The sequence below is a fragment of the Coffea arabica genome, chromosome 3e (genome assembly GCF_036785885.1).
Source record: "Coffea arabica cultivar ET-39 chromosome 3e, Coffea Arabica ET-39 HiFi, whole genome shotgun sequence".
NCBI classification, from domain to species: domain Eukaryota; kingdom Viridiplantae; phylum Streptophyta; class Magnoliopsida; order Gentianales; family Rubiaceae; genus Coffea; species Coffea arabica.
In genome coordinates, this window is record NC_092315.1 from 10,274,145 (window position 1) to 10,346,233 (window position 72,089).

A 72,089-nucleotide genomic window follows, 5' to 3' on the forward strand; every position below is an offset into this window, starting at 1 on the left:
TGTGATGGCACTGGCATTTTGCTTGGGGTTGACAATTGTCTGTGAGGATAGCTTTCCAGATAATTGGGACTCCAATCTATTGACTGTGGAAGCTAACTGGCTCATTTGATTCTCCAAATTATGAATGCTAGTTTTCGTCTCCTGTTGAAATAATTGAGTGTTAGTAGCCAAAGATTTCACAATATCCTCAAGTGACATACCTGATTTAGGAGCAGGTTGTTGCTGTGAAAGTTGAGGTCTAGGTTGATATTGTGGCTGTTGTGGAAATCCTGGTGGCCTTGCTGCATAACTAAAATTAGGATGATCCCTCCATCCTGGATTATAGGTGTTTGCATAGGGATCATACCGCCTCTGAGGTGGTCCCGAAAATCCAACTACATTAGCCTGCTCAGTCGAATCATCTTGGAGTGTGGGGCACATATCTGTTGGATGACTCGAACCATAGCAGATTCCACATGTTTTCAACTGCTGCATTTGTCCTATAGCTAACTTTTCAACCAAAGAAGTTAGACAATCTAATCTTTGTTCTATTGAAGAATTACTTACCTCATTAACTCTACGAGTTGTGTTATCCTGCCTGTCTCCAAATTGTTGAGCATTTGCAGCCATACTCGATATCAAACTTCTTGCCTCCGTGGGTGTTTTATTCACTAAGGAGCCCCCACTGGCAGCATCAATAATTCTTCTGTCAGTTTGGGACAGACCCTCATAAAAATACTGGATGAGGAGTTGGTCAGGAATTTGATGATGAGGACAACTAGCACATAGTTGCTTGAATCTTTCCCAATATTCATGTAGAGTCTCTCCATTGAATTGTCGAATTCCACAGATGTCTTTCCTAATGCTTGCAGCTCGGGATGCAGGAAAGAATTTTTCTAGGAAATGCTTCTTCATGTCTGTCCATGTGGATATTGACCCAGAGGGCAGATAATAGAGCCAATCCTTAGCTTTATCGGCTAAGGAAAATGGAAAGGCTCTTAATTTAATTTGCTCCTCTATGACTCCCTGGGGTTTCATTGTCGAGCAAATCACATGGAATTCTTTGAGATGCTTGTGGGGATCTTCACCTGGTAAGCCATGAAAAGAAGGAAGTAAATGGATTAGTCCAGATTTTAACTCAAATGCAACCTCTAATGTAGGATAAGTAATGCATAGAGGCTGTTGATTTAAATCTGGTGCAGCCAATTCTCTCAATGTCCGTTCATTAGCCATGGTGCTATTTATCTCTTCCGTCTCACTAAATGAATCCACAAAATCTACTACTGAATTATGTCCAGTAGATGAGAAGGATGCCTCTGCTCGTTCTCTTGTTGCTTTTCTCAATGCACGAGCAGTCTTCTCTATCTCAGGATTATATTGCAGTTCACCTGTACGAGAAGATCTAGGCATAAACCAGTAACAATAAAAATAAAAATAAAAATAAAAAATAAACAAAGGAAATAAAATTCAAAGAAAATAAATTTATTTTGACACCAAATCCCCGATAACGGCGCCAAAATTTGGTGGGAATCAAACCAGCAAAAATAAAATTCCTACTCTTAAGTCACGAATTAAGTCCACTATGGTACTGGAGCAAGGACTTAGGCTGTGCAATGGGTTACTAACTTTACCCTGGTGCCAGAATTTGCTTGATCCGATATACCAAAGTATCTTAATTACATGAAAGATAAAATTCGAATATAGCAGTGAGTATGGTCGAATCCACAGGGACTTGAGAATTTATTTTGAATGAATGTAACATTAAATAAAAATGGGGGGATTGATATGAAACTACCTAATTTAATTGCTCAAATTAAAAATAAGACAATCACAGATAAAATAAATAACAATAAATATAAAGTAAATTAACGAAAGGAAAATCTCTAGTCAAACGTATAATCTCCACTAATGGTTCGAATCATTGATCACAGATGCAGAGATAAAATCTTTCATTTACAAATAAACTGGTTATGGTTGTCAACAAGCTCTGACAACCTGCCTAACCTTCCTGATTCGATAACCACAACAAGATCTGTGGTTATTGCCCTAGCCAATTAAACAGTCCTAAACACGCTCTTAGGATTTAACCTATTGACAGCATTAATCATTAGACTGGCCACCAATTATAACCAACAAACACACACGCTCGGTTTATTTAGGCTATATCATATATTTCCGCAACAACAATTCGAAAGTTTCTACTACAATTGAATCATGTCACTCGCCACATGCACTAAAATTACCCAACAATTACGGATTGAGCACTCTTAGATGGCTGTTAATTACTCACACAATTAAACAGCGATCAAGTATTTAATTGCAAGAAATAATCATATGCATAAGTGAACAGGAAATATATAAATACTTGCAAATTAAAGAACGTAGGCAAATCAATTCGATCTCACAGTTTTGTCGAACCAAAGCTTCGATTTAACCTCTGACTAGATGAAGAAATTAGCCACTCCTCATAGTTGAATTGCAGCCAAAAGTACTACTCGAGTTCTTAATTGAAAAAGGAAAATAAATTGGGAAAAGGAAGGAAAAACGGAACGGAACAGAATGGCCTGCGTTGATTTTCAGAGTCTTCTCCCCTGCCGTTTTCTCCTTTTTTTCTTGTTTCTCTTTTCTTTTTTCTAATCCTCTTCAGTTGAACCAGAGGTCTTTTTTTACCTCGCGTCCCCCCAGGGCTTCTTTAGCGTTTCTTTCTTTTTTTTTCCAAAAATGGGCCTCGTGTGCAATTGAAGCTCAATGGGATGCGGGCTTTCTACTGCATCAGTTGTACTGTTCTTTGCTTTAAACTAACCAAAAGCAAAAGCCCAAAACGCTTGCTAACTTGATGCAGTAACAATCATCAACACCCCATCATCCCTGATGTAGCGGTTTTCAAGTATCAACTAAGAAACTTGTATCAAGATTTTCTTAATGGAATTTCCTCAATTAGGCTTCAATTTCTCCTTTTCTGCCTCAATTGACTTGAAGTTCCTAGCAATCACACAAAAATTCAAATATAAGTAGAATCTAGCAAATTATCACAACATTTGGTCAAAATAAAGGGGAAAATATTAACAAATAAACTGCCTAATTTGCGCATTAAAAAATTCCCCCACACCAAGACAATGCTTGCCCTCAAGCATTCACTACCCAAAAATCACAGTCAAGATCACAAATACTTGAATAGCTCCATAAACTTGCACAAGTGTCACATCTTCTCAACAATTTCACCAAAATGAGGATGTTAAAAACTTGACAAACCTCACATGGATAGCAGTGTATACACTCAACCACTCAAAATATGGAAAGGATGTTTATATCACTCAAGTCAACAACATAGAATGATTTTACCATATGCTTGCTAATATATCAAATCTCCACCACTTTAATGAACTTGATACAAAAATCAAAGGGTCTTTTATTAAGGATGTAATGGGGCTTGGGTTAAATGTTAGACAAAATGGACCTTTAGGCTAATAATGTCAAAAGAAATACCAATAGCTCATTGCATGAAATGAATCGCCCTTTTTTTTTTCAATCCCCTAACTCCAAGGCACATCAACAATCGAAGCCAACTCTACATAATAACCTTCACACAGGCATCAACCCAACTTTCTCAACACTGCTACAAGGACACTTCCATATTTTTTTTGTTTTTTTTTTGGTCTTTTTTTTTGTTTTTTTTTTTGTGCAGCAAAACATAACTAAACTTGAAAGATAAACACAACTGCCAAATCCTTGTAGTAATACTTGATAATTTTCACGCAATAAAACTCAGGCATCCTTTTGACTCAAGGTTCAATAATAAAGTTCAAATATAAAGGCTTAGGATGCAAATTTGGGTATCAGACAAAGAAACAGTCAAGGCTCAGATTGGTTAACTACGTGAAATATGATCAAGGTAGGCTTTTAGAAAGTCAAAAGAGGTTAAACCTAATTGCCCTTCTCATATTAATGCCTCAAATTCAAACGTGGTCTCGACATGCATAACAAAGCAAGTTCTAGAATATCAAATCATGTGTGATATCACTCATTCAAAGCAAATAGAGCAATTATAAATGTAATGCTCATTAGGCCCAAAAGCTCACAAAAAAAATGAAAATATGTCAAATTTTTAAACACCCTTCATTTGAATCAATAGTCAAGAAAACACATTACTTGCACTAGCAATAGAATACCATTCACACTTGCATCTTGACTGAATCAATACGAATCTCAAAAAGTCTTGAAAAATCAGAAACTAGACGAATTAACTCAAAAACTGACCAAAAATACTTAAAATTTTTTCTCATTTTCATTTTTTTTTGAAACAAAAAACCAAACTAGAAATTAAAAATCAACATGATCTCCCTCCCCCACACCTAAACATTGCCTTGTCCTCAAGGAAAAAATAAAAATAAAAATAAAATGTAGAAAGAAAGAAATACTCCCCTGAAGAAATACTAAGTTTCCGGTGGAAAAGGAGGTTGGAAACGAACGTGCTCGAAATAAGCTGCCAGGTTCTGACCCATGCGGGACAAACGTCGATCCATCTGTTGGCTCTGCTCCGTACGAGGACCGACTGCTCGGAGATTCTGCTGATGGTTGAAGGTTCGCTGCTGATCTCGGCGAGGACCAACAGCTGCTGCTTTATTTGATCCTACCTATCACAAAGAAATTATATCACGTAAATCACTTTTAACAAATCAACAAACACAATCAAACCACTAAAAACAATAACTCTTGGGTTGCCTCCCACGCAGCGCCTTTCTTTAATGTCTTTGGCTAGACAAAATAATGCTTCAATCAGAGAGTTCAGGCACTGCAAGGGTCACCTCCTCAACATTATTAACTTCAAATCCTTCATAAAAAGGTTTGAGACGATGACCATTAACCTTAAAAATCTTGTCAGTGTGAAGACTTTGAATTTCTACTGCACCATGAGGAAACACATTAGTCACAATAAAAGGTCCAATCCAACGAGAATGCAATTTACCAGGAAAAAGTTTAAGTCTAGAGTGAAAAAGAAGTACTTTTTGACCAATACAAAAAATTTTCCTCGAAATTGCTTTATCATGAAATGCTTTTGTCTTTTCCTTATAAATGCTAGAACTCTCATATGCATCATTTCGGATTTCCTCCAACTCTTGCAATTGCAACTTCCTGTGTTCTCCAGCTTCATCCATCCGCATATTGTAATTTTTAACTGCCTAATATGCCCTATGTTCCAATTCCACAGGTAGATGACAAGGTTTGCCAAAAATTAATCGGTAAGGAGACATACCTATGGGGGTCTTAAAAGCTGTACGGTAAGCCCAAAGTGCATCATCTAAGCGCAAACTCCAATCCTTTCTATTGGGATTCACCGTCTTTTCAAGTATCGACTTGATTTCTTTATTGGAGATTTCTGCTTGACCACTAGTCTGCGGATGATAGGACGTAGAAACCCGGTGAGTAACGCCATATTTCTTCAACAATGCTTCCATTGCTCGATTGCAGAAGTGTGTCCCTCGGTAACTGATAATTGCTCTTGGCGTGCCATACCTGACAAAAATATGAGATTTAATAAAATCAACTACAACCTTAGCATTGTCAGTCCTAGTTGCCTTAGCCTCTATCCACTTTGAGACATAATCAACTGCAAGTAATATATACATATTACCAAAAGAGGAAGGAAATGGACCCATAAAATCTATACCCCATACATCGAAAATTTCACAAACCAGTATAGGAGTGAGAGGCATTTGATCTCTATGGCTTAAATTACCTGTCTTTTGACAATTTGCACATGATTTACAAAATAAGTATGCATCACTAAACAAAGTTGGCCAAAATAAACCACACTCTAAAACCTTTCTTGCAGTTCGCTTAGGGCCAAAATGTCCACCACACGCATATGAGTGACAAAAAGATAAAATTGATGGAACCTCTTCTTCAGACACACACCTGCGAATAATTTGGTCAGAACAATATTTCCACAAGTATGGTTCATCCCACACATAATATTTAACATCACTTTTAATTTTTTCCTTTTGAGCTCTAGACAAATCATTAGGTAGCGTTCTAGTAACAAGATAATTCGCTAAATCAGCATACCAGGGAGTTGTCTTTTGAACTACAAAAAGATGCTCATCTGGAAAATTATTCTTCAAGGGAGTAGGTCCTTCACTATTGATCAAACGACTGAGGTGATCAGCAACCATATTTTCAGCACCCCTTTTGTCTTTAATTTCCAGATCAAATTCTTGGAGTAGGAGAATCCACCTTATAAGTCGTGGTTTGGCCTCTTTCTTGTTGAGCAAATATTTCAAAGCTGCATGGTCAGAATAAATAATGACTTTAGTGCCAAGTAAATAAGAACGGAATTTTTCTAAAGCAAAAACAATAGCTAAAAACTCATTTTCCGTAGTCGAATAATTGCATTGGGCACCATCCAAGGTCCTCGAGGCATAATAAATGAGATAAGAAGCTCTGCCCTCTTTCTGGCCGAGTACTGCACCAACAGCAAAATTGCTGGCATCACACATTATCTCGAAAGGAAGACTCCAGTTTGGTGGTCGAACCACTGGTGCTGAAGTCAATGATCCCTTGAGCGTGTCAAATGCACTCTTGCAATTATCATCAAAATGAAATACCACATCCTTTTGAAGTAATTTGCATAGAGGATGGGATATCTGTGAAAAATCTTTGATGAAACGCTTATAAAAACCTGCATGGCCAAGAAAAGAGCGAACTTCCCGCACACTTGCGGGGTAAGGTAAACATTTGATAATTTCTACCTTAGCCTTATCTACCTCAATTCCTTTAGCAGATACCACATGGCCTAAAATTATGCCTTGGTCTACCATAAAATGGCATTTCTCATAATTTAAGACAAGATTAGTCTCAATGCACCTTTTAAGAATTTTTGTGAGGTTAATTAAACATTCATCAAAAGAATTACCATAGACAGTAAAATCATCCATAAACACTTCTATGATATTCTCCACATAATCAGAAAATATACTAACCATACATCTTTGGAATGTAGCAGGCGCATTACAAAGACCAAAAGGCATTCGTCTATAGGCAAATGTACCAAAAGGGCAAGTAAATGTGATTTTCTCTTGATCTTCAGGCGCCACTGGAATTTGTAGAAAACCTGAAAAACCATCAAGACAGTAATAATGAGATTTTCCTGCCAACCTTTCCAACATCTGATCAATAAAAGGCAATGGAAAATGATCTTTACGAGTTAATGCATTTAATTTTCTAAAATCGGTACAAACTCTCCATCCATTTTGAACTCGAGTGGGCACTAACTCACTTTTAGGATTTTCAATAACAGTAATTCCTGTCTTTTTAGGAACTACTTGAACAGGACTTACCCACTTACTATCCGAAATGGGATAGATTATACCTGTGTCAAGAAGTTTTAAAACTTCTTTCTTCACTACCTCCATCATTGGTGGGTTCAATCTCCTTTGAGCCTCTCTCGAAGGCTTAGCACCATCTTCTAACAAGATGCGATGCATGCAAGTGGCTGGACTTAATCCTTTTATGTCAGTTACTGTCCATCCTATTGCCTCCTTGTGGTCCTTCAACACCCGAATTAATTTTTCTTCCTCTAAAGCAGTCAATTTACTGGAAATTATTACTGCGAGTGTATCTCCATCTCCCAAGAATGCATACTTTAAATTATCCGGTAACTGCTTTAATTCCACCTTCGGGGCTTGCACAATAGATGGCAAAAGCTGTGAATGAGACAAAGGTAATTCCAAGTAAGACACATTGGAAAATTCTGGACAAAGAGAATTCAATTCAAAAATAACTTCCTGCAATTCAAAAGGAAAAACAAACTTCCCTTTTATCTTTTGCAAATTTTCCTGATAGAGACCAGTAGAAATAGCAACCTTCAACGCATCGTCATTATTAAATTCAAAATTTTGCTGCGCCAAAGAATCAATTACATCTATAACAAAAACTGAATGAGATTCACCAGGATATTTCATGGCATCATAAATGCTAAATTTAATAACACCACCATCAAATTCCATAGTCAATGTGCCAGTGAAAACATCAATTTTTGTTCTAGCAGTTTTCAAAAATGGTCTCCCTAACAGTATTGGAGATGAATTAGAATTATCATCCTCCATATCAAGCACATAAAAATCTGCAGGAAAAATCAAATTATCAATTTGCACTAAAATATCCTCCGAAACTCCATCAGGATAGGCATTTGATCGATCAGCCAGTTGAATTATTACGCCCGTCTCTTTTAAAGGCCCAACGTTCATTAAATTATAAATAGAACGAGGCATAACATTTATCGAAACACCCAAATCCAACATAGCTTTTTCAATTTTAATATTGCCTATTTTGCAAGGGACAGTAAACATACCCGGGTCCTTGCATTTAGGAGGCAATTTTTTCTGCAGAACTGCCGAGACATTTTCTCCCATATGCACTTTCTCGTTTCCTTTCAACTTTTTCTTACCAGTGCATAACTCCTTCAAAAATTTAGCATATCTAGGAATTTGCTTAATTGCATCTAAAAGAGGGATATTTACCTCAACTTTTCGAAAAGTGTCCAAAATCTCCTATTCTTGCTCTTGCTTTTTGGACTTTGCCAGTCGACTAGGAAATGGAGGCGGAGGTGTAACCACTTGTGTTGATTTTTCTCCAAAATCTGGTTGTTCCAAGGCCCTAGGTTGAGACACATTCCCCTCTTTTTCGAGCTCTTCCTCGATTGCTTGTTCAGAAATTCTCTTGCTCGGCTCAGGCAACTTTTTGCCACTTCTTAATGTGATGGCACTGGCATTTTGCTTGGGGTTGACAATTGTCTGTGAGGGTAGCTTTCCAGATAATTGGGACTCCAATCTATTGACTGTGGAAGCTAACTGGCTCATTTGATTCTCCAAATTATGAATGCTAGTTTTCGTCTCCTGTTGAAATAATTGAGTGTTAGTAGCCAAAGATTTCACAATATCCTCAAGTGACATACCTGATTTAGGAGCAGGTTGTTGCTGTGAAAGTTGAGGTCTAGGTTGATATTGTGGCTGTTGTGGAAATCCTGGTGGCCTTGCTGCATAACTAAAATTAGGATGATCCCTCCATCCTGGATTATAGGTGTTTGCATAGGGATCATACCGCCTCTGAGGTGGTCCCGAAAATCCAACTACATTAGCCTGCTCAGTCGAATCATCTTGGAGTGTGGGGCACATATCTGTTGGATGACTCGAACCATAGCAGATTCCACATGTTTTCAACTGCTGCATTTGTCCTATAGCTAACTTTTCAACCAAAGAAGTTAGACAATCTAATCTTTGTTCTATTGAAGAATTACTTACCTCATTGACTCTACGAGTTGTGTTATCCTGCCTGTCTCCAAATTGTTGAGCATTTGCAGCCATACTCGATATCAAACTTCTTGCCTCCGTGGGTGTTTTATTCACTAAGGAGCCCCCACTGGCAGCATCAATAATTCTTCTGTCAGTTTGGGACAGACCCTCATAAAAATACTGGATGAGGAGTTGGTCAGGAATTTGATGATGAGGACAACTAGCACATAGTTGCTTGAATCTTTCCCAATATTCATGTAGAGTCTCTCCATTGAATTGTCGAATTCCACAGATGTCTTTCCTAATGCTTGCAGCTCGGGATGCAGGAAAGAATTTTTCTAGGAAATGCTTCTTCATGTCTGTCCATGTGGATATTGACCCAGAGGGCAGATAATAGAGCCAATCCTTAGCTTTATCGGCTAAGGAAAATGGAAAGGCTCTTAATTTAATTTGCTCCTCTATGACTCCCTGGGGTTTCATTGTCGAGCAAACCACATGGAATTCTTTGAGATGCTTGTGGGGATCTTCACCTGGTAAGCCATGAAAAGAAGGAAGTAAATGGATTAGTCCAGATTTTAACTCAAATGCAACCTCTAATGTAGGATAAGTAATGCATAGAGGCTGTTGATTTAAATCTGGTGCAGCCAATTCTCTCAATGTCCGTTCATTAGCCATGGTGCTATTTATCTCTTCCGTCTCACTAAATGAATCCACAAAATCTACTACTGAATTATGTCCAGTAGATGAGAAGGATGCCTCTGCTCGTTCTCTTGTTGCTTTTCTCAATGCACGAGCAGTCTTCTCTATCTCAGGATTATATTGTAGTTCACCTGTACGAGAAGATCTAAGCATAAACCAGTAACAATAAAAATAAAAATAAAAATAAAAAATAAACAAAGAAAATAAAATTCAAAGAAAATAAATTTATTTTGACACCAAGTCCCCGGTAACGGCGCCAAAATTTGGTGGGAATCAAACCAGCAAAAATAAAATTCCTACTCTTAAGTCACGAATTAAGTCCACTATGGTACTGGAGCAAGGACTTAGGCTGTGCAATGGGTTACTAGCTTCACCCTGGTGCCAGAATTTGCTTGATCCGATATACCAAAGTATCTTAATTACATGAAAGATAAAATTCGAATATAGCAGTGAGTAGGGTCGAATCCACAGGGACTTGGGAATTTATTTTGAATGAATGTAACATTAAATAAAAATGGGGGGATTGATATGAAACTACCTAATTTAATTGCTCAAATTAAAAATAAGACGATCACAGATAAAATAAATAACAATAAATATAAAGTAAATTAACGAAAGGAAAATCTCTAGTCAAACATATAATCTCCACTAATGGTTCGAATCATTGATCACAGATGCAGAGATAAAATCTTTCATTTACAAATAAACTGGTTATGGTTGTCAACAAGCTCTGACAACCTGCCTAACCTTCCTGATTCGATAACCACAACAAGATCTGTGGTTATTGCCCTAGCCAATTAAACAGTCCTAAACACGCTCTTAGGATTTAACCTATTGATAGCATTAATCATTAGACTGGCCACCAATTATAACCAACAAACACACACGCTCGGTTTATTTAGGCTATATCATATATTTCCGCAACAACAATTCGAAAGTTTCTACTACAATTGAATCATGTCACTCGCCACATGCACTAAAATTACCCAACAATTACGGATTGAGCACTCTTAGATGGCTGTTAATTACTCACACAATTAAACAGCGATCAAGTATTTAATTGCAAGAAATAATCATATGCATAAGTGAACAGGAAATATATAAATACTTGCAAATTAAAGAACGTAGGCAAATCAATTCGATCTCACAGTTTTGTCGAACCAAAGCTTCGATTTAACCTCTGACTAGATGAAGAAATTAGCCACTCCTCATAGTTGAATTGCAGCCAAAAGTACTACTCGAGTTCTTAATTGAAAAAGGAAAATAAATTGGGAAAAGGAAGGAAAAACGGAACGGAACAGAATGGCCTGCGTTGATTTTCAGAGTCTTCTCCCCTGCCGTTTTCTCCTTTTTTTCTTTTTTCTCTTTTCTTTTTTCTAATCCTCTTCAGTTGAACCAGAGGTCTTTTTTTACCTCGCGTCCCCCCAGGGCTTCTTTAGCGTTTCTTTCTTTTTTTTTCCAAAAATGGGCCTCGTGTGCAATTGAAGCTCAATGGGATGCGGGCTTTCTACTGCATCAGTTGTACTGTTCTTTGCTTTAAACTAACCAAAAGCAAAAGCCCAAAACGCTTGCTAACTTGATGCAGTAACAATCATCAACACCCCATCATCCCTGATGTAGCGGTTTTCAAGTATCAACTAAGAAACTTGTATCAAGATTTTCTTAATGGAATTTCCTCAATTAGGCTTCAATTTCTCCTTTTCTGCCTCAATTGACTTGAAGTTCCTAGAAATCACACAAAAATTCAAATATAAGTAGAATCTAGCAAATTATCACAACATTTGGTCAAAATAAAGGGGAAAATATTAACAAATAAACTGCCTAATTTGCGCATTAACCAAGTACGAAGCATAGAAATTATTGAACATGCAGTTATTTGTTCACATGCATATTGCAATTGGTCATCGCAGCAATATGCATAGTGCAATTGTATGTATACATTTGGAATGGTTATTGGTGCTTTGACCTACTTGTGCATCTCCTTACAAGCTGCAGTAGGTATATAATTTTATCTATATGACTAATACTAATTTGCTTATAAACACCTTACACGGGATGATTTATGAGATACAATCAGTTTACAAATATATACATTATGTTAGATGTTAATTACTTGACTGTGTATATCTATAAAAGGTAGTGTAATGGTATGTATAAATTGGAATGGTTAGGTGTTAAAAAAATGTACATCACGTTACGTGTTAGTTATTTGACTATGTATACATGTAAAAGCGAGATTAAATATAGCGTAGAAAAAAATAATTACGTGAATTAGAATGTATTTGTCCTGATAATCACGAAATATTAGCTATTTTGTGAGGGCATTTAAGTCTTTTTGGCCAAGATGATGTAAGAAATGGGACCTAAATTCTGACAGGGGAGGTTTGTGATATTTTTGAAACCACAAGGGAGGAGAGTGAGACTGTCAGAAACCTCAAGGGAGGTATCTGAAATTATCCCAATTGTTATCAAATATGTCATTCAAGGGAAGGGGAGTGTAATTTTTAATATTAGAGGGTATTTAAGTGTAATTATTAAAAACTTTGAGGAGGTTTCTCAAATTATCCCATTCATAAACTTGCCTTTCTGGATTGAAAAAAAAAAAAGATAACAGTTCGTATCAGATTTGAAAGAGTGATTTATATTAGAACGCTCTCAATGATTCATAGATGTCTTCAACTCTAGAAGTTAGATTTATGTTAATTTTTGATATTTTTGTAATAGATAAACCAACCAAAAAAATCCTTTATTTTGTTGTTATTCAGAAATAGTAATAGCATTACTCACTCTTTCAGTGGGAAATTACTGAAAGACTTTATATTGCATGAGAATATTTTGACATCACATCACAAGCCCTCATGGAAGGACACATTATTACACATTCACACAATTGAAACGTTGAACTGGCAAGCAAGTACATAGACTGCATATTACAAAAAACTAACCAAGCTCTTATTTGTACTTCACGCTAAAATCCACATACTATCACAGCGAGCCTGTTTAAGCATTCATGGCTTAGCTAGAAACTGGCTTTACTAGTTCTGAGGCCCAGCCTCCACGGCTTGACCGGGATATGCGTAACCATCACCATAACCACCGTGGCTGCCACCATAACCTCCTCCACCTCCAAAGCCACCGCCACCACCATAACCACCATGGCCATAGCCACCACTATGGCCGCCGCCACTATAACCACCATAGCCGCCTCCATAGCCGCCACCACCATAACCTCCACCGTACTTGGCTTCTTCTACGCCTTTCGTCTCATCAACAGTCTTGGCTGCAATTGGGAAAAAATAATGTACGCATATTAGTGTGATTAGGAATGACTTTGTCAAATAAAATCATTTGGGGGTCAAACAACTTGAAATACTAAAATTTTCAACTAGTTTGTGTACATGATTTTTACTACATCCCAAGTCAAACTTGAATGAACACCTTAGTTAGATGCTTAGATTACTAGGACTCATCTATGTTTATTGATAGATTGATCTCTATTTATAGGAAAATGTTTGCCAGATTGCCGATGAAATGGTCGAGGTGTAGGCCCACGAGTAGTGAAGTGTTGAAGAATCGATTGCTGTAATTGGTACAAAGTCCACATTATCATCAATTCGTGTCCGATACTCGTCACTGAGTCCAAGTATTATTTTCAATTGTGATTTTGGAGTGACTAGGATCCATTACATTTATTCCAAGTTGATTTAACAAGTTAAATATTTTTAAGAAAGAAAAGAAACAAGGAAGAACATGCCAAACTTTCAATAGTTCCAAAGAAGATTTGTAGGCTGTTTGATTGTGTAACATTTTGCATTACTTTTAATACTTTCGAGTATGATTGTAAAAATCGATTTAATTAGTTGGGAAACCAATTTTCCTGCAAGTCTTAGGAGTGAATATCAACAGGACTAGTTTAAAATAACTTTCCAGTGTCCCGTCTTTTTTTTTTCTGGGCGATATTGCATACAAGGGTAGGGAAAATGTAAGACGAGAAGTAAAATTACTCTCTTGTCTTATCTTTATCTGTGTATATACTTTAGTTGCATAATTATGCTTGCTCTTAAATTATTTTTCGTGTTAATTTGGCTATGTTATTTCTGTAATATCGTGTTGAAGAGTCCTCTATTGCACCTTGCACGAAACCCTGTCTGATATATTATAGTAAATTTCAGGATATGGTTTGGCTGAGGTTGAGTTTGCGGGCCATTTGAATCTGTCATGGTTTCGTCCAAGAGTTGAGTACTATGAGAGGAAGAAAAACATACTTGACATACTGATGGGTTTAAAGATCTATACTTTATAGAATGAAGGAGCATTATATTGTATCCCAATGTAAGATTAAGATAACGTGGATGACCGTTGATAGAATTGATCAAATTTGAGAGTGAAACCCAATAATCTAGCTTTTTGCTTAACCCGCAAATTAAGCAATAAGAGAGGCATACAAGAAGCAGCCTAGCCAAAGGAAAAAGCCCTTAGTGATATGTTGTGCCCCACTTTTAAGTGAAACAATCCATTCAAGAAAATCAAATCAAGGTTTAATCATGTTTGTGTACTTCTTGATTTCCGAATACCATTGCGGACATTAAGAATTTTTGTAATGAATTAGTCTGACGGCATAACTTGACTTGGTATAGTGATTGTATGGGAGTTTTCTCCTGCCAAAATTATTTGTTTTTGTCCACAAGGGGAACCTATATAGAATTCATAAAAAATATAAGAATTGTCTAAAAACATACCACTAATTTTCTGTATCCTTTATTCTTTAAGCTAGCTTATAAATTAACTACTAAATGATTGTATGGCTTAATTACTAGTAGGCTATTTGCAGTCAAGTTCTCATAAAAGTTTTTCCTAGCTTAACCTAGATGGTTCAATTGCAAGGCACAGTTGTCGTACATAATCCGCAAATAATTGACGATGCCCTCAAATAAAATGTAATATGAAGCGATACATTTCAGGAAGAAAGTTTAGGAACACATGAGTCCTTATTTAGTGTCGAAAGGGTCAAATATAGCAGTTGGCAAAATTTTTACAGTAAGGGCTACATGAGTAGTGTACATTAGAAATAGGGTAATAGTCGGGAGAGTTTGTTTTCGTATTTTGTTTTATTTGGGATGTGTTTGGTTTAAACCAGTTCGTGAGGTGATATATTAATAAAGGGATAATTTCAGAAACCTCCCTCAAGATTTCTGACAATTATACTTAAATACCCTCTAATATTAAAAATTACTATTCAAAAATGTCCTTGGTTTAGTTGTTATTTTGAAATAGTAAAGGCATTACTCACTTTTTCAGTGGGAAATTACTGAAAGACTTCATATTGCATGAGAATATTTTGACATCACATCAGATGCCTTCATTGAAGAGACACATTATTACAAATTCACACAATTGAAACATCGATCTAGCAAGCAAGTATATAGACTGCATATTACAAAACACTAACCAAGCTCTTATTTGTACTTCACGCTACAAACCGCACACTATCACAGCGAGCCTGTTTAAGAATTCATGGCTTAGCTAGAAACTGGCTTTACTAGTTCTGAGGCTCAGCCTCCACGGCTTGACCACCACCATAACCACCGTGGCCGCCACCATAACCTCCTCCACCTCCATAGCCACCGCCACCATAACCACCATGGCCATAGCCACCACCATAACCACCATGGCCATAACCACCACCATAACCACCACGGCCATAACCACCATGGCCATAACCACCACCATAACCACCATGGCCATAACCATCATAACCACCATGGCCATAACCACCATAGCCGCCGCCACCATAACCGCCACCACCATAACCGCCACCACCATAACCTCCACCCCACTTGGCTTCTTCTACGCCTTTCGTCTCATCAACAGTCTTGGCTGCAATTGGGAAAAAATAATGTACGCATGTTAGTGTGATTAGGAATGACTTTGTCAAATAAAATCATTTGGGGGTCAAACAGCTTGAAATACTAAAATTTTCAACTAGTTTGTGTACATGATTTTACTACATCCCAAGTCAAACTTGAATGAACACCTTAGTTAGATACTTAGATTACTAGGACTCATCTATGTTTATTGATACTTCAACCCCTTACATGCATGTCCAACTGATATTATTACGTAATCAGACATGTGAAATTCTATGGTCCTATTTATGTTAATATATGTTAGACATAAACTTAAGAGAAGTTAGCAGAAACAAAATATAAATAAATAAATAAAAGGATGAAATTAAATTAGAGAATAAATGTCTTACAATTGTCAACTGACTGGGAAGTCTCAGCCAATTCCCTAGCAGCAACCTGTGAGGTAATCATGAGAACTATAGCCAAGGAAATGCAGAAGAAAAGAAGAGCCTTGGAACCCATTTTTGCAAAAGGGTATTTTATGTATTGGAAACTGAATGAGAAGGATGAGAGACCTGGGATAGATTGATCTCTATTTATAGGAAAATGTCTGCCAGATTGCCGATGAAATGGTCGTGGTGTAGGCCCACGAGTAGTGAAGTGTTGAAGAGTCGATTGCAGTAATTGGTACAAAGTTCGCATTATCATTAATTCGTGTCCTATGCTCGTCACTGAGTCCAAGTATTATTTTCAATTGTGATTTTGGAGTGACTAGGATCCATTACATTTATTCCAAGTTGATTTAACAAGTTAAATATTTTTAAGAAAGAAAAGAAACAAGGAAGAACATGTCAAACTTTCAATAGTTCCAAAGAAGATTTGTAGGCTGTTTGATTGTGTAACATTTTGCAGTACTTTTAATACTTTAGAGTATGACTGTAAAAATCGATTTAAGTAGTTGGGAAACCAATTTTCCTACAAGTCTTAGGAGTAAATATCAACAGGACTAGTTTAAAATAACTTTCCAATGTCCCGTCTTTTTTTTTTTTCTGGGCAATATTGCATACAAGGGTAGAGAAAATGTAAGACAAGGAGTAAAATTACTCTCTTGTCTTATCTTTATCTGCGTATATACTTTAGTTGCATAATTATGGTTGCTCTTAAATTATTTTTCGTGTTAATTTGGCTATGTTATTTTTGTAATATCGCGTTGAAGAGTCCTCTATTGCACCTTGCACGAAACCCTGTCTAATATATTATAGTAAATTTCAGGATATGGTTTGGCTGAGGTTGAGTTTGAGGGCCATTTGAATCTGTCATGGTTTCGTCCAAGAGTTGAGTACTATGAGAGGAAGAAAAACATACTTGGCATACTGATGGGTTAAGAGATGATATGGACATGCAACCCCCCCCCCCCCTCCTCCCCAAACAAAACAACCATATATAAAAATACAAGAAAAAGAAAGATAAAAAAAATAAAAGTTATAGTCAAGTATACAAATAAAATTTTATCAACAACGTACTACCCTTGTAGCCAAGTACTAGTAATTTTAGATAAGTGTGATGAATGTGTGGCTCCATTTCATAGAAATTTTAGTTTGGATTTCATAATTATATCTGGATCACACAAACCTACCAACTTTAGCCCTAAACCTCATTAGCTGCTTAGGCACGTAAACACCAAAGTCAACATATAACTTGCACAAGTTTACCCGTGTTGCAAATTGATTTAGCTGAAAATGGGGAAGATTTGTACTTATGAAGTCAAGTTGAAAGTTCGACAATTAAACCGTAAAGAAACAATACTAATTAAATCATGTAGTCTGTTAGGCATTCTAGCATTTTATTTACGTATGCAATCCTTGGAACAAGTGACATGAGATAATTCTTGCCAACTAGTTCCTCAACTCTTTTTTCTTGGTGGGTGGATAGGGTGGAGGCAGGAGCAGAGCTAGAAAAAAAAATTTAACAGGGCCAAAATTAATATACAAAATTTTACTAATTACAGTATGAAAAAAATGTGTTTGACTAATGATATGCACTAAAGTTTTGCTAATTAATCTACAATTTAGCAACAAATTAATATTTCTCAGATCTCAAGTTCCTGATAAAGGATTCTTCCACTTCTCTCACAATCCTAATAAATTTTCACTAGATTTTTGTTAAGATGAAAATATAAATAAACAATGGTTGTGAGTTTCAATGTGTGGTGACCAGATGGATTTGTATGTTGGGAGTATGTAAGAATAGATAAAGAAGAAGAATAAATGCAAATTAAGTCTCTTTCTTTGTTAGACAAAGTCGTATCATTTATTTTAAGTGTTAAATTATTTGAACATAGAGACATCTAAACAAATAGTTCACTACTACTTTAAATTTTGTTGAAAGGTAGTGAGGGCAATTTTATTTAAGTGTGGGGGACAATCCTCCAATTTTGTATGCATATATGGAGATTTTTGTAGTAGCAATTCTCTAATGTTTAGGCTTTGTTAGAGGGTAATGGAGACAATTTCATTTAAGTGTGGAGGCAAAACTACTATTTTATATGTAAATAGAACATTTTGACGGGGTCAATGAAGGCAATTGCCGTACCACCACTTTGCTTCCATATCTGGTGGGGAGTGTGGGGTAACTTTTGCCAACAAGTGTAACATAAGTTACATACGTTTTCAAAGCTTTTGACCATGGCTAAGTTTGAGTTTGGGGGATCATTTGACTCTGCCATGGTTCCCACAAGAGTTCCTTGGAAAGAGTATATCTGTTTAAGAAGAAAATTTCTATTTTAAACGACATAAGATTAATAAAATAGACACAAATTAAAAGATGACCTATCTCTTGATTTTTAGGAGTTCTCGTGTTTGTATCTATCATTTGATTTATTGTGTTTTTAAAGTTGCTTTTTGTAGTTAAAATTTTTGAGAAGTTGTTAATTGATGGGTGTTGAATCCAACAAAAATAAAATTACCTACTCCCCAAAAGTTAATGAGTATAGTGATGAGTAGGATCGTCTCCTCAAGAAACTGGTTTATTTATTACTCACAGAAAAATGGAATGAATATTAGGGGGGAAATTTGTAGAATTTCTTTGAAATTATAATTAAAAATGCAATAATATGAATTAAAGAATAAATTAATTATCAAAATCGAATCAAGGAAATAATCTTAGCAACGGTTCAGTCAATTGTTCACTGCTACCAGAAATAACTCATATGTTCACAAATAAATTGGTTATAGCAATTCAATAACCATTGAACCACCAATCTCTCATTAATTTCTTGGTAGTCAAGAGATATTCATTAACTACTTTCCTTGTTAAGTAGATAATCCTAGAGACACTCATAGGATTATCTATTCACAGTCTTAAATATTAGAGAGACCCAATTCTAGTTAACAAATACACATGCGGGTTCATTTAAACTAGATTAATTATTCCCACAACACAAATTAGATTACTTGTGAGGTAATGAAATTGTGTCATTTGCCACTAATATTAAACTATATAAGTATTACAAACTTGATGTTTTAATTGGCATTAAATCATTCAGATAATTGAATAGTTGGCCAATTATTCAACTAAACACAAATGATAGTAACCAGTGAAATATAGAAAATAATTAAATACTCATGAATATATAAAATTAAGTACAGGAAAAATTAAATGATCTCACAATTAATTATGAAACCGTGCCTTGATTACTCCTCAACTAGACATAAATTTAGCTCCACTCCATGAAGAAAACGCAGCAAAAAAAAATAAAACTAGAACCAGAGTTTCTTTTGTTCTTGAGAGGAGAGAATGGGAAGAAGTTCAAGTGTTTAGAGATATCGATCTCTATTTTTCCTCCCTATTTATTCTTCTAAAATTATCATTTAAACTAATTTCCTAAAAAGAAGAAATATTTATCCTCAGCTACCTCTCACTACATAAGATAAGTAGATAAGATAGTTGTGGAACAAATTTTATCAGAAAATAAACTCAAACTCCTAAACATCGATACTTCAGGTACTTCAGCTTATTTTGGGGAAACTACATCTCTCCGTGCAGAAGCTTGGGCCCTTCTTATTGGTCTTCAAACGTGTAAACATAGGGGATTTGAAAATATAAGTGTGCAATCAGATTCACTGCTCTTAGTTGGGATCATTCAACGTCACACTCAATATCCGTGGCAGATTCGAAGGGAGGTCAGGCAGATTTGGAAGCTCTTGCAAGATCCTGTTCATTTTTCACACTGCTATCGAGAGGCTAACACAGTTGCTGATGCGCTGTCTAATGTGGGTGTATCTCACCCACATCAACAAGTCAAGGTATATGACAGCTTTACTATGTTTCCAAGGGAAGCTCGTGGGGCAATTTGCCTTGACAAATTAGGGTTACCGTCATTTCGGAAAATAAGACGTATGTAACACGAGTTTATGTTTTGTATTTCTTCTCATCAATAAAATAAAAAGTTGATCTAAAAAAAATAAAAAAAAAGATACTTCAGGTACTTCAGATAATGAGCAGAATTAACATGGCCCCCATGATTCTTCTAGAGATAAAACAATCATTAATTCCTGAAATTTTCTGGCTTAACAAATCTTCTGAAATTTTCTCTTTTAAATTTATTTTAATCATGAACCCCTGAATTCAACACCAAAGACAAATTATAAGAAAAATCAACAGAATAGTACAATAATTTGCCAAAATTATGAAAGTAATTTCATAAATAAAACACCTATTAAATTCACTATCATTAATGTTTCTACACTTTTGTATACATCACTCATAATGTATGTTCAAATCGTTAGTTACCTTACCGAATTTGTATGACCAGTAATTGTAAAGAAACATTCTTCCTAAAATCTAGTGAAGTTTTCTAGTAAAAATGAGATAAACAATTAAATTGGGTGAACATTGACTATCCAACCTTATAGAGAATCAATTTATGTGTCAACAGATTAGTTTCATAATATTTGCTAAGTTTTGCCACTTTAAATTTAGTTGACTAAAAGAGTATGGTACCCAAAAGCATTGTAAATGATTGACAACTACAATAAACAACCAATTAATGAGCAACAAATAAAATAAAGGGTTAAGTGCACTAAACCCTCTAAATTTTATCCTTAGTTGTAGTTGCGCGGTGCCCCCTAAATTCATTCAATGAGCACTTTACTCCCCCTTTTGATATTTTAAGACAAAAATGCCCTTACTATTTTATTCTTATTTTTTTTGTTTATTCATTCCCTTATTTTTCCTTTCCCTCTACTTTCTTTTATTTTTATATTTTTTCATCTTTTACTATTTTCTTTTATTCACTTCTCTTATGTTACTATTTTCTTTCGCTTTCCTATTATTTTTACTAATTTGTATGTTTATTGTACTGTTGTAATTATTTTAACTAATAATTTCGTTCTTATTTTATTGACTTGCACTATTAGAAAATTCAAGACAAACTGTGTAGCTTAAAAAATTGGTATATGCTAGTCATAATCAAAAAGTGTATATTACTAACAATTTTACTATTTAAAAAAATATTATCAAACTAGAATTTTAAATTACTTAATATTTAAAAGTATATCCCAAAAAATAAAGGAACGAATATAAAATAGGATGTTTAGCGCTTTTAACCCTAAAATAAACAATAGGAGACATTACAAACAGCACAACCCTAGTACTTTTTTCGTAATTACACCATAATAACATGCTGGCAAGACTTCAGCATAGCTTTTCAATATTTTAGTATGCCACTGACAACTTTTTTTAATGTATTTTTTATTTTTTATTAAACATGCCACTGACAACTTCTTCCCTACTAAGACAAAAACAAAAAAAAAAAAACTTCATGAGAAAATTGACAAGCACTTAATGTAACCCATACGTTGTGGAAGACGGATTGTACTCTTTTAAAAGATATGAGTTTAAAGCACGCAAAATAGTCATTTAATTAGGTATGTCAATGGGTAAGATTTGGCTTGGATTCCTTTGATCCAAATTCATATATACTAAAATTAATTAGACCCAAATCCAGATCAAAGACCATTATGGGTCGGAAAAAATAAGTCCAAATCCAGACTCTTATGGATCTGAGTATCCAATGAGTATTCCTTATATTTTTTTAAACACACTAAAGTAACAATATCTTAAAAATATATGGATTTCAAAAAAAATATATATATAAGCACCATCCAATTTTTATTTTCAAATAATAAAATTAATATTCAAGAAGTTGAATGCAATATTATGAACTCGAAAAACTAACTATTATTAACTACTATTTATTTTAAAATTTCAACTATATCTACATCCAATCTTTCATTTATTTGCGTTTTCTTTTTATCCTTTTTCTGAAAAAGTATGTACTAATTATAATGACAGCTAGAATTAACTTGAAAAAAGAAAACAATCATGAAATTTTACTGTATCCGATCTAGTGACCATAGAATATTAAAATATTTTATAAATTTACTGATATACACACAAACACACAGATATATATATATATATAGTTTAATCACATATACATAGATCTGGTATAAGTTTGGATTTGGATATGGATCATATAAAATTAGACCCTATCCAAATCCATAACCTTTTTTACAAGGTCTGAATTTGGGTAGGGTATGAGTTTGAGAAATTAAATCTAGACCCCACCCAAGTACATTGGGTCTGGGTTGGATTTGGATAAGATTCGATCTATTCACATGCTTACATCTAATACTATGATTAAAAAAAACCAAATTTTTGTTAATGGAGTACCCTCTAGATAAAATTCATAATTTAGGAAATTTTTTTTTCTATTATACTGTAACCTTTTGCTTCACAAAATTTATTTTCTTAGTTAAATAGATTAACTGACATAGTGTCAACATTTTTGCAATGTAACATTTCGGTTACTTTAACCTCTACAGTCTCCTTAATTTGCTTGACCTACCTAGGATGGTGAGAGGAGATATTACTTTAGATGCGCTTGGTTTTCCTAATTTTCGTAGAAGCAGGAGGTAAGGGTTGTTGCTATAGGTGGTCAGGGTATTCGATCATGCAATCCGGTGTGAGGTTTAGATCCTGGCTTCGTAATTTTGGCATAATAATAAAAAGTAGATTTCCTTTAAAAAAAAAAAAACAGTCTCCTTAATTTGCACGAGGTTAATTCCCCTTTGCTCCTTTGTGAGGAGAATTTATCAGCAAAATGGCAACTGCTCATTCTGTCATTCATTTAGTAATCCCCATTGTTCCTCAGTGACAAATTAGAACATAAGTGTAGAAAATAAATGTTAATAGACCAAAGCATGTTTTTCCCCAAATGGCAACTTTCTACACTTCTCACCTAAAGAAAAACCACCGCACACTTAAAAATTTTTATATTGTTGCTTTTGTTTCTCTTGACCTTGTTCACCTTAAGCAGGGGCGTTCTTGAACCCCAACTTTCACTCTATAGAGATTTTTTGTCCAAATTCCTCCTATCTCTTCCCTGAATTCAGGTTAGGACCAACTCAAATTACCATAAACTTGATATAATGTGGCCGATATATGTTTGCTAAACAAAGTTTCAGCAAATGGTTTTGACAAACAATCTTTTCACAAATAGTTTCTCTTGAAGCTATCAATATATAGACTCTTGTGCTAAATATATTTCTTTTCTTTTTTTTTGATAAGAAAGGGAAATATTTTTATTAAACTTGCTAGAAGTCATCGAGTACTAGTTGCTTTACAAAATCTGAAGGAAAATTTAGTAAGAAATCGATTAAATCGCTTGATTTAGCAAAGAGAGATAGTTCGTGAGCCACTTTATTCGACTTCCCGTGGAACCCATATAACATTAGTAACAGGAGAAGCTACCATAGCAAGTCTAAATCATCAATCACCGGGTGAATGGCAGAAAAATCTTTCTCGTTGAGCAAGAGATTAACCACTGTCACCGAATCATCTCCAAGAGTGAAGAATGGAAGCATCAAATGCAATATATGTGTCGTTTCAATGAGAAATGAAGTGCCCAAACATGAATTGTGTGAAGCGTTAAAGGGCACGTTGCTTGCACCAAAGATTTTTTAAGTAACAAATAATATAAAAGAGATATTAGGATCTGAAACCTGTTAATATAGTTATATTGATTTTGTAAAATAATTTAGTAATTACACCAAATTACCAGTAGACCCAAGACACCTAAGGTTCGTTTGGATGTGGTGTTATTGGGGGTATTCTTAAAAAACGCATTTAGTATTTTAAAACAAGATGGGTACAATATTTTTAGCACCCTCACTTCACCTTTCCCCCACACCTTCCGCTTCCCTCCTCCTCTTACATTAAAGTGCAGAATATAGGAAAATTATTTGTTGTAGTGCTAAATTACAGGGAGTAAAAAGTAATTTTTCCTTAAAACTTTCCAAGCCTTCAATTGTTTGAAATATAGCATATTTTTCTCTAACTCTTCTTTCATTCACAATCTATGCATTAACACTTCTAGAAATTTGAAAAACTAATAAATAATTAAATTGTATTGTTATTATTTCACACAATGTAGTCATAGACATATAATTATCTCCATGGACATGATATTACCTTGCTTTTTGTCCTTCTCTACAATTATTGGCGCTATTAATGTCCCACATTTTTGAAAGAATGAAATTGGAAAGAAAAAGCTCATTAAAGTAAAATTTCTCTAAAATAGAATTCGTTGTTGGAAGAGTTAGGATAAGGACTCAGTACAATCATGTTTTGTATGATTTCGTCCAATCATTGTATATGTTGAAATTTTTTGTATATAAATACATCATAAAGTTGTAATGAATATATGTCAAATATTTTATTCATGTATACTATTTTTAATTCAAATACAATAATATAATGTAATTGTACACTAAATAATGTAAAAGATGCAACAATTGGACCGAACCGTACCAAACCCCAACTGCATTAGCCCTTCTATGAGGACAAGAAAGTTAACTAGTCAAAATACATGCCATAAGAAAAATGAATAAAAAATAGAGACAATGAGTAAAATGGAATTGCAAAACTAATCTTCAAGTTTTGGCAATGGAAATTTTCTATGTATTTCCTTCTTTCTTTTTCGCTTGTTGCCTTTTTTCCTTCCTATTGATCCTGGCAAACTTCAACTAAAGTTGGACTATTTTTGTTTTGGTAGGAATATATATATTTTGTGCATAAGGCGTGCCATATAATATATTAATACAACAAATAATGTTGATTGACAATTGTTCGAGCCGACTCCTATTATTGTTGGGGGTATTATAGTCAATCCGGTTAATGGTCACATATTCTCATTTGCAACATCTAATGGATACTAAGAAAAAAATATTTAAATGGAAGCTTGTTCTACAACATTGAAGATCCGCATTGATACCTCTAACAAACACTAGCTAATATCTCAACTCCTATGCCTTGAAATATTAGAATTACATGGCAGCACAAGTTATTGAAGTTTCAAGACCTCAAGCCAAATTCTTGTGAGAGTCTTTTTAAGAGATTCCACTTAATTGTAAACTGCCCAAATTGATACTCCAAAAATTCTAGTTTTGAATTTGTTGATTGTGATGGCCTTATGCTCCCATGGATATGTCTCAAATCAACTCTAATTCGCATTAAATTTGCTTTTGGAAGACATTGTATTGAGCGTTTTTTTTTAAGCTGAAGGATTCTCTTAAGAAATCAAAATAGTGAAAAAATTATAAATTCAGCTATTCTAAACAATAGATTAATAATATAGAGTAGCTAGTGAAGAATATGATTATCCATGACAAACTGAGTCGATCAATATTAGAAAAGGTAAAGGAGCTTAGGGTCCGTTTGGTTGTATGGAAAATATTTTCCCGAAAACATGTTCCAAATTTTTCATTGTTTGGATTCAATCTAATTTTGAAAAATAATTTATCACAGAAAATAACTTACATTAAGAGAAGGAAAATAACTTCCTTATCCATCATACTAAAGTTATGTTTCTTTCTTAAAATCACATCCTCTTCTTTTCACAGCCTTTGACAAAAAAACTTTGAGACGATTGAAGATCATCGATTGAAGACCATCGGTAAACCAATCTCTTCTTCGCCGGTGACATCTCCAGTTCCGGTGAAGACCTACTTCTAGAGGTAGGTTGCTCTTCCAATTAGGTTATTCTCCTATTAAAAATCATCTGCAATTGTCCTCTATCTCTATCTCTGTCTCTCTCTAAAAAAGCAGCCAATATCAATGGCTCATCCCTACTCGACAGCTGCATCTCATCCCCATTATCGCCGCAGCATCTCCAACAAGGGCGAAGACTCCTTAAGTATTTGCAAAGGTATGATGGCCTCCTTTAGTTTTTTTCCCTCCCTTTCCTTTGATGCAAATGATGTTTTACTTTTTTTGTCCTTGTATGATTTCAATTAAGTGAGAATGAAATTTTATGTTTGTTTTCTTTTTCTTTGTGCTTTTGGTTTCATTGTCCATACATGTGATGCCAACTATTATAATTTTCCTACAGTTAGATATAGATAACGTACAGATGGATGTTTGATTCTTTCAACTATTAATTAAAGAAGAGAATCATGTGAAAAAAGGGAAAAACACAGAATAATTTTCATAAAAATGTCTAAATGATACCCAAAATTATTAAAGAATATTTGCTGACAATTTTTTTAGGCATCAAAGTGTGATCTCTAACAAGTTTTAGAAAAGTTGCTTGGCTGTTCACAAATCTTGTGAAAGCTTTTGCTCTATTCAATGCCCCTTTAATTACTTTTAAAGTTCCCATTTTCTTCATCATAATTTTTTTTTATTTTTTTCAACATAAATATATTGATTAGCATATTAAATGAACTTATAGATAAGTATACTAATGGTGCATTTACAAAAAATTGGTCTATGCCATATTGATTGCTAATTATAATTTCATTTGAGTAATTGAATATGAGCTCAAAAATCTTTTCATAATTCTGATATTTTCTCTATCTTAAAATTTTCAATTTAGCGAATTCCTTTTTTTCCCTTTTAAGAGCTTGTAGCCCCGCAGATGCACGAAAGCTTTACGTAATTTTAAAAATAAAAGATTAAAGAACTAAAAATAATCATACAGCTTACTATTAGTATATTGATTAGTAAATTTTTTTCTTTTGCAAATACAAACACAAATCAACTGCCAGCTTTGCAAGTTACCAAAGTATTAGTGAATTTTACCATTATTCATTTGGTGGCTTACTCGTTTTTTCAGCCATCTAAAGAGTAGTAAAAAGCAACAGTAAATCCATTAATTTCTACCAGGTTGTAGTAGATCGACATCACTGCGGCCAACCTCTCTTGCTGTATTAGGTTCCTTCGTTTAGTAAATAAAATTTATCCAAGCTACTCTTCTGATTGCATTTTTCACACCATTATGCTGGATTAGAACTTGAATAGCAAATTGTTCGATGTGAGTTTTAGGCCTTGTTCAAGGAAATTAATAAATGAGAATAATATGCACTCGGCAACCCACAAGAGATAATAACAAAGATGAAACAAACAATTCTAGAAGCACCAGATTTACATAATTCGATCAAATCAACTTACGTCCAGGTGCGAAGAAGGAACATTATATCAGTATGATTATGAGAGTATAAAATCATAAGAAAGTATTCATATGCCCAAAGCACTTAATACTAAAAATGTAATTAGAGACCAAAATAATACAAAAGGCTTAATAATCCGAAGATCCAGTAGCTCATAACTCTCTTGGTTTGGTATCTAACCTAAAATTTTTCTTAAATTGGGACCCCATAAAACTTCTCCTAGGCTGATAAAATTCTTCATCTGGGTATAATTCGTTATAAGAATGACAAGCTATTCATTCTTGCGATTGTTTTGAAAATGCTCAATTTAGTGGAGTCCTCTTTTTTCCTTTTAAAGAGTCTATAGCACGCTTGATGCACGAAACATTATGACTCTTATTAAAAAATCGAACATAGATTATTGTTAGTATACTAATTAATAATTTTTTTTTCTTTTGCAAATCGAATGGTTGCTAAACTATTCAGAGAATTGCTTTCACGGTACAATCCCAACAAGCCCTCCACCTTTGCCATTTGTTACATTCCCACAATCCAATTCCTTCCATGTCAGATTGCCTTTTGCAGCACCATTCCATCTCTGGCTTAGAATTTGAATAGCACATTGTTGGAGCTGAGGAAAACCACTTCCATGATCAAATCTCCAACTTTCTACAGAAGACTGCAGATGAGCAATTCCTAGACCAAAAGTATCCTTTGCTGCACAATACTGTTCCATTTACGAACTTCAATACACCTTCATTGCAAGGATCTTCAACCGAACAAACAATACAGCTTAGAAGGCCACTGGAAACTTCTGAATCCTTGTAGATATTATTGGTTCAAAACTTCAAAAATATCCTGGGCATGGATAGGATTATGTCTCGTAATCTCAACATCACATTTGTCTAGACTCCATATTTGAGGTATATCCCATTAAGTTCCGAGTTGAAACTTTTATAGCTCGTTTGGCATGCAATTAAGGCTTCTACACCAACCCCCCCCCATCTAATCAAGCATTAGTTGCTTTGGTGGTGGACTTTGCTCGTCAGTTTCATTAGTATGAAATAGCTGTGGGAACAAATAGGCGTGAGGAACAAATAATTTGTTGACTAATTTTTTGTACACTGTCAGTGTAAAAGTATTTTTATACAAATAACTCTAAATGCACAATAACTGGGCTCTATTTAAATTTGACACTCTTTTTCTGTACAAAATGTGGCAGTTGAAAGACTAAATTGTTGATCCAATTTTCTGCATGTCCTTTAGCTGTTCTCCCCTTTTGTCCCCTACTCTTTCTCATGCCCTTCTCTATCCCTTCCCCTTTTCCCCCTTCTCCCTCCAATTCCAACCTATTATAAGACATTTATAAGACATTCTGTTTTACTTTGTTCTCCCTCTCTCTTTAAATGCTAATGAGTATTTATTCACTCTCGAATACAGATTCAAAATTCTTCACCAAAACATGCACCATTTATGTACGATTTTTTCGATTTAGTCAAATAACCAATGTCTCTAAATTACTTTATTCATTTCTATGCAAACTATAAGAACTTTAATTGGAGACGAACTAAACAACAGATTATTTAGATAATTTCCAACTCATATTCACATGAGAAGTTCTGTGACTTGCTAGCATAATAAACAAATTACCATACAAAATCAAGAAGCATATTTTTACCCTTTGGGAATAACAGTTTAATATTTTTTCAAAATCAAGAGCAACAGTATGGTAGGTGCTTTATGCACATTGTTTTGATTCTTTAATTTACAGGAAAGCAACATATCCGTCCCCATGATAGAAAGATTGGTCCAAGGGCTGGCGTTGTGGGATTACACATACTGACTACATAATTCCCCTCCATAAGCAATCTGACATCTATCCCCAAAACTACAAGATCCCTCGGCAAAGTTCTGACATAGTTTCGTTTTGAAGTTACTTGCAGGAGCTGAGACTTTAGGCCCGTGGTTCCACTGGAGCAATTGAGTTCCTAGCTTTATATGATCAAATGTACCATCTTGTTCTTCAACTTAGGGTCTTACTCATGGTCCCTTATCACAAGTTTTGCACCAGTAGTGTGACAAATATGTTTTAACTCACACCACCTTTTACAATAATTGCTCCATCAATAGAAGCATCCACACTTATCTTAGCTGTAGCAGAAGCTCCAATTGAAGCTCCCTATAGCTTCAAATTCCGGAGGGGTAGACTGCATTCTTGCCACCAAACCTACCTGATAGTGGTTGTGCAGTGCGAGTATCTACACGCACAAGAGCGGTAGACTTGCCGAGCTCCCACTCTCCATAGGCAAAATGGCGTTTATCTCCAAATTTGCACTCTTCAGCTGTGTTGTATCCGTTGCCAAGGATCGTGTCACGCTTTAATGCCACCGGTTATGTAATGCATGATGCAGCATTCTTTCTTCACCAAGTTGACACCCCAAGGTTCTGCATCCATTTTTAGATTAAGGTATTGGAAGCATGATAGTAGATACTTTCCTTTGGCAAAATGTAAACTTGGACAGTCAAATTAAAAGTAAGCTTGAAGATGAAAAAAGATGGATGAAATATATGATCTTGCCAATTACAGTGTATAGAACCAGCTGATGCACTTTCTACACCGAGATTACTGCACAAGCTCCAAGAAAGCAACTAATAAAAGGGAAACTTCAAAGTAAACTTGATAGCAAAAAATTAGTAACATAACTTTGGCATACCAGAAATAAAAGACGAACAACAATGAGGACGTTAGAAAGTAAAATTTAGTGTCAAATGGGTAATTGATTCATGCGGGTAATATATTTTACTTTTGGCTTATTGAAGCAAGTAATTATAATACAACGGATTCGGCCATAGAAGTCTCCATCTTAAAACACCCAAGTTAAAGAAGTCCTCCTTTTTTAATTTATAGGGGCCTTTAGCTCACTTTATGCACGAAACATATATGAACTTCTTTATACACAATCAACACCCGTTAGACAAATCTTATAAAATATATGTACAAGATATTACTATACATTGATTTTATTCATCTGTCTTTTATCTGGTGCTTAATAGCTCGATGAAATAGTACATTCACAAAGTACTCTAGTACTTTCTTCATAATTAACATAATGCTACAACTATAGCATAGTTTTATAATATTTAGTATCTTAATCTTAAAAGAGATTGACAACCTCATTCCTAATAAGACAAACACAAAAAAGTACTTCATAAGAAAATTAAGAAATACAATTATATGGAATCCATATTTCATAGAACACGACTTTAAAAGATTGTACTATTTGAAAAGGTATAAATTTTAGCGCAGATGAAACAAAATCCACATTTTTGTTATTGTAAGTACCCCAACAGTTTAAAATTGGTAAATCATGACTTTTTGTTTTATATAGTACTTTAACTTATTGCTTCATAACTTTCTTTTTTTTTTTTTTAATACAACCACCAACACAGTATTAACATCTTTTCAATGTAATCTATAAAACATTTAATACATGGTTTAAGCTGCCTTTATTGTTGGAGACTGAATGACAAGTGATGTTGTCCTAGTATTCACTCTTGACAGCTCCAAATCCTGTGTAATTTAGAATGAATGGAAGCTTTTTAAGTTGAATGCTATTGGGACCATTCTATAGATTCTGATGATAAATAATAGAAGACGGAAGAGTCCCTGTAAAGAGTTTGACCCAATTCTGTATCTATTGAATGTCCAGGCTGTAGTTACTAATGATCACAGCCAAAAGCATAGAGAAAAAGATGATTTCCATACTCCGCCAAAATATATTTGCTAACCATTATACCTCTGTTCTTAGGCATGCATAAAACTTATTATAGAATTAACTCGTGTTTGAAACTTATTATAGACCAAAACATGCTTTTCTCGAAATGATAAGCTCTACACTTCTCTCTAGAGAAAAAATCAGCGTGCACTTCGAATTTTTCCCTACTGTTGCTTTTGTTTCTCTTAACCTTATTCATCTTCAGCACGGACACTCTTGAACCCCAACTGTCAAACTACAGAGATCTTAGTTTTGAAACCCCTTTCATCTCTTTCGTGAACTTCCCTTTTAGATCCACTAAGATTCCTATTTCAGCAAACCTTAAACTTCATGAAAATGCGGCCGATGCATCTTTGCTAAATAGAGTTCCTACAAATGGTTTTGTCAAACAATTTTTCATAAATTCTGAAAATTTCGGTAGCACTAATAAATTTTTGTTGAAGCTATCAGTATATACACTATTGTTTAAACATATTTCTTTTTCCAATAAATGGTTCATTAAAAAGCAACATGAACAGTCTAAACATATTTCTAATTTGAAATGTTAAATGGTACATTTCATTCACGAAAGATTTTTGCGCTGAAAAACGCTATAAGAATAAAAAAAAAACACTATAAAAATAGTACTCGAATCACAGGCATTGTGAGTTTGAAATTCACAGAAACCTGTCAGATTTGTCCCACTTTGCACCCCAAAAATAAATTGCATATGTCTCAAATTTGTACCACATAACTTCAAATGATAACAGCGTTAGCAAAAACTAAATAAACAGAGGACCATATTCACAACGTATACCTAGGGTACTCTGTTGGGTGTTAGCATAATTAGAGTATGAAAAAGGGCATTGTTTGCATGATTCTCTATTCCGTCTGTTCGGACCTAAGTAGGACGTACCTAAAATGTTAGCATGCAAAGTTCACGAAATTTAATTTAAGGGTGCAAGGTGAAAATAGGTACAAGTTTAGGAGTATAAAGTAAGTTTAGCGCAACGGATCTTCTGTCCCACTTTTTATTATATTGCTATTTCTCCTACATAAACATCATATTTTAGTTCTTTTTTGTTTCCTTAAAATCTAATAACTATTAATTCAGTAAAAAATAAATACAACAGCTTCAAAAAAGTAATATATAATAGAAAATTAAAAAATACAGTAGAAAATTTATAAAAAAATCTCATTTTTTATGCATTTTGATTTTTTGAGTTTGATAAATTTTGTGCATTACTGAATTAATAGTTATTGGATTTTAAGGAAACAAAAAAGAACTAAAACATGATGTTTATGTAGGAGAAATAACAATGTAATAAAAAGTGGGACAGAGAATAACACAGAGTGTGGGACAGAAGATCCGTTGCGTAAATTTAGTCCAAAAAATAATAGATCCAAATATTTAATATTTCCATATGAAAAAACTTGTCAAAAGAAAGGAAGCTAAACTTCCTTATATATGCATAAGCCATATTTGAATTCTCAAGCATAGACCTGGGGAAGATCATGACCAAAACATCTGTTCGTTATCTATAAGCTTGTATATGTTCAAACAAATTACCTGAAAAAAAAAAAAGGAAAGAAACAGAAGGTGGCTAATATATATGCAGAATGAGAGAAAGAAAAACAAAAGGTTAAAGAAAACTGAAAGACAATAAAAGTCTGACTATATACATCTTTTTAATCGAAGCAGAAATATTGGCTATTGAATCTTGAAACAAACCCAACATTTCACTATTACTTAATTCAAGCAAAAGAGATACATAATTATTTTCAAGCAATTCACCTCACTGTGAATACATACCACTAATTAAGCTCTTATTCTTATCGCACAATACATAATTTTTTTTCTTTTAGACACATAGATTGCACCAAAGGCATTTAGACATCATATTTCGTATGGGCTGGCTTTTAATCCTGCGGCTTGGTTTCTGGCTCAGCATCCACAGCCTCACCAGCAGATGAGCGGCACCTCCAACCCGTTCCGTGATAGTTGCGGCCACAGCAGCCATAGCTACAGTATCCACCGCCACCACGGTACTTGGATCCTTCCAGACCATTAGTCTTCTCTGCTGCATTGGCTGCAAATAATCACAAAGCCATGGAGATAAATAAATCAGTGCCCTCTAACAAAATTCACGAGTTTCGACTTTTAATGGGCTCGGAATAACAACGTTCATGCTTTTGCTAGCATTTGACAAGAAATAGTTGTTATGGTACAGAAACCAGAGAAGCCAGGGCTTTGCAGGAATCAGTAGGGAACAAGCTCAAACTAAGAAATCAATTATCAATGAATCAATAAAAGTAACAAATTGAACTCCAACTTTCATTAATTGAATCTGGAAAACAAATTACAAGAACAGAAATAATGGATTTAGCTAAGAAGGGGAAAGATTGAAGGAAAGTTTGGGAGGGAAAAATGAGGATTGATCCTCAAGTTAATTCAGACGAATCTGAGAGAATAATTCCTAAAAGCTACCAGAATAGAGCAGACAAGCTTGCTTTTATTGTTAACAGACTCTAACAGAATACTAGCTAGACTAATAAGAGTAAGACACGTGTCCAAGCATCTGCTAGTTGCCGCGCGTTTTGAATTTCTGTTGGAGTAGTTGAATCCCAGGAAAGGCGTGATTCTCTGATCACGCCTTCGATGACCTTCTGGCCCAGTGATCACGTCTTCCTCTGCTGACCTTCACTCCTCCATTGCTTCTGCTACCTAGCTCCTGCTTCTGTGTCCTTGGATAAACCCCCATTTCATTACAATACCTCCCCCCCATAAAAAACCTTGTCCTCAAGGTTGAAACTGAGGAAACTTCTCCCTGATCAACAAAGCATCTTCCCAAGTAGCATCTGTAGGTTCAGTTCCCCACCATTGTATTAGCCACTGGGAGACAACAGCATTTCCTCTTTTGATCATTCTTCTTCCCAGCAACATTACTGGTTCGACCCTGAGTAATCCCTTTTCATCAGTATCTGGGAGCTGCAAGATAGGTGTGGCTTTGTTCCCCAGCTTCTTCTTCAACAGGGAGACATGGAACACAGGATGGATCCTAGATGCAGTAGGCAATTGAAGCCTGTAAGCCACCTTACCAATCTTGTCTTCTATGAGGTAGGGACCAAAGTACTTAGCAGACAGCTTGGTATTGCTTCTTACCACCACTGATGATTGTCTATAAGGTTGTAGCCTCAAATAGACCCAATCACCTATTTGGAACTCTCTCTCACTCCTGTGTTCATCAGCATACTTTTTCATCCTCTCCTGAGCAGCCTTCAGATTTTTCTGTAGCAGATCATCCATCTGTTTCCTGTCCCTTAAGTAATCCCCCACTATTGCCACCTTAGCTTGCTCATAGGGGCCAAGAGCTAACTGAGGGGGTTTAGATCCATACAAGGCTTCAAAAGGGGTCATCTGGATAGCAGTGTGGTGAGTAGTGTTATACCACCATTCTGCCAATGACAGCCACGTGCTCCATCTCTTGGGTTCCAAGTGAGACATACACCTGAGATACATTTCCAACACTTGGTTGACCCTCTCTATTTGGCCATCGGTTTGAGGATGGTAGGCTGTGCTCATATCCAGCCTTACCCCCTGTAGTGTGAATAATTCAGTCCAGAACTGACTGATGAAGATTTTGTCCCTGTCTGAGACTATGCTCTGGGGCAAGCCATGCAACTTACTGATATGATCTAGGAAGAGCCTAGCTACCTTAGGGGCATCAAAAGGGTGAGTTAGGTTCAGGAAATGTGCATACTTAGTAAACCTGTCCACCACAACCATGATGGTATCTTTCCCTTCTGATTTGGGTAACCCCTCAATGAAATCCATGGTGATGTGACTCCAGGAGTGTTGTGGGATAGGAAGAGGTTGGAGAAGGCCTGGATAGGCCACACGTTCATCTTTGCACCTCCTGCAAGTATCACATTGCAGTATTGTTGTTTGGATCTCTTTGAACATACCTGGCCAGTGAAACAGCTGCTTAGCCCTCATCCAACTGGCCTGTATGCCTGAATGTCCTCCTAGCTGAGAGTCATGAAGGGTAGAGATGAGTTTCTTCCTTATGTCTCCCCCCTGACCTACTACAATTCTCCCCTTATACCTCAGAATTCCACTTTGATAGTTGTAATCTGAGCTCAGTCCTGGACAGGTGAGAAGACCCCTGATGATATCCTGTGCCCAGTCATCTCCCATATAGCTTCCTACTACCTCCTTCATCCATTCTGGAGTGACTGTGGAGGTCACTGCACATTCAGCTTCATCTCTTCCTCTCCTGGAAAGTGCATCTGCCACTACATTCTCCCTCCCCTTTTTGTAGCAGATCTCATAACTTAATCCCATCAGTTTAGTCAGCCACTTCTGTTGGAGAGGGGTGGTGATCCTCTGTTCCAGCAGGTATTTCAAGCTTTGATGGTCAGTGTTGATGATGAAATGATGTCCTTCTAAATAGTGTCTCCACTTAGTGACTGCTGTGACCAAGGCAAGCAACTCCTTTTCATAAATTGATAATCCCAAGTTCTTCTGTCCCAAGCTCTGACTGAGGTAAGCTATGGGTCTCCTGCTCTGCATCAAAACTGCCCCTATTCCTCCATAACAAGCATATGTTTCGACCACAAAAGGTTGGGAGAAGTCTGGGAGGGCTAGCACAGGGGTGTTGCACATAGCTATTTTCAGCTTCTGAAAAGCATCCTCAGCTTCCTCCCCCCAGTTAAAGCCATCTTTCTTGAGGAGAGTGGTTAAGGGCTTTGCAATAGCTCCATACCCTTTGACAAATTTCCTGTAGTATCCTGTCAGTCCAAGAAATCCCTTCAGCTGTTTGGTGTTCACTGGTTTTTGCCACTGCATCATGCTGTCAATCTTCTGGGGGTCAGCCCTTACTCCCTCTGCTGAAATGATGTGGCCTAAGTACTCCACCTGTTGTTGAGCAAAAGAGCACTTACTCTCTTTTGCATAGAGCTGGTGTTGTCTCAGAATTTCCAGGACTTCAGTGACATGCTGCTCATGCTCCTTCAGAGTAGGACTGTAAATCAGAATATCATCAAAAAATACTAAAACATACTTCCTGAGTTGCTTCTGGAAAACCTGGTTCATCAAACCTTGAAAGGTTGCAGGGGCATTGGTCAGCCCAAATGGCATGACCTTGAATTCGTATAGCCCCTGGTGTGTCCTGAAAGCTGTCTTGTGTATGTCTTCCTCTCTTACCCTTATCTGGAAGTATCCAGCTCTGAGATCAATTTTGGTGAAGTATTTGGATCCATGTAGTTCATCCAGTAACTCATCAATAAGGGGCATAGGGAACTTGTTCTTGACTGTTAGATCATTGAGCTGCCTATAATCCACACAAAACCTCCATGAGCCATCCTTCTTCTTGACCAGAAGTACAGGAGAAGCAAAGGGGCTGCTGCTCAACTGAATGATCCCAGTTTGGAGCATTTCCTGCACTAGTTTCTCAATCTCAGTTTTCTGGATGTAGGGGCACCTGTAGGGCCTTATTTGGAATGGTTTTGCCCCTTCCTTAAGAGTGATATGATGATCCTGACTCCTCTCAGGAGGTAATCCCTGTGGTTCTTGGAATACATCCCTAAATTCCTGCAACAGCTTCTCTACTTCTGGTAGGATTGGCTCCTGGTCTGGTTTCTCATCCACCACTGTACTTACCTGTGCCAAGATTCCATATGACTGCTTCCTAGTCCACTTGTACAACCTACTTCCTCTTATCAGTTTTAACTGTACTGTACTGTCCTCCCCTTTCAGCTCTATCTGTTGCCTTTCCTTCCTGAACTTCATACTCAAACTTCTGAAATCAAATTCCATGGGACTGTACCTTGCCAACCAGTCAACTCCTAGGATCATGTCACACCCCCCTAACCTTAGTGTGTTGAACTGATGTTGGAACTCATACCCCTGCATTTTCCATGTTACTGGTTTTGTAATGTTTCTAGACTGTAGTTTTTCTCCATTCGCCACCCTTACTGAAAGAGTTCCCCCTTCTGTCCCCAACTTCAAGTTTTTGGCCATCTGTTCATCAATAAAACAGTGTGTACTGCCACTGTCTACCAATGCAACAATGGTTTTCCCCTTAATTATCCCTTTGATCCTGATGGTCCTATGTTCACTCCCCCCTGCCAAGGCATGGATGGACACTTCCATGTGTTCGTTTTCTAATTCCCCTCCAATGCAATCACAGAACACATCAGATTCATCCTGTTTTTCCCCCTCTATTTCAGTGGTCCCCTATCAACAAGTTTAAATGAGACTGCCTACACACATGTCCTATGGTATAAGGTTCAGCACATTTGAAGCATAGCCCCTTCTCCCTCCTAAGGTTGAGCTCTGCTGGGGTGAGTCTTTTGAACTGGTTCTGAGGATTGGTATAGTTGTTGTGTATTTTAGGAAATGATCTGTCAGGAACTTTAGGATAGTTGGGAGGTTTGTCAGGAGATTTTGTATAGTTTGTGGGTTTGAGTAAAGGCTTCTGGTAATTGGGGCTGTAAGAGGTGGTCTTATGGATTTTCTGTAAGGCTCTCAGGTTCCTTTCCTGCAGTTTGGCAGCCTCTATGGCATCTGCTAGTGACTTAGGTTTGGCCATTTTTACCATAGTTACTATCTCTTCTTTCAATCCACTAAGGAAACAGGTTTTATAATAGCAATCTTGTAAATGGGGAAGAGAAGGCATTACCAAGGCTTTGAGCATTTCAAATTGCTCCAGGTAGTCAGCTATTGATCCTGTTTGCATCAGTTTATTGAATTCCTCTATAGCTTCCTCAGGAGAGCCATCACCAAATCTTTCGCATAGTGCATTGCAGAACTCCTCCCATGGAACAGCATCTCTGCCACCAAACACTCCATGGAACCATATTTCTGCTTTATCTCTGAGGTAGAGCTCTGCAACCTCAGATTTCATCTCCTCCTCCACTCCATTGATCTTAAAGTATTTGTTGGCCTTCCTAATCCACTCCCTTGGGTTCTCCCCATTGAATGCTGGCAGATCTACCTTAGGTAACCTGGAAAGTATTCGGTTCTCCCTGATTTCAGATCTATCCTGGACCCCTTTCTGCCCCTCTCTCCTCCTGCTACCTTCCTGGTGTCCTGGTTCTGGCACTGAGCTGCCGCCTGCCAGATCCTTCTCTTTGTCATTTAGTTTTGCTAATACTTGCGCCATCATGTTCATCATGCCTTCATACTTCTGATCCAAACTTTTGAGAGCCTTCTCAGTGCTCTCCTGCCTGTGCTCCATAATCCTTACAGCCTGTTCTATTCCATCACTCCTGTTAGCAAAAGTTCTTACTACACTTCCCAATTCTGTCACTTCCTTCCTCAACTCATCCTGATTTTTAGCCATTTCCCAATGGCTCGTAGCTAGCTCTGATACCACTGTTATGGTACAGAAACCAGAGAAGCCAGGGCTTTGCAGGAATTAGTAGGGAACAAGCTCAAACTAAGAAATCAATTATCAATGAATCAATAAAAGTGAACAAATTGAACTCCAACTTTCATTAATTGAATCTGGAAAACAAATTACAAGAACAGAAATAATGGATTTAGCTAAGAAGGGGAAAGATTGAAGGAAAGTTTGGGAGGGAAAAATGAGGATTGATCCTCAAGTTAATTCAGACGAATCTGAGAGAATAATTCCTAAAAGCTACCAGAATAGAGCAGACAAGCTTGCTTTTATTGTTAACAGACTCTAACAGAATACTAGCTAGACTAATAAGAGTAAGACACGTGTCCAAGCATCTGCTAGTTGCCGCGCGTTTTGAATTTCTGTTGGAGTAGTTGAATCCCAGGAAAGGCGTGATTCTCTAATCACGCCTTCGGTGACCTTCTGGCCCAGTGATCACGTCTTCCTCTGCTGACCTTCACGCCTCCATTGCTTCTGCTACCTAGCTCCTGCTTCTGTGTCCTTGGATAAACCCCCATTTCATTACAATAGTATACTAATCCACAGAATACGTTCTTGGTTAACTACCACTTTTTAGTTTTCAATATTCAGGGTGATAAATTTGGAATGCCAACATTCATCCTTTTGCTAGCGTTTGACAAGAATATACACTAATCCACAGAATGTATTCTTGGTTACCTACCACTTTTTCAGTGGTTCATAATTTAGGGTGATGAATTTGGTCTCTTGATATTTTGCCCAGAAAATTTTTGAAGACATTGAACAGAAATTCTAAGATGGCAAACAGAAGAAAGCTTTAGCAGATAGAAAATTAAGATGGCATTGACAAACTTTCATATGGAATTAAAAGCACCATTTCGTGTGTTGTAATTGTGGAATAGACCATTTTGGTCACCTAGAAATTGTGGAGACTAAATAATTTTGTCCAATATTTGAAAACTTGGACATATCATATATTAATAAATGCTTACCAAAAGTTAGGTGCCCATGTGGTCTAACCGACTAAATAGCCATCACAAAAAACCAAACAATTGATGGCGGTTGGCTGGCAGGGTACCTAGCCGATTGCCCTTTAAAACCGGAGCTTAATGAAGAAGTAGTGTCAATTTCTCACCAAGGTTGTAAACTATTTCTAATTGTCACATTAAAATTGAAGATAAGAGAGTAAAATGCTAATACAGTCTCTCTGTCATTCTGGTATTGTGCTAACAAAAATTTCGGTCAAATGCTTGAGCCATAATTAGTAGTCTTCAAGACTGGTGTTAGTCTTCCGAGCAGGAAACAATGGAAATTGTATTAATAGGCAAATGCTTGCCATAAAAACAAATATAAGTATATTTTGAGTAAAATATTAATGCAACTGACAGCAAGGAGAACTCAAAGAGCTCTTTCATGGCAATTGGGGGTAGACCAGATAGAAGAAACCAGTGAGAAACTACGCTGCAATGGGTTTGTGTCCGTTAACTAGTAATACAAGGCTTTAGAAAGGTAGTTTATTGAAATTTGAGTAACATACGACGGCAGAAAACTGAAAATCAATATCATATTTCACGGAAGAAGCCGAACAGGCAAAGAGCTACTCATCAACAGGGCCTAATTTCCCAAGAATGAAACCAGGCGTTTCATCAAGATTCCAGCATTGTCACCACTTGGATTCAGTATATGAAAAGTATGGCCCTCCTTTTCAACATCCACAACCTCCAATTCACCACTCCATCCGCTCATCTTTATCGCCTCACAGTAACGCAAACTCCTATCTCGAAGAGGATCTGTCTCCGATGTAAACAACAGAATCTTCCCGCACACAAGGCCCGACAGCAGTTCAGGACTTGCCATTGGATTAAGCCTTGGATCATCCCACCCTTTGAAATCTGAAGTGATGTACTCCCATAATTCTTCACGCCCTCCTTTACCAAAAAATGGATGCGCTAAAATCAACCCCTCAAGCTTTACACCATCTCCCAACCCCTCTTGGCTGGCTTTGACAGTCATGTAATGTGCAATGTTGCCTCCCGCGCTGTCACCTGCCAAAAACACCCGAGAAAAGTCGGCGTGATTATTGAGCCATGGTTCAGGGCCTTTTCTATTGGCATGGGAGTCGACCCATTTTGTTACTGCCCAAGAATCATCGAAGCATGCGGGGATAGGGTGCTCCGGAGCCAACCTGTACTCGACAGACACGGCAACGACGTTAGCCTCAGCTACTACGGAGGTAAGATAGCTATGGTATACGACGCCGAAAGCTGATCCGATGACAAATGCCCCCCCGTGGATGTAGATCAGAACGGGAAGTTTCTCGTCGGGTTTGACTGTGGCCGGAAGATATAAGCGTGCACATGCTTGGGTTTCTGATGAAATGATGACATCTTTTGATCGGACGCCACCAGTGCTTTGGGGATCGTCTGAGTCTGCTGGAGGGACGAAGGGAGCTTTGATGAATTTTTCGACGCGGCCATCCTTGTACACTCGGAAGAAAGGAACGAAATCGAGAGCTATTAGGTCCGGATCTGCATGTGGAATTGGGGGGAGCGAGTCCATGAATGATAGTTTGGTGTAATCGCAAAAAGTTATGAAGAATTTTTCTGTCGAACGTACTCAAACGAAGTGAATGCTAAAGTAGGGACTGCAAAGTAGGAATTTAAGAAGAAATTTGATCACTGCAACACAGGACACTCTCCTATTGTTCTTGTAGCGGTTGATATATCATATAGATGAGAGCGGCCGGCAGACCTCTTTTGGTGCTTTTGCATGTATCATTGCGACTTTCAAAGTCTTTATTCACCTAATTCATTCATCACCATTTATTAGTTTTAGAATTTAGGTGGATTCGACTTCCTTGGTCCTATTACTACTAGCCTTGTCAATGAGCTGAGTTGAGCACGAATAGTGCTTTACTCCAATTCGAACTCGTAAGAATTATTTGAGTTCGAACTTATCCGAAAATCAAATTTTGGTGCTCGAGATTGATTGGAGAAAAATACGAGGAACTCGAGCTCATTTGAGAAATCAATTCAAGTACTTTTTTTTCTGCTTTTTTGCCAATTTTTGATTGGCTTATGATTTTTAATTTCTACTTATTATACTTTAGATTAAATGTAATTAGATGAACATACTTACTTAGTACTCACACCTAAAAATAGGTAAAATAAGTAATTGTCCACAATAAAAATAGATTTTAGTAATCTTACATAAATATGTAAAATTAGTATACGTTCAAATATTTTTAAGCATACTTGCTTTGAACATATAACTTGAGCTCGAACTCAAACCCAAACTCCATTAGCGTGCATTTGATCGAATTGTTGGCGGGTAGTTGGATTCGTTCCCAGTCCCTAAACTTCAAGCCTTCTCTTTTCTTTCTCTTTCTTTTTCCATTTCTTTAATTGACAGGATAGAGGATAAAGCGCATTTACTTACAAGACGCGCTTAATAATTCTGCCCCCTGTCAGCCTAAGGAGTCGGTCTTGGTAGTTATTGCAGCAAAGCCAGCGGGCCCAAAGTTGAAAGCAGCTGCTCGTGGTATCGATCCCATCTGGGCCATAGCCATAGTGTCTAATCTGTGAATTAGGAGACAAATAGGCAAATTGCCGGATGAGCCTAACTAGACATTTGATGTGTTTCTGACTAGAAAAACGAAAGAATAATGATTATAACAAATTAACAACCAAAGGGATGGCAACGGGCAGGGTTTGGGGTTCCCGCCCCTGCCCGCCTTCCTTTTGCTCCATCCCCTTCCTCCGTGGTTGCCCATGGAAGAAGAAAACAGCAGTTCCTAATTGTTCACCACCTCTTCCCAACAAAAAAGAGGTGGTAAATGTTTTTCTTTTTTATGTTTTTGTTAGGTGTATTTGATATTGTGTATATTTAGAGTGTTTTTGAAATTTGTTACTATAGATTGTCATTTACCTCCAAAATATTTTTAAGTTTTCTGTGAACCCATTCTTTAATCATTCTTTTATTTCACATATATCAAATCGTTATTGTATATTTTTCTACAAAAATTTCAGAAAATAACAATCAAAATGGGTTCTTAGTTTCTAAATCATCTTTGACACCTAATTCTAATCTCATTTTCTAATAATAAATATAATTCTAAAACTACTAAATTTCGAAGTATGCTTGGTTTAATTTTATCAACACGGTCACATATTGGGTGGGTTGAGATTTAGTGACCCCTGTCAAGCACATCAGCCTACTTCTCTTACATGTTCCCATGGTATACATGGGCAACAACTACAAGGGGCGTAAAAGACTATGTCAAAACTTGGGCCCAATCTTCCCTGTTGGGTCTGCCACTGTATCATACGCAAGTATTGACCCTATTGGTAAGTGAGTTCTTTGGGTGTTTGTCTAAAACTTTATTGTAACTTACTGTTGAAATTGTAAAAAAAAAAATTTTAAGTATGTAAATTTTTGGATATTTTGAAATATATTGTTTAAAAATTTTGAGAAGTTTTTTGAGGTCACTGTAGCTAAAATTGTTTAAAAATTTGTAACAGACAAACTTGGCAAAAAATTTGTTTGCCAAACAAGGCTGTTGTTAGCGTACAAAAAATTTGTAGTAAAATTTTTGAATCAAACACTCATCGCCACCCTAACCTCCCTACGGGTACAATATTGCTAAATAGAAGTTAAATTGACCTACCCAAAAACAATGAAATCGGCAACTCAAGCGACAATCTCAGAAGAAACAAGAAGTACAAGTGCAAAAGAAATTATTTTCAAGTACATATTTTGCAAAAAAAAAATTGTAATCACTTTTTCGAGCATTTTTTTTTTAATTTTACATACATCAAATCACAAATGTATCACATTATTATTTTTAAAAAAATTTCAAATAATTTCAAACCAAACATGCTCGAGCTTATTGAAGATGCCATTTGATCTCGACCTTGATGATTTGTAAAGCTTGGCCCTAGTGTTTAGAGCTGTGAAGTGATGACCCATCTTGGATCCAAAGGCCTCATGAACATCAGAGGGACTTCAAGTGCATGGATTTTGTCCATTGTTATCTAGTGTTTGATTGTATGAGTCTGGTGCATGGAGGGTCATTTAATGGAGTCCAAATTGCATAACAATTATTATTGGATAAGATAAAAGAAACGAAAATGCCATTTGTTCTGGAGTCACGCATGACTCTCGTTGTCACTTTTACTTCCTCAAGCTGAGAATTCTGGTCTCAATTTCCTTCCTCATTAATGGGTCCATGTTTGTCCATGTTTTCCCATAACAAGAATAATAAAACAATTGCCATAATTGCATTTGAATTTTCAATGTGTCTTCAATTATAAAGCGTCTGTCTTATTGTGTTGGCTGCCAGTTTAACCATATTTGCATTGTACTTCTATATTACTAACTCAAAAAGGAACTGAAAACATCATGCTCTTAGGGTCCGTTTGGTTGGACTGAAAATATTTTCCTAGGGAAAATATTTTCCATCGAAGTCATTTTCCTGGAAAATCACTTCCTTCCCCATAATTTTCCAGTGTTTGGTTATTAAGTGAAAATATTTTCCAAATTCCTTTTTTCATAATTTTCCGGTGTTTGGTTTGTCACTGAAAATATTTTCTGATATATTTGTTGATATGTTGCAAATATTTTTTTTACTCTCAAAACATTTATTTCATTACAAGTTAATTTTAGTTTCTATCCATTATAATCAAATTATCATTTCTATAAAATGTCTATTCATATTATACCATGAATTCTTAAATGGAATTATTAATGGAATCTTGGATTTATTCATAATTTGTTAATTCTTGCTGCCGACCAATGGAGCTTTCGATTAGCAAAGTCCAAGGCCAATTACCAATAAACCACCTTAATATGTACAGCAGCTCAGTACAGAGACAGAGACTGCTGGTGCTAGGCCAAAAATTTAGCATCATGCAGCCTTGTGCAAATGTCAATCTACAAAGAGGAGTTCTAGCAGAATAGCACTTTCGCCCTCATCCATATTGCCAAAGAGAAATGAAAACCTGTGCCAGAGCCTGTTAAGATGCAACCCCCTCCCAAAACAGCAATGCATGCGACTATTGCAGATCTTAGATTGGACCTCATAATGCCACACCATATCTGTTAAAGGCCATAAGCAAAAATTGTCCTCCTTCCTAAAGAAAACAAAATTCAGTTACATGCACTTCAGATTGCATACTAAACCCATGTACCATGGAATAAGCATGCTTGCTACAGAATATACAAAACTTCGCTAAAGACAACCAAAACTCCTCTCATGCCATCGAAGTAGAATTTGCAACTTCAAAGTACTTTATTCGACGCCCCAATCTTTCTTGAACCTCTCGAGAGAAATCAAACGAAGTCTTTGACTCTTCGCCATAAATGCTTTTCCTAGCTTCTCATTTTGCACCAAATGCTCGAATACCAAGTCCAGAAATTCTTCGCTATAGCCTTCTATATTCATAATCTCTTCATGTAGTTGGTTGACATCAAGCTTGTTTGCACTAATTTTGTTCAAAGCAGCTGCCACTTCTCCAAGTTGTTGAGACATCTTTTCAATGTCTTCATTGCTGCGATTTCTTTTACGATGTTGTTTGGTTCCCGATGATGTTGCTCTCACTTCTGAGGATCTTGCACTAGTCACATCCTTTTGTTCTACACTTGTCTCTTCACTTGTCTCCACACTTGTCTTAGGAACAAATGGAGTTTCCAAATTCACATCGACAAATGATTTTGCAAAAGACCCGGTGGCCAGATCTTTCCCAACCACAACAGCCATTTCATCATACAACTCGATTTTATTCTGGATATACTTGTCATGACCTGGATTTTTCTGCGTAATCATAAACCAGAAATTTCAATCAACAATATAACAAATCCAATTTTGCACTAACAAATCCAGGTTTAGTGCAAAAATTCAAAAGAACAAGAAGTCCTCATTTGACATTCTTAACTCCATTAAATTACCTGGATATAGGCATGATACACACTAGGACTGGCCGTTATCATCTTCAAAGTATCATCCCAGCCAAATCCACTTTTTTCACGAATTTTTACTATGGTGGACCAAGATGATCGCACTGTTCTTAGATGATTTTCCACATGGTCTACCGAGCACGTAACCCCAAACTTATCTTTCATGGCATCTACCACACGTGTAAATGAACTTGATTTAAAGCTATTGTTAGGCCTATTCCCAAGTTTCACCTCATCGGCAAGAATCTCAAGCATCAAACGCTCCATAGGTCTTGACCACCTAAACTGTTTCTCTCCCTTCTTGCCCATCTTCAAAAAATTAATCAATTTCAATAGTCATCACCAATAAAACAAACTTATAACAATTATAGCCAACTATTTGCAGAAACATTAACAATTGCAACAAGAATGAAAATCATGACCCTGGAGAGCATAAGTTAATTCTCAATGGACAATCAAGAGATGCAAGGTTAATCATATAGGCAGAAGTTTTTGCAGATCAAGAGATTTTTCTACTTCATGTTCAAGAGTAGTTAAACAATTGTACCACCATTTGACAGTGACAACATTGCTGGCCAAAATGCATGTTCTAATCTTTGCAGACCCTTACTACTCAAAAACTTAGAAAAACATATATGCCAAAAATCACCAACCTCAAACTGAATTGAAACTGTTATGTCTGCTGCGGTTTGATGATCCTGTGTTTCTAAGAGCTTCTTGTCAACACTGTAAGAGTTTCTAAGAGCTTCAAGTCATTCATCCAAAGCGAAAAATGAAAATAATCACAATCAGGGTTGTAAAAATTCTGCAATCTTTCAATGATCAGGCAGATTTATTCATATATATGCAGGCAGAACGCCGAGACCTCTACATAGATAAATCACTCATATAGAGCCAAAGACAACCTTACATGGCATCCAACGAACCAGCATTATCATAAAACAAAACAAAACTAAAAAAGAAACTACAACCACCATCTAGATTATCTACTTTGTCTTCTTTGCATGTAATCTACATACATAGCATGTGCAATTGCGTCTCTTTTCCTTGCCCATTCTCTATTTTCTGCTCGTCTCTCACTTTGTGTTTGATAAGGCTGTGTGTAAGATGCTTGTTCAGTCAGAACATTTGGAGTTTCAGATTGTTCCTCTTGAATGACCTCTTCCATGAACATGTCATTTGGAGCTATACCCATAATGTGATTATGTATGATACAACATGCCAGAATCACATCTACTTGGGTTTTAAAATCCCAAAAAGGATCATTATCCACCACCTTAAATCGTTTCTTTAAAACACCAAAGCCTCGTTCGATGGTTGTTCGCAATGAGGAGTGACGAAGATTGAAAAGCTCTTTTTCATTTTGAGGGGGATTGTCATCATACTCCTTTAGGTGATATCGAACTCCAGAATAAGGAGGAATGAAACCGTTGCGAATGCCATATCCAACATCTACAAGATAGTACTTGTCTAAAATTGAAAAAAAAAAGTTACTTTTGCCTAATCTAACAATGTTTTGCATAATTATACGACTCACATAAATTAAGACAAGTACCTTGCAGTACTTGTAGACCCCTTGGTCTTGTAAGAGCATCTTCAAGAACACGAGAATCGTGTGCCGATCCTTCCCAACCAGCAAGCACGTATGAAAACTTGAGGTCGAAAGAAATAACAGCTAACACATTTTGAGTTGGGTAACCCTTTCGACCTCGAAATTTTCCTTGAATTTCAAGGGGTACACTTGCAACAACATGTGTCCCATCTATAGCCCCTACACAATCCTATTTTGTGATATCAATTAGATATAAAATAATTTCTACTATTTGAGTTAATTAATTTTTATACAAAGAACTAGACTTACAGCAAACCAGGGGTAGTATCTTCGACTATTACGGATCTCTCGTGGAGTCGCACCATTTGGCAATTGTATTAAATCTGGATATAGTTTCAATATGGCATCAAGTACAATGGAAAAATAGCGGTGTATGGTTTCAGTTGACCTATACAAGTACCCCCCAACCACTCGAAACCTCAAATTATAGCCAACTATTTGCAGAAACATTAACAATTGCTCTCTCACTGACATATGAATGGTAGGTTGTAATAATCCTCTAATGGTGAGAGTATTTAGTAATTGGAAAAATGTAGTTTGGTCCATTCTAATTTGGTCTATACAATACGAACTACTTCCATATAATATGCTATCCATGTAATCCTCTCTAGCTCGCTCCCTATTAACATGAGGTGGTTTAGGTATAACAACTGGAGTTTTATAGACTTCAAGAGCTGCATATCCTGCTGCTAGGACTGAAGTGGCAGCACCAATTACAATAGCATCCTCATCATCATCACTACCGGGATCCATCTATGAAAATTCACGTAGCAGTAGACTATTAGTAGTGTACCAGAAAAAGCTAGAGTAATGCAGGGGTCTCAATTGCAGAGTGATGCAGGGGTCTCAAATGCTCCTCAAAAGAAACTGATTGATCGTTCATGGGATATCTTGGGATTGACCTTTTAATTTAGAAACATATTATATCCTAGAACATTTTGGGCATCCATCAAATGTGGCACCAGATAATAAAGCGAAAAAAATGACATCTACAAAATCAAAATTCATGTCGGAGGATCAAACGAAAGAAGCTAGAGACAATTAAAACTACAAAAGAATCAGCCCGTGGCTTCACAAACTCAATGAATTCACTAAAACTTTTACAAATGGTCTAAAACCCCCAAAACTCAGCAGCCAAATTAATTCATTAGCATCAATCAAATCAGATTTAACCCTAATCAGGTAAGAACAAACTAAAACAAAAGCTATTGTAGGAACAGGAATCTAAAAATTCATTCAAATGGAACTTCAAGAATCTACACCAGTAATTGTAGACAATTTTTCAAAGGAAAAGGGAGGAAAAAACAAGTAACAAGAGATCATACCTCTGGAAATACTTGAGGAATCTTCACCCTTGTTGGAAATGCTATTGTAGGAACGGGAATCAGATTGTGCTTATGCCGTCAAACAAGCTTCTGAGGCTGCATAAGCAAACGCATCCACAATGGCGGGCACAGCTCACCAACAAAAAGCTGACTGAAGAGAGAGAGAGAGAGAGATGGTTACCGGCCGCAATGGCAAAGTCTAGTTCCGATGACTAGAGAAATGGACCACACAAACTCACACTCACACAAACGCATCCACACATGACCGTTGATATTGGCAGCTTTTAAAAATGAGAGAGAGAGAGAGAGAGAGAGAGAGGGAGGGAGATGATCTGTTACCTCCGAAATTGGGTCTTTGTCGGAGTTGGAGATGCCGCCTGCGAAGAAGGAGGGATTTGTTTGCTTATGAGATGTCGCCGGAGGCTTTTGGTTGGACTGAAAGCTTTTATTTGCCGGAGATGAGGAGATGTCGCTGCGAAAAAGAAGACTGCTTTTCAGGAAGGAAAATAACTTCACAAAGACAGATGAGGAAGTTGTTTTCCTCCGCTGGGTGTAATTGATTTTCTATCGGAAATTATTTTCCCAAAATAATTGACAACCAAACAAAAGAAAATATGGAAAATGTTTTCCGGAAAACCTTTTCCTTCCAAACAAACAGACCCTTAGTCAAGATATCCAGTGCTGTTATTTGGTAGAATTGTCTCTAAGGATATGAATGAGAGTTACCAGCTTGATAACCATGCATTATATGTGCACTAAGGATGGGAAACGGGTCTATATGCTGTCATGTGTGCACCTGGAGAGTGGGTCTATATGATCCATTGCTCCTATGCATGGACGTTGACAACGGTCGAAATTCATATAGATTTTCTTGGTCAAAATAGTTGGGAAAAAATGCAGTACTAGTCCTCAATTTTTAGCCTATATGCGATTTTAGGTTTTAAAGTTCTGGCAAAAGCAAATATGATTCTCAATATTTAGCACGTGCAGTTTTAGTTCCCAAAGTTTTGACAAAATCAAATATGGTTCGCAATATATCCATTTTAAAACCGATTTGGAACATTTGAAGAATCTTTCCCAATTACTAACAAAATTTAGTCACATCTAGTCACGTGTCCATTAAATTAAATTCAAAATAAAGAAGCGAAATAGTAGCTAAATTAAACCTAATACTAATTCTAATTATACATTATCATACTATATAATCACGTATACATAGTGAAGATAATTCTTTAATTTTATTAGACATAACTCTAAAAGAACTTTAATGATGATGAACAAGGGTTCTGTTTGGATTTTTCTCCAATTTTTATATTCTCTAAACACGTCATTAAACTATTTTTCTTATTTAATATAAATCTTATCAAAAAATGGTACTGCATTGTCTTGTTTTTTCAAACACTTTCTAAACGTGCAATTCATATGAATTCAAGTATTTCAGGATTGATTTTGTGAAAAAAATGGGTTTTCACATAAAAACCAAATAATAGTGAGTAGAGTCATCTAAAATCTTCATTAGTTGATTTAGTTAATCTTGGCTAACCAGTGTAGGATTGGAATTAATTTCTTTTAACATCCCTCTTCATCAAATAAGAACATAATGCTAGGACTACATGGGGAGTTTTTCAATATTTAGTATCCAAAGTTAAAAGAAACTGTCATTGATTGCCTCTTCCCTAATCAAACAAAAAGGAAAAATCACTTTGTGAGAAAATTAAGAAAATGCTTACATACAATCCATAATTTGTCAACTACGACTTTAAATGATTGTACTATTATGAAAGTTATGTCGTTTAATGCACATAGTCATCCAAAATGACAATGGACCCAAAAAAAATAAAAATGTAGATGAAATTGCTAGATCACTACTTTTCTCCTGTATATTTTACTTCAAATCCTTGAGTTGTGTTTATCATTGTAACAAAATCCTGGAACTAAGGGTCCATTCCAAAGGTGTGTTTTTATGGGTGTTTGTATAAAATTTTCTCATAAAAATTGTAAATTTTTTTTTTTATGTATTTGGGATTTGAAAAAATTTAAAACTTCCCCCTTTTTTCTCTTGTTTTCCTTTCCTTTTGCTTTCCTTTTTTTTTTCCCTTTGTTTCCTTTTTCTTCTTCCTCCCCACACAACTCTTCCTTCTCCCATCCTCTCTACCGTTGCCGCCGACTCCATTGCTGCCAGTTGCCGCCGACTCCATTGCTGCCAGTTGCCGCCTCTTTTTTTTTTCTTTTCTCTTCCCTCTTTCTCTCCCCTTCCCTCTCCTCTTTCCTCCCTCCCCGTCTCCTCCTCTTCTCTCCCTCCTTCTCCTCCTTCCCCCATTCTCCGCCATCCCCTCTCCGCTTCCTTTGCCTTCACCTCCTCCCCCTCCTCTTTTTGAGCCCCACAACCTCTAGTCACATGACTGGATCTGGTCACACAATTTGATCTTGCGACCATCTCTAGTCGCACGACATTGAGGGGCCAGGATGAAGGTAGAGGAGGGGAAGAGAGGTGGCAAGGAAAAAGGGAAGAAGAAGGAGGAGGAGGGAAGGAAAGAGGAGGAGAGGGAGGGACAGAGAACAAAAAAGGTAGGGAGAGAGAAAGAGATAGAAAAAAAATATATGCCGGCAAAGTTGCCATGGGCCCATGGAGGTTCTGGCGGGCTAAGGGAGAATAAGGAGGAAGAAGAAGAAAGGTCAAAAAAGAAAAAAAAAATGGTGTTTTGGCATATTTTGGAGTGTGTATTTTAAAAACTTAAGATATTTTTTAGAGAGTTCTTGCAGATAAAATTGTAAAAATACTTATCTATTAAAAACCACCCAAAAAGACACCCTTCCCGAGCAAACCCTAAGTTTAATGAGAAAAGTTTTGTCCCAATATTTTTGTTGTTTTAACCATCTGCAAGCTTCTTAATTTGCATAAATTTCAATTCCAATTCTCTCATTTGAGCAACTTTTATAAAATCAATGAGGAGCATTTATTAGCAAAATGGAAAATGGCAACCGCTTATTCATTTCTGAATCCCCATTCTTACTCAATGACAAACCAAAATAGAAAAATAGAAAATAAATGCTAATAGACAAGAACATGCTTTTCCCCAAATGGCAACTTCATGCACTTCTCTCCAGGAGAAAACATCACCACATAATTATAATTATTTTATTGTTATTTTTGTTTCTCTTGACCTTATTCATCTTCATTGGGGACACTCTCAAACTACAGAGAACTTTTTTTCTTAACCCCTCCTATATCTTCCCTGAATACCCCATTAAGATCTATTGAAATTCCCATTTCAGCAAACCTTGAACATGATGATAATTGGCCGATATATGTTTCCTAAACAAATTTTCTACCAATGGCTTTGACAAAGAATCCTTTCCATAAATATAGAAAATTTCAATCGTATAAATAAAATTTCCTTGAAGCTATCATTATATGGCCTATTGTACCAAATATCTTTTTGGTTCCAATAAAAGCTTCATTTCAAAGTAACATGAGCTGTCCAAAATATAACTAGGGTGAAATATTAGAAGGCACGTTTCATGCACGTTTCATTGCTTTCAGCAAAACTTTGTTTCTCAAGTAAGAAGGATCACATTTGCGGCCATTGTGTGTATCACTTGTGATGGAGCAGGAATCAACAGGTGTTTAAGAAAATATCGCATTCTCCTAAATATATAGTTCATATGATTCTTAAGGATATTCGAGATCTAGTGATAGGATGGAAAAAGTAGGATAGAAAGTAGAAAAATTTAAGCTATGCGCTGAACCAATGGGGTACTTTAGTGATTCAGTAGTTATATTAAATGGTTTAAAGATCCAAGACATCTATGATGTAGTGAAAGAGGAGAGGAGAGTGGTTGAGTTAGATAGAGCAAGAGAGATGCCAAGAGGAGAGATAAAGATGAGAGCGTGGAGTAACCAATACACCTAGAATATATTGTTTGGATATCTCATTTTTTCAAATAATATTTCATTTGCATCATAAACACATTTTTCGATCTACTTTTTTATATTTTTAACCACCTTTTTATTTCACATACATCACATCACAAAAAGTGCTATAGTAATTATTCCAAATAATATTTTAATTAATACTCTATCCAAACACATTATTTCTGATGTAAAGAACAGAAGATGAAGAGTCCTTGGAAAAAGATTGGCCCAGTTCTGTATCTTTTGAATTTCCAGGCTGTAGATACTAATCACTACCAAAATCATAGGAAAAATATGTTTTTTCTTACCCCACCAAAATAAATTTATTTACATTTTTGTTGCATAAAACTCATTATAGATGAACTTGTGTTTGAAATGCACATGCAGACAATGGTTCACAAAAGTTTGATTTGTACCGATGTTTCTCATGTTCAGTTAGCCTGTTTGTTCCAGTAACAAATATTGAACAATGAAAACCGACAATTGTTGCTGGATTATTAATGTGCTTAAAGTATTATAGGAAGAAGAGACAGCAACTGCAGAAGGAAATGAATCATGTGATAATCTATTACAGATTAATTAAAAACAATGTCAGAACAACAGTCCCCCTTCTCCTCAAAATCCTCGTTTCTTTTCAACTCTAAAAACTCTTTCATGGATACGATGTTCCTTGATTCATTCTAGTCAAAGAAGTAGAATACTCTTGCATCTAATTTCTAATTCTCAGTCTCAGCCATCCGATCACTTTGTTTCAATAGCTTTCCACCGTCCAATTCCAATTTGTCAATCTTCCTTTTGCTTTTATCTTTTCCTTCAGTTAGGAATTGTGATTAATTACCACCACCATCTACTAATGTGGCTATGCTGAATAGCCATGATACTGATAGTGATTTTTTATCTTAATTTTTATTTATTCTTTAGATCTGTAGTATTCATTTTTCTTGGATCTATTCTTTGATATCTATGTATGATTGATGATATAACTTTTGTCATTAGTATTAATTTTAATGAAATTATGGTGTTTAATACAAACAACAATGATAGCGATAGTATTTTTTCCTCTTTGTTTTTTTTGAGCATGATACTAATAGTGTTAGCTCCTCATCTACTGTTTGTTCCTATTATATGGCCGTGTCAAGTGCTAAGGAAATTCAATTTGATAGGGAGACTTTTCTTGATCAATGTTTGGATGCTCTCTCTCTTTATAGCAATTTAAAGCATGAGTTTATGGATATGAACTTTTGGGCCTAAATAAAATGATGTTTTATAACTTCTTGCAGGTGCTCTAATGTATCTCTCAAAACATTCAAATGATGCTTCTTTGGAATAGGTTTTCTCTAGGACACGTGATCATATGATAATCAGTCGAGTCATGTGAAAATATTTCATCAAGTAATGTTCTCAGCTGATATATTTCCTTTACCAGTTGTTTATTATTGATGTACATATAATCATCATGCTTCACAAGGAAATGCCAAGGAAATGAGACTGAAAACTATAAGAAGCTATAATTTGGCAACATTAATTTGCAATATTAATGAATGATGATTGAACACTATTTTTATTTGGTTTGCTTACTACTAGCACTACTCCATTAGGTTTATACCTACAACCAACAACTAAATATACAAAATAAAACTTATTCTCATCAATAGATTAAAATTTGTAGTGCATTTTAAATTAATTTTTGAAAATGGTAGTGAATTTATTATGAGTGTGTTTGTGGCATGCAGAAAAAATATTTCTTTTAGCTTGGCATCGCTATGAAAGCTTTTATGATTTTTTAATATGTTTAATCAAAATTTTCTATTTCGCCAAAAAAAATTGTTGTAGATATAAATCTTGAGACCTTTAGAGAGGTAAAAGAATAGATAGGTGGGTTATTCATTAAAGTGTTCTCTCCAAGTTTGTGAAATTCTTTCTTCGCTATATTTTTAAGCTGTAAATGTCACACAATTTCCAATTTTGTTAAAAATGAATTTTTTTAACAATAGTTCTATCAATCAATAGCCATTGCTTTGGAATCTTGATCCTTTACAAAGTCTGGCCTTGCATAGATATGATTTTGGGTTTAACTCATCCTTGTAGAGTTGTAATCTAATATTGCAAGCATTTTAGTTTATAAATAGTTACATATCAATTATTATGGTTATTATAACACATGAACTAAGTAAGCAAGTGGTGACATATTAAATACTATATATTCCGTTTGGATTAGCTGTTTTTGAAGTGTTTTTGAAAAACTTTATTGCAGTAGTGTATATGAAAAAATTTTACTATAAAAGTTTTTTGAAATATTTGATATATTGTATGAACGAGATATTTTTTGAGTTATTGTGTATTACTGTAACATTGTATTTAAAAAACTTGTTTTTTAAAAAATAGCCAATCCAAACGAAGATTGTAGTTGTTGTAATAGCCTACCTAATTCACTTGTAGTAGCAGGTCAAAGATGTATCCATCATAAATCAAATCTGAAGTTTGAAAGTTTGATAGTATATATGCAACTTTATTAGTCTTTGGATATTTGGGATTTTTTTCCCTTTTTAGTGTAGGAAATTTAATCAAATATGTTTATTAATTGTGTAGTATGCGAACTTTTGGATTATTTACACCTATAGAATTGCAACCAATTTATCATCTGAAATCTTGTTTTGGGTTCGAAAACAGTTGTATCTACTAATATAGAAGAATATGCAGTTGTTACTTACCATTATTAATCCTTACAATTGTTTTCTAGGGAGTTGGAAAATGAAATATTGGAGGCATAGATGTGCTTATATTGTGCAAAAGGTAATTTCAAATTCAATTGATTACTTGGAATGGAAATTGAGCATTATCTATTAATTAACTACATACTTTATCCCTTTCATTTTTTAGATAAAATTACTTTGCAAATTAAACAAATTTCAAAATCTCATGATGCCATTCTTTTCTCATATTGGGATTTAGACTACAAAATTTGCCTTAACAAAATGTTTAGCTTCATTTTCCGTATGCGCCTTACACAATTATTAAGAGGATATTTTAAATTACAAGAGAACAAAAGTATAACTATCAAATATTTCCACTTCCAAGTCTACTCCCACCTAAATTCCATTTTGCTGTTTTTTGCCCTCTTTTCCATGTCCATCCTTAGGTCATTCCTTCTTGTTATCTCCTAATATCATCCTCAAAGGTTCATCCTCTTCTAGTGCAATCAATCCAATAGCATTTTATTATGTTTTCTTATTCTTTATGTTTTCCCCAATTATTTTATTTATTACGTGCTAAAAATAGAAAATGGACATATTCAAATAAGGTGTGACATCCACCCAACCATCTTTCTATTTTTTTCTGTTGCTATGATTTTTGAAAAATAAGATTTTGACTTGAAATTCCAGCAAATAAAATATACATAACACCAGGTAGGTTATTTATTCTTCAAAGCAATTGAGAAGCATAGTAATTTTTATTATTAATGATAATGATTGAATGGCATTATTCAATGTAGATATGCCAAGAAAATAAAATGATTCAACATTTTGAAATAGTTGTCATTGTCCTATCATCTTTATGTGTAACCAAATTTTGCATAACTTGAAAGGTAGTATTTTTCAAACCTTTTTTTCTTGATGGTCAAAAAAGCGAATGCAATGTTTCCTCAAAAGTTACATCCACATAATGAATTCTTTAATTTTTGGGTATTTATTCCTCAAATATTTCATGTATTTGTATTTATTGTTTGTAGAATTTAACCAAAAAAGTAGAAAATAGAGTTTGTTAGAATAAATTGGGTTATAAGTAGTTTACTAAAAAGATTGGAATTGATGACCATAATAAATGATCGACGAGTAAAAGTAAGTAATTAACATTAATGAGCATAATATGTTTTCAAGAAATTAAAATAAATAACAAAAGATTTTTGTATTCATATTACTTTTTCATCTCTTTTTGTTTGGTGTTTTGTTATCAAATGAAATGGGAAAGTTTCAGAGTGTAGTCTATCCCTTGTAGTAAGCAAACACCAAGGTACACTCATCATGCATGCTCTCCCCCACCAAAAATTGGAGGTTGCTAAGCTTTGAGGGCAAGAACTTGGTTGCACCCTTAATACTCTCTTGCTGCTCAACATCTAGCTTTGGCATCAACAGCTTGTTATACTTCTTCATGCATGCAACAAATTGTTTATTGCCAAAAGTAGGCTGCTTCTAGAGCCTAAATATGTGAACAATGTTGACCACTTTTATAGCCTGGTCATCAACACCCTCATCCTCTTCACCACCTTTGACAGAAGGGTCTGTACTGACAAGTGTCCATTTTACCTAATAGTTTATGCATATTTTAGTTTATTTATAATTAATTTTGAGCTCCTAAAATAATATGAGTGGCCATTTTGGCAATATTTGATGTCTTTGAATAACGTTGAGAAGACTTGTGAATTTGTCCCTTTTAGTTGTTAATGTTTATCATATTTTGGTAGAGATGAAGGAGCTAAGGCAATACGGGGCCGGATAGTGAATTTAGAATCAGATATTAAACCGGATACTCACCAGAAGGTTTTGCAAGAGAAAAGATGTTGAGTAGTATTCGACGTCGGATTGAGAAAGTGAAGTCGGATAGTCGCGCCAAATACTCATCAGAGAATTTTTCAAAAAAGAGTGTTTAACAGTGTATGGCGCCAGATAGTGAAATTCGCTTCAGATACTGCTTCGTATACTTGAGCGGGAAAAATCTGCAATTTGTGCAACTTGCACAACTTGCAGATACCTTTTCATCCTTTTTCTGGCAGTATCCATGACATTTTGGCAGCAACATTTTGGGTCCAAAACATCAACTTTTGCCAACTTTATGTCATTTCATTTCACAATCTTGACTCTTCAACACCAAGCCAAGCTTCTTGCGGAAGATTCAAGAGACTTTGAAGATTACAAATATAGGGGCCTTTAGTCCAAGAAGAGGCTTTTGAGAGTTTTAGTTTTAGTAGGTTTTAGAGAGAGAAAGAGTCTTGAAGCAAAGAAAAAAAACAAAAGAGATTGTGTCTTGCCCTTTGAGGCAAGACACAAATCCTCAACAAATGTAGTTCTCCTCTCTTTCTTTTCTTGTTTTAGTGTAGGATATTATAGCGTGTGTTCATCCACTCTTGTATTGGCTCAACAAGGAGGCCGATGGAGATGAAGATGCAGAGGTTCAAGAAGCTCTAGTGATAAGAGTTTTTCTTCTCTCCACCTCTTTATCTTTGTATTGGATTTTAAGTTTTGTTAATACAAGTTTTGGATATTATGTTTGTGATGTTGTTTTAAAGTTTATGCCTTGGGTATTTGGTTGAACTATCTATAATTGCTATGTGTTGATTTCTTGATTATTTTGGGCTATTATCTTGATTGAGTTATTTAGCCCTTTTGTTCTCAAAATCATGATTAACTGGCCATTGATTGTGATAATCTCAAGGTGTTAGATTTGCAATGAAAATTGGAATTTGACACTAGTTCAATAAAGTGTTAAACCTAGAGAGTACATTCACGAAAGTAGAGGTGTATCTTTGTGGCTTGTTTTGTAGTAATTTCATAGAAACAAATGAGCTTATGATTGATTTCATAACCACGAAAGTAGATATGGATTAGCTATAGGTATGATTGGTACACTGGCGAAAGCGGGTATCACGTATACAAGGAAATTACGCCATGTTTTAACCGAAATTTTAATATTCAACTAGTCGAGAAATAGCACTAGTATGAGTAGATAGAGATTCCATTACTCGGGGAGTTCTCATTTGTATTTTCTTCCCATTAGTAGTTTAGATTTGTTGATTTTAATTTGTTGGTAGTCTAAATAATAGAGAAACTTTAGTAGTGCTGCTAGTTGTCCGTCTTCCCTGTGGGTTCGACCCTAATTACCCTATACTCACCCATGACTCGTATACTTGCGACAAATCGCGTATGGAGTAGTTCAGGAGATTATAAATTCAAAACTTGACTGTGGATTGAGCTTCATTGTTGTATACATAACCCGCGCATGACAAGTTTTTGGCGCCACTGTTGGGGAAGATTTGTGGCAATATCAGCGTGAAGAGTAACTCTATTAGTTTAGACATTTTTATTTGATCCCTTGTGTTATTTTTGTCCTTTTTTTCGTTTGTGTATTGGTGTGTTTGTTTGTATGTATTTTATTTTGTTATGTTTTGTTTTTGTTTTTGTCGAGTGTGTTACTGGTATCTATCTTCCTTGTCTAATTTTGCTTTTGAGGTATTAGAAAACATTTTTAGAAAATGAGAAGGATAGATTATTTCGGAGCACAATGCTTGAGAGGAGGAAGAGAAGAATTGAATCCTCCGAACTTTCAAGGCTATAACAATAGAGGATTTCATAATAATCACGCAAGTATGTCCCTTGATGATGGCATGCTGAGATTAAATACTAAATTGGACAATTTGATGCATTTGATTGAGTTATATATGAATGTTAATGCCTAAGATTCAAATAATGTGGTTTATGACTTATGTGAAGGTTACCATTCTAATTATCAATGTATGCAAGCACAATATGTGGGTTATTTTGATGAATTTGGGCATTGCACTTCTTATGTTGATCACCATGACCCTAATTGGGGTAATATGCATGATTATGGTTGGTATGATCATTGTGCTTCTAGTGATTTTCAAAATTTTTATGATTTCCAACCTATTGATGTCCAATATGATTCTAAACCATTTTGAGAATTGGCAATTGAGAAGTTGGCTAATACACCTTTTCCTGGAGAGTTAGAAAGAGCAAAATTAGCTAACCATTCTAAACTATCTTGGGAGTTAGCTATAGAAAAATTTGTTAATGAAATCGATTGAAAACTTGAAAAGCTAGCGGATGAGATAGACAACCGTTTTGCTAGGATAGAGGATAGAATGGAAGAGTTAACTTCATACTTTGGTAGAATATATGACCAGTTGCATGTTTTGTATGAAGTTGTGTCTTCAAATGAATGGAATACTAGCATGAATGGTAAAAATGTCATAAGTGAAGGTGGACTACATGTTGATGATCATAATGAATCTAATTGTGGTATTGATAGCGAACTGCCCACCTAGCATAATAATTTTTTTGGAACCAACATTGAATTTCAAGATATGAGTTTTAGTGGTTCATTTTTAACCTCTCTTGAGGAGTGCTTAGAAAGTCAAGTTCCAAAGATAAAATTGTCCAAGCAGTCCCTGCGGCAAGTCCATTGATGAGTTCTCAAATGGTGCACATTCAAGTTGATATTTACCAAACACTTGAGATCGGTATACCCCTTCCTACTCTCTTATCTTTTGGATATGTGGTTCATTCACTCGAGGCACCATTTGTTGATCCACCACGACCTGAGTTGGTGGACTACTCTTTGATAACGCCTCCTTGACAATGAAGCAAAATAGTCAAGCTAATGACTATAAACAACCGCTTGTTGGGAGGCAATCCAATGTTTTGTTAAATTTCTTATCTTTTAGTGTGTTTTAAATTTGTTTGTTTTCATTTTGTAGGTTTGAAGAATAAAAGTAAAATGAGCATATTTCAATAGATATTTGGAAATCAACGGCGCCCAACCACGACAAATCACCTACTATGTTAGGGAAGTATTTCTTTTCTTTCCTTTTACCTGTTCACATTGAGGACAATATGTAATTTAAGTGTGGGGGTAATTTGGTAGGAATTGAATGCATCCCTTGGTATTCATATGCAAATTGATATATTTGTTGAAAAGTTTGATAGTTGATGATATTGGTATGTTTGAAATGTTGAATTTTGATATTGTTGGCAGGGAGAATGGCCCAAATATAAGGAAAAATTATGTCAAAATTTTTTTAAAAACTTTAGTACCAATAGCGTCGATGGTTGTGTCGTGCCTATTGATATGAGATTATGTGTAAGGTGCTTTGAAATTGTTGTTATGTAGGTGAAGAATTTTCATTTTTAAGAAACTTAAAGTCTTATGAAGTGGAGTTTATCATACTAAGATTTCCTTAAATTCATAAAATGTATTGTTCTTGATTTGTTTATATAAGTTGTGTGATTGGTATGATTGATGAACGTGAAACTTCTCTTGTGATTTTTCCCTTAATTCTAGTTTTTTGCAAGGATCAAATATTGTGTTTTAACTTTCACAAAAGAAGAAAATGAAAATATTATGATTATTGATCATATATGCATCTACTCCAATAATTCGAAACACTTAGTAACCGGGGATCAGCATCTACAAATGTTGATCTTCGTGTAAAACAGTGTTAGAATTAAGAGTATGCAAAGCAACGAGAGTTTGTGACTTGTTCTAGTAACCAGGGGCATGCATCTACCAATGTTTGTCTTCGCGTCAAAAAGCAAGTTCACTACTTGAGTAAACCTTGATGAGAAAAAAAAAGAAGAGAAAAAAAAGAGAAAAAGAAAGTATGTGATCAAAGTGTGAAAGTTTTCTTAGTTTCTTGTCCTTGTTTGTATAAGTTCCAAGGGGTGGTTACAAGTTTAATTTTTACATTTATTGATTATGCTAGTTGCATGACAAGCATGATTAGATTAGGGACGATACATTATATTGGATTTGATCAAATGTTGGTATGATAAGCTTTCCTTTGTTCGATATTATGGAGTACTAGAATTGGGATCCAAACCTTATATAATGATAATCTCTTTTGTACCTTTACACATGAGTCTCCATGGTATGCTACTCCACTACTTTGAATTATTGATTTTGGGTCAATTTTCTGCATTACTTGAGAACAAACAATGATTCAAGTGTGAGGATGTGACAAGTATCCATTTTATCTAATAGTTTATACATATTTTAGTTTATTTATAGTTAATTCTAAGCTCCTAAGATAATGTGAGCGACCATTTTGACAATATTTGATGTCTTTGAATAACGTTGAGAAGACTTGTGAATTCGTCCTTTTTAGTTATTAATGTTTATCATATTTTGGTAGGGATGAAGGAGCAAGGACAATACGGGGCTGATAGGGCGATAATTGAGTGTTTATTACATTGATGTTTAGTCCTAATTTTGGCCAATTATTGTGCAAAGTAATGGGTTCATGCTCATATTTGGGATTTGTGTTACCTGCAGGCAACTGAGGTCAAAAGTGGCAAAAAGAAGTGAATTTTCAGAAGATCAGTCCTTTCAAAGCGTGCCCACGCCAGAGACCGAAGAGCTGCGTTAAAAAGACGGACCGCGGGTCCTATCCTTGGAGCTACCGCTACTCTTTGGAGACACATTTTGAACCTGCGTGGGATTAGAAAATAGATTCAGAGAGGACTTTTGGCAACAATTCAAGGAGGAAAATAAGGAAGCAATCCTTTTTAGAAACAAACTCTAATTAGCAAGCGAGAGGGTGGCGGAAAAGCTTTAAAAAGAAGACAGCAATAGACTAGGAATCATCTTTGACCTTTTATCTTGTTTTACTTTTATCTTTTTCTTTTCCTTCGGTAGGGAGTTAGAGCCTAGCCGCCGTATCTTTTACTTCTTCACAAACGAAATTACTTTGAAGTTTTCAATTGCTTCATTGTTATGAGACAAGGCTAATTCCTTTATCTAATTAAGGAATAATCAAGGCTCGATGCATGAATAATTGTGAGATCGTTTTAATTGTTTGCTCTATTTTAAAGTCTGCGTTCGTGGGTATTTAATTATTCTTTGTTTTAATAGCCTATTATTGTTTGGATTTATTGAATCAATGTGGCCATTTATTCAATTGTCTGAATAGTATACTGCCAATTAGGACAAGGGTGCATATCACTTGATTGTTTTAAATTAGTGGCAAACGGGACAATTTCATTGTCTCGCAAGCAATCTAATCGGTGCCGTAGGAATAATTAATCTAGTTTAAATGAACCCGCATGTGTGTTTGTTAACTAGAATTGGGTCTCTCTAATTCCTAAATCTGTGAATAGATTAAATCCTTCGAGCGTCTCTGGACTACCATATAATTAAGGAGAGATTGGTGGTTTGACGGTTGTTGAATTGCTTTAACCAATTTATTTGCGAACGTATGAATTAATTCAGGTATCTATGATCAATTGCGTGAACCGATGCCGAGATTATCTCTTTGACTAGGTTGTGTTAATTAATTGTTTATTATATTCGTTAGTTACTACACTTTCGCGAATTAGACATTCAGTACCCTTGCATCTTTAATTTGTTTCTTTTATCTCCCTTCCAAAAATCTCCCAATTATCTGTGTGATAAGTCTATCAGTTCTCTGAGGAGACAACCCTACTCACCACTATACTCATTCAGTTTTGGTAGTAGGTCTAATATAAATTTTATTTTTGGTAGTTTGACAGCCACCAGGGGCCATTTACAAAAAGCCATCTCCAGATTGGATGAGAGTATACGGGGTCAAATAGTGAATATCGAGTCAGATATTAAATCGGATACCCACCAGAAAGTTTTGCAAGAGAAAAGGTGTTGAACAGTATACGACGTTGGATTGAGAAAGTGAAGTCGGATAGTCGTACCAAATACTCGTCAGAGAATTTTTGAAGAAGAGTATTTAACAGTATACGGTGCCGGATAGTGAAATTCGCTTCAGATACCGCTTCGTATACTTGAGCGGGAAAAATCTGCAATTTGTGCAACTTGCAGATATCTTTTCATTTTTTTTTCTGGCAGTATCCATGACATTTTGGCTGCAACATTTTGGGCCCAAAACATCAACTTTTGTCAACCTTATGTCATTTCATTTCACAATCTTGACTCTTCAACACCAAGCCAAGCTTCTTGCGGAAGAGTCAAGAGATTTTGAAGATTATAAATATAGGGCCCTTTAGTCTTAGAAGAGGCTTTGGAGAGTTTTAGTTTTAGTAGGTTTTAGAAAGAGAAAAAGTCTTGGAGCAAAGAAGAAAGACAAAAGGGATTGTGTCTTGCCCTTTGAGGCAAGACGCAAATGCTCAACAAATGTAGTTCTTCTCTCTTTCTTTTCTTATTTTAGTGTAGGATATTGTAGTGTGTGTTCATCCACTCTTGTATTGGCTCAACAAGGAGGCCGATGGAGAAGCTTTAGTGACAAGGGTTTTTCTTCTCTCCACCTCTTTATCTTTGTATTGGATTTTAAGTTTTGTTAATGCAAGTTTTGGATATTATGTTTGTGATGTTGTTTTAAAGTTTATGCCTTGGGTATTTGGTTGAAATATCTATGATTGCTATGTGTTGATTTCTTGATTATTTTGGGCTATTATCTTGATTGAGTTATGTAGCACTTTTGTTCTCAAAATCATGATTAACTGGCCATTGATTGTGATAACCTCAAGGTGTTAGATTTGCAATGAAAATTAGAATTTGACACTAGTTCATGAAAGTGTTAAACCTATGGAGTACACTCACGAAAGTAGAGATGCACCTTTGTGACTTGTTTTGTAGTAATTTCATAGAAGCAAATGAGTTTATGGTTGATTTCATAACCATGAAAGTAGGTATGGATTAACTATAGGTATAGTTGGTACACCGGCGAAAGCGGGTATCACGTACACAAGAAAATTATGCCATGTCTTAACTGAGATTTTAGTTTTCAATTAGTCGAGAAATTGAACTAGTATGAGTAGATAGGGATTCCATTACTCGGGGAGCTTTCATTTGTATTTTCTTCCCATTAGTAGTTTAGATTTGTTGATTTTAATTTGTTGGTAGTCTAAATAATAGAGAAACTTTAGTAGTGCTGGTAGTTGTCCGTTTTCCCTGTCGGTTTGACCCTAGTTACTCTATACTCGCCCACGACCCGTATACTTGCGAAAAATCGCATGTGGGATAGTTCAGGAGATTATAAATTCAGAACTTGACTGTGGATTGATGTTTATTGTTGTATGCATATCCCGCACACGTCATGTACCAATGTCTACATCAATGGCTCCTAGAGTGTGGTCTATTCATTTCCTTGTCATATGCCATTAAACTCTCTACAATATCACCATAGTTTGCAAAAAATATTGACTAGCATCTCATTAGTAGTTTTAGGTGTTAAACTACCAGCATGGAGATAATTAATACGTGTATCAACATATCGATTTTTTAACATTTTGCTAGGTTTTGTTACTTTACATTTAATTCAGTGAAAGAGATCATAGGTGTTAATGAACATAATAAATGATCAAAGAGTAAAAACAAGAGATTGCAAACATCATGAGACATTTTCATTTACTGACTTTTACTGCTTTTTTGTTGGGGTTACTTATCTTGTGAAAAAGTACACGAGTAAAATTTTGGATCCTATGATAATTAGAGATATTGAAGTAAAAATATAAAATATATAGCAATTAATTTTTAAGATTCAACAACTAAAGCCATCTCTCCAAACAATAGAACTTTTAACATGCATATTGCATGAAAGACTATATTTCTTTAGTGAATAATTATTGTAATTTTTGTTTAATCACTCATCATAATTAAATAAGTTAAAATCCTAAGCTAACTTGCCAAATTTTATATGATTTAAATATTGCAAAGAAATAATATCCTAAAATGTTGGTGTACCTTTATGCAGAAAATGAGCTAAAAAAAATTAATTGTCTAACACGTACAAAATTATATATTTTATGTATCAATGTATTAATTGTATAATATTTAAGGAGTTTAGTTTCTTTATATGGTTAATAGAATAAAGACTTTGGAATGAATGAACCTAAATGATGGAGATAAACTAAATGAACCTAAATTGAACCAAGTTGAGGAGAGGATAAACTAATTGATGGAGGAGATAAAGAAGCGAAAGCTAGACGAATTGGGGAATGGAAAATTTGATCCGAATTTATCATAACCCACTTTGCTGACTTTATCTCTGTCTTCCTTTTCATCTGCATCAGTAGAAGAGCTGCACACGCTGCTTGAACCTTTAGCCAAGCCTCAAAATAGAGAAATAGTACGTGTGAAAAACGCAACATTGCTATGAAGAGGGTGTTGCTTTAAAATATGAGATGATGAGGATAATTTGAAGTGCTTCTATAATTACTTCTATATTGGTGGTCTATCACCTAAAACTAACTATAAAGTACTACTCAGATTTTGTGGCAAAAAACAGTGAGGTAAAAGAATGTTTGGAGGCATTTGACAAGGAAACCAAAAAAAAAAGAAACAAATTACAATATGAAAGCTTATATTTCAATCAAATTCATAGAGGGGTGCTATAATATCTAACAAAGCAACAAGAAAATCACGTGGCTACGATTTCATCACATACAAGGACATAGAGTCAACCAAATATGCAACTCAAGCGACAATCTCAGAGGAAATGAGAAGTACAAGTGCAAAAGAAATTATTTTCAAGGACAAGGGTGAAATTCATTGAGATTTTCTTGGTCAAAATAGTTGGAAAAAATGCGGCACTAATCCTCAATATTTAGCCTATATGCGATTTTACATTTTAAAGTTTTGGCAAAAGCAAATATGGTTCTCAATATTTAGCACGTGCAATTTTAGTTCCTAAAGTTTTGACAAGATCAAATATAGTTCACAATATATCCAATTTAAAATTGATTTAGAACATTTGAAGAATCTTTTCCAATTACTAACAAAATTTAGTCACATCCAGTCATGTGTCTATTAAATTAAATTCAAAATAAAGAAGTGAAATAGTAGCTAAATTAAAACCTAATACTGATTCTAATTATACATTATCATACTATATAATCACTCCCCCCTTCTCCTCAAAATCCTTGATTTTTTTAGCTTTGAAGACTCTTTCATGGACACAATCCAATTCCTAATTCTCAATTTCAGCCATTTGATCACTCTGTTCCAATAGCTTGCCACTGTCCAATTCCAATTAGTCAATCTTCTTGTTGCTTTTATCTTTTCCTTCAGTTAGGAATTGTGAGTAATTATCACCACCATATAGTAATGTGGCTATGCTGAATTGCCATGTTATTGATAGTGATTTTTTTATCTTAATTTTTATTTGTTCTTTCGATACGTAGTATTTTCTTTTTGGACTTATTCTTTGATATATGTGCGTGATTGATGATATAACTTTTGTCATTAGTGTACATTTTAATGAAATTATAATGTTTTATAAAAAAAAAACCATGATAGTGATCATGATTTTTTGCTCTTTTTTTTTCTTTGAGCATGATACTAATAGTGTTAGCTCCTCATCTACTGTTTGTTCCAATTATATAGCCGTGTCATGTGCTGAGGAAATTCAATTTGATAGGGAGACTTTTCTTGATCAATGTTGGATGCTCTCTCTATAAAAGTATGAGTTGTGAATATGAAATTTTGGGCGTAAATAAACTGATGTTTTATGACTTCTTGCAGGTGCTCTAACGTATCTCTCAAAGCATTCAAATGATGCTTTATTGGAAATGTGAAGTGGTTTTTTTGGAATATGGTTTCTCTAGGATTCATGATCATATGATAATCGGTCGAGTTGCGTGAAAATATTTCATCTGGTAATGTTCTCCGCTGATATATTTCCTTTACCAATTGTTTATTATTGATAGTACATATAATCATCATGCTTTGCAAGGAAATGCCAAGGAAATGAAACTGGAAACTATAAGAAGCTATAACTTGGCATTATTAATTTGCACTATTAACGCATGACAATTCAACACTATTTTGATTTGGTTTGTTCATTACTAGCACTACCCCATTAGGTTTATACCTATGACCAACAACTAAATATGCAAAAATAAAAACTTATTCTCATTAATAGATAAAAATTTATAGTACATTTTTTATTAATTTTTGAAAATGCTAGTGAATTTAGTATGAGCGTGTTTGTGGCATGCCAAAAAAAGTTCTTTTTGTTTGGCATCACTATAAAAGTTTTTCTGATTTCTCAATATCTTTAATCAAAATTTTCTGTTTCATAAAATTTTTAATCAAAATTTCATGTTTCACAAAAAAACCCTGTTGATGAAATTGCTAGATCATTACTTTTTTCCTCTATATTTTACTGCAAATTCTTGAGATGTATTTATCATTGTAACAACATCCTGGAACTAAGGGTCCATTCAAAACAGGAGTTGTTTAGGGTATTTGTATAAAATTTTACTGTATCTTACCTTATAAATTGTAAAATAAAATTTGTGTATTTGGGATTTCAAAAAAAATTAAAACTTTCCATTTTTTTCATTTCTTTTCCTTTCCTTTTTCTTTTTCTTTTTTTAATTTTTTTTCCTTTTGTTTCATTTTCCTTGTTCCCCCCTCCACACACACACAACTCTTCTTTCTCCCTTCCTTCATACTGTCGCCGCCCACTCCGTTGCTGTCGGCTGCCGTCTATTTTTTTCTTTTTCATCTTTTCTCTCTCTCCCTTTCCTTCTTCTCTTCCCTCCCTTCCCTCTTCCTCCTTCCTCCCTCCCTTCTATTTTTCTCCTATCCTCTCCTCCCTCCTCCTTCTTCCACAATTTCCCGCCATCTCTCCCCCTTCCCTTTGTCTTCAACCCCTCCCCCCTCCCTTTTCCAACCTCCACAATCTCTAATCACATGATCAAATTTGGTTACACAATTTTGTAAGAATCGAATACAAGTTAAGAGGGGGGGTGAATTAGGTAATTTAAAAAATTGGCCAAGTTGTGAGTCAATTTTTGAGTACTTGCCCTCTTTTTCTAAAAGACCACACAATGAAGCAATTAATGAGAAAGCACAAGTACTTGTGAGTAGAAGAGATGAGCAATTTATATAGCAAGACAGTAAGTAAAAAAGAAAAAATATCAAACCGAATGCCAAGCTCCTCTTGACTTTGAATATCACTTTAGTGAGCAAGTTTTTTCAAGTTGATCAACGTACAACCAATCTTTGTGTACAAAGGAAGGATCACTTCCTCCTTGCCCCAAACCACACTTAGTCAAGTAAGAAAGTTTTACTATCACTTGGATAACTCTCACAAATTCACACTATTGAAGTAATTGAATCACACTAGAAAAGTTTCTCGAAATTTTCACAACTAAGATTACAAATCTCCTTTTAAGAGTTTTTTTTACTAAAATCACTCTTGATCTGATGTAGTCTCAATGTGCAAAAGTTTTTTGAAGTAGTCGATTTTGTTCTATTTATATGAGATCAAAAAATTCTTCAATTAATGCTCCTAACGGATAGAAGGCAGTTGAAGAGCCAACTAGCCGTTGTCAGTGTCGGACGTCCGATAGACTAATTTCTTGCATCCGAACGTGGGCAGTAAGCTCAAGAATCTTCTTGAGTTGTTTTGGACATCCAGTGCCTTCAATGTATGCGTCCAAAAGTATAAAGTGAAATTGAAAATTCTTCTTCAATTCTTTCGGACGTCCGATCCCTCCAAAACTTTGCGTTAGAAGTGTTGCAATGTTTGTCGGACGTCCGGTGCTTTGATGATGTGCGTCCGATCGAGGTCAGTGAACTTAGAAGGAATGACTTAATATCTTCGGACGTCCGAGGGTGGAGTTCTTCATACGTCCGAAGTTGCGCAATGGTTGTCGGACGTCCGATCTAGTTTTCTTGTGCGTCCGACAGCAGTTTCAGCATCGTTTGTGCTTAACCTTTGAATCTGTTTTACTCCATTTTTGAAAAGGTCTATTGAGAGATCATTAGTAACATCCATTTATTTTGTAATCATCAAAAGTTACAGACTGAGATTAACAATCTCCCCCTTTTCGATGATGACAAAACAATGGATGGATGAAAGTAATTGAGACACAACTCCCCCTTACTTAATGAATCAAGGAGTGAATACTCCCCCTCAGAATAATATCCCCCTCAGAATGATATCCCTTTATCACACTTATCACCAGATTGATATCATTAGAAATCAGTATCCATTTCTCTCCCTTTTTGTCATCATTAGATCAACTAGAAACCAATATTCAAAAAGCAATACTATCAACAATTATCAATCATTATCAGCAAAATCAGAAACCAAAACACAGCATCATCAATATTGGCAACAGCCAGCAATTGTCAACAGCACCATGAACAACATCAATTATTGGCAGTCAATATCAGAAATCAGAGGCCAAACTAAATTAAGCAACATTCATTCAAAACATAAAAGATAATCAAATAGTTTTACAGACCAGCAAAAGGAGGGAAATAGAATCCTTAATACAGAACATACGAAATGTTTAAAATGCAAAAAATGCCAAAAGCCTATTATGAACTATCATCCTAATCATGAAGTGCATTAGTCTAGAAGTGCCTAAATGGTGATTTTGGACTATCCGAGTCTTCTCCTTGCTAGGCAGTACTGAACAGGATCCACTTCTTCCTCTTCAGTTTCCTCATCATCCTCTTCAGTTTCCTCTTTAGTTATTGGAGCCTTTCCTTTGTCTTGTGGCTGAGAACTAGAAGCACGAGCCTCTGGAGTAGTTTCAGTACGAAGAGTTTGCTCAGTTAGCTCAGTTCTTGGCTCTTTCTGATGAACATTCTCATTGTCTTGAGGAATAGGAGGCACAAGCAAGTTCCTTTTATCAATGAAGGTGACTTGTTGGTCGGGTGATATGGTCATCATTAAACCATTTTTTAGAAAGTAGGATGTGTTGTTTGAGGTTCTCTAGCAAAGAAATGACCTTAGAGTTCGATGAAGAGAGCCTAGTGGCTGATTTTCTAGGATGAATAGTGAAAGGTGAAATAAACATGGACTGATGTCGAGGAGTTCTAGGACTGACAGGAGTTTCATGATAATTCTTCCTCCTAGACTCCGAAACAGTTTTCTTGTGGCACCATTTACCATAAAAAAACTTCAGATTTTTTCTTTCAAAATAAGCCTTGGAGAAAATAGTTGAAACACTATCTTTTGGTGATTTTTCAGTGAAGAAAATTTCAAGATGAGTAAAGATTGGAGTCAGAAATTTTTTATAGGAAAGTTTTCTACGGCTATCAGTGCTGATTTTGAGCAAGAATTTGCACATAATAAAGCCAAAATTAATTCTGATTTTTTCAAGAAAGCAATAGAACAAGTAAAGCTCCATTTTGTTGGCATCAGTCCTATGACTATCAGTAGGGACCAAAAGATTCGAAATTATAGAAAAGACGATCAAATTTTGAGAACTGAAATCCTCCAATCTTGCCTCAGCAGGAGTATTAAAATGAGTTTGAAAATAAGTCATCAGTTTAGCAACATGAAAATGATGATAGGCAGAAGAAAATTCTTCATATGAAAAGAAGTTTACAATTTTTTCTTTAAAACTATCTTCAATTTTGGTTTTCAGAATAGTGTTGACAATGTCAGGGTTCAACTCTATATCAACAGATTGACACATGAGATTAGATCAGTGTGTGATCTACCCTTCCTATTGTTGGCAAAGAATTAGTAAAGCATGTTAGGATAGTATGTGTTTGGAATGGTCAGAAGATAAGTCCATTTTTGGAATTCAAAAAGCTTAAGAGTTGGTTCAAGATCAAGCTTACGGAATTCGTGAGGGATGATAGTCCTCTGAGTGATGAAACCTTTCTGCGAGATCCATTCGAACCTCTCCCTGACATCATCATCAATGAACTTGGGTAAAAGGTAGGTTCCTTTGCAGTTTGAGCCTCAGGTTGCTCCCTGGCAACTCGTTTCTTCTTTGCACTTCGTTGAGCAGCAGGTTCATCAGTCTGTCCACCAGATCTTGTTCGTGGTGACTTTCTGGTGGATGACTCAGGGGCTTGCTGATTTTCAGCATTTTGCTCAGTAGAAGGATCAGCAGTTTGCCTTTCCTTAGTTTGAGCAGTCCCTTTACTTTTAGCGGACCTTTTTCCTTTTTTACTATGAGATTCCATCATTTTTCTGGGCGATTTCGTGACGGATGCATCAGCATTAATGGGCTGCTCCAGTTCCTTTTCACTGTCACTGACTGGAGGCAATGCAGTGGGCTGTTCCTCGGTTTGCTCAGCAGTCTGCCACTCCTCTGAATGTTTCTTTTGGACCGAACCTTTCCCTTTTTCACCATGTTTCTCTGTTCCTCTCTTTGGAGATTTAGTGGTGGATGGCTCAACAATTTCAATATTTTCATCCCTTAACTTGAACCTTGTGGTGTGTCCGGCACTGACAGACCTTCTCTAGTTTTCACCATGATGCAATGCAAGATGATTTTGTTGCAGAGTATGATTCGAGTGTGTAATGAAATGAACTACGAGTACAGATGAACTGCAATGACTGCTTGAATCGACCACAAATAGTGAAAATTGAGTGGTTAGGGTTTCGGATGAGAATTGGGATTTATGGGGTAGTTGGCAGTTAGAGGAAGTTATGAGGGGTAATGAACTGGCAATAGAAGTGTAATGGTGTTTGACAACTCAATTTCTTGGAACTTGATCACAGATGAGATGAATTTTGAATATAGGAGAATATGAAGAGTTGTATCCAATATAGTGGTTGAGAGTAAAATAAATGAGAAAGAAAACTGCTTTATAATATTTTTCTTTCGAGTGTCGGACGGCCAAACGAAGTGGGGCGTCCGACACAACCTTCCGAACCAGAACTTTCTGGAACAATGATGAAAAACACTATCGGACGTCCGTTTTAACACATCGGACGTCCGATAAAGAGTGACCAGAGAATTTTTAGAATATTTTTTCTGAAATGCCCAATTTTGTTCTCAACGACAAATTGATCCAGTGGTAAGGCTTTTGTGACAATATCAGTAATTTGATCTTTTGAACAGACATATTGAACACAAGTTTCACCCTTATGGACAAGATTACGAATGAAATGATGCTTTATGTTTATGTGCTTTGTTCTAGAATGTTGAATGGAATTTTTTGTCAAATTTATGGCACTAGTGTTATCACAATACATAGGCACACAATCATACATTAATCCAAAATCATTCAATGTGTTTTTCATCCACAATAATTGAGCACAACAAGCTCCGGCGGCTACATATTTCGCTTCGGTTGTAGACAAGGTAATAGCATTTTGTTTCTTGCTAAACCAAGATACTAAGCAAT

At 35.6% G+C, this 72,089-nt stretch overlaps 4 protein-coding genes, 1 long non-coding RNA gene and 1 pseudogene across 6 annotated transcripts; all 6 read right to left on the bottom strand.

Moving 5' to 3' along the window:
• Window positions 1-4,412: 4,412 nt before the first annotated feature.
• On the bottom strand, window positions 4,413-8,390 carry LOC140038365 (uncharacterized). Its single transcript, XM_072083702.1, has 4 exons — window positions 5,896-8,390; window positions 5,234-5,493; window positions 4,785-4,882; window positions 4,413-4,613 (listed from the first exon to the last, which is right to left on the bottom strand). The coding sequence occupies exons 1-4, from the start codon at window positions 8,388-8,390 to the stop codon at window positions 4,413-4,415; spliced, it is 3,054 nt and encodes a 1,017-aa protein (XP_071939803.1).
• Window positions 8,391-12,739: 4,349 nt separating this feature from the next.
• On the bottom strand, window positions 12,740-13,899 carry LOC140038646 (uncharacterized). Its single transcript, XR_011842222.1, has 2 exons — window positions 13,367-13,899; window positions 12,740-13,248 (listed from the first exon to the last, which is right to left on the bottom strand). It is a non-coding gene; the product is annotated as an uncharacterized lncRNA (long non-coding RNA).
• A 1,392-nt stretch (window positions 13,900-15,291) lies between these two features.
• LOC113736692 (uncharacterized) lies at window positions 15,292-16,387 on the bottom strand. The gene is made up of 2 exons (XM_027263766.2): window positions 16,225-16,387; window positions 15,292-15,845 (listed from the first exon to the last, which is right to left on the bottom strand). The coding sequence occupies exons 1-2, from the start codon at window positions 16,334-16,336 to the stop codon at window positions 15,508-15,510; spliced, it is 450 nt and encodes a 149-aa protein (XP_027119567.1). The 5' UTR covers window positions 16,337-16,387; the 3' UTR covers window positions 15,292-15,507.
• Window positions 16,388-29,136: 12,749 nt separating this feature from the next.
• On the bottom strand, window positions 29,137-33,823 carry LOC140038366 (zinc finger CCCH domain-containing protein 14-like; annotated as a pseudogene).
• Window positions 33,824-39,778: 5,955 nt separating this feature from the next.
• On the bottom strand, window positions 39,779-41,231 carry LOC113737331 (probable carboxylesterase 12). The gene has a single exon (XM_027264577.2). It carries the CDS (start codon window positions 41,003-41,005, stop codon window positions 40,061-40,063), a length of 945 nt encoding a protein of 314 aa, XP_027120378.1. The 5' UTR covers window positions 41,006-41,231; the 3' UTR covers window positions 39,779-40,060.
• Window positions 41,232-44,494: 3,263 nt separating this feature from the next.
• LOC113736796 (uncharacterized) lies at window positions 44,495-48,996 on the bottom strand. Of its 2 annotated transcripts, XM_072084712.1 has the most exons (6): window positions 48,677-48,996; window positions 48,338-48,488; window positions 47,262-47,765; window positions 46,956-47,181; window positions 46,420-46,870; window positions 45,519-45,709 (listed from the first exon to the last, which is right to left on the bottom strand). In XM_072084712.1, exons 3-6 carry the CDS (start codon window positions 47,763-47,765, stop codon window positions 45,655-45,657), a joined length of 1,236 nt encoding a protein of 411 aa, XP_071940813.1. In that variant the 5' UTR covers window positions 48,338-48,488; window positions 48,677-48,996; the 3' UTR covers window positions 45,519-45,654. The 2 variants fall into 2 exon arrangements, with proteins under 2 accessions (XP_071940814.1, XP_071940813.1); XM_072084713.1 differs by lacking the exons at window positions 46,420-46,870; window positions 46,956-47,181; window positions 47,262-47,765 and adding an exon at window positions 44,495-45,257 and having other exon boundaries at window positions 45,392-45,709; window positions 48,677-48,878.
• Between the last annotated feature and the right edge of the window lie 23,093 nt (window positions 48,997-72,089).

Coding starts and splice junctions, on each gene's coding strand:
- LOC140038365 (XM_072083702.1), bottom strand. CDS start 8,390: ATGGGAGAAAATGTCTCGGCAGTTCTGCAGAAAAAATTGCCTCCTAAA. Junction 5,494..5,895: donor TCTGACCAAATTATTCGCAG/GTGTGTGTCTGA, acceptor TATTTTTGTCAG/GTATGGCACGCCAAGAGCAA. Junction 4,883..5,233: donor AGCTTTTAAGACCCCCATAG/GTATGTCTCCTT, acceptor CTCATGGTGCAG/TAGAAATTCAAAGTCTTCAC.
- LOC113736692 (XM_027263766.2), bottom strand. CDS start 16,336: ATGGGTTCCAAGGCTCTTCTTTTCTTCTGCATTTCCTTGGCTATAGTT. Junction 15,846..16,224: donor TTCCCAGTCAGTTGACAATT/GTAAGACATTTA, acceptor TCCCAATTGCAG/CCAAGACTGTTGATGAGACG.
- LOC113737331 (XM_027264577.2), bottom strand. CDS start 41,005: ATGGACTCGCTCCCCCCAATTCCACATGCAGATCCGGACCTAATAGCT.
- LOC113736796 (XM_072084712.1), bottom strand. CDS start 47,765: ATGGATCCCGGTAGTGATGATGATGAGGATGCTATTGTAATTGGTGCT. Junction 46,871..46,955: donor GGGTCTACAAGTACTGCAAG/GTACTTGTCTTA, acceptor TTTCAATTTTAG/ACAAGTACTATCTTGTAGAT. Junction 45,710..46,419: donor GACGCAATTGCACATGCTAT/GTATGTAGATTA, acceptor AATTTTTTGAAG/ATGGGCAAGAAGGGAGAGAA.